The 68,329-nt window shown below is 42.6% G+C and overlaps 1 protein-coding gene across 3 annotated transcripts; it reads left to right on the forward strand.

The window, feature by feature from the left end:
• The first annotated feature begins 32,989 nt into the window (after positions 1-32,989).
• On the forward strand, positions 32,990-58,535 carry slc2a12 (solute carrier family 2 member 12). 3 transcript variants are annotated; one of them, XM_055635971.1, is made up of 6 exons: positions 32,990-33,933; positions 35,785-35,901; positions 37,481-38,782; positions 40,574-40,696; positions 45,435-45,567; positions 47,475-52,356. In XM_055635971.1, the coding sequence occupies exons 2-6, from the start codon at positions 35,805-35,807 to the stop codon at positions 47,632-47,634; spliced, it is 1,815 nt and encodes a 604-aa protein (XP_055491946.1). In that variant the 5' UTR covers positions 32,990-33,933; positions 35,785-35,804; the 3' UTR covers positions 47,635-52,356. The 3 variants fall into 3 exon arrangements, with proteins under 3 accessions (XP_055491946.1, XP_055491945.1, XP_055491944.1); XM_055635970.1 differs by lacking the exons at positions 32,990-33,933; positions 35,785-35,901 and adding an exon at positions 57,931-58,535 and having other exon boundaries at positions 35,912-38,782; positions 47,475-47,551; XM_055635969.1 differs by lacking the exons at positions 32,990-33,933; positions 35,785-35,901 and having other exon boundaries at positions 35,912-38,782.
• The last annotated feature ends 9,794 nt before the right edge of the window (positions 58,536-68,329 follow it).

Here is a 68,329-nt window from a genome sequence, read left to right on the forward strand (position 1 = left end):
GCTCAGCCCCCTGCTGTACTCACTCTATACCCATGACTGCGTAGCCAGTCATAGTGCCAACTCCATCATCAAGTTTGCCGATGACACCACTGTGGTTGGACGAATCACAGATGGGGAAGAGTCAGAGTATAGAAGTGAGATCGACTGACTGACCAAATGGTGCCAGCACAACAACCTGGCTCTCAACATCAGTAAGACCAAGGAAATGATTGCGGACTTTGGTAGGGGAAGGATGAGGACCCACAATCATGTTTATATCAATGGGACGATGGTGGAAAGGGTCAATAACTTCAAATTCCTGGACGTGCATATATCAGAAGATCTTTCCCGGATCCAGCACACCAATTCAATTGTAAAGAAGGCACATCAGTAACTTTACTTCCTGAGAAGATTACGGCGATTCGGCATGTCGAATAGGATTTTCCTAAACCTCTACAGGTGCACGGTTCTGACTGGTTGCATCCTGGCCTGCTTCGGCAACTTGAACGTCCAAGAGCGAAAATGACTACAAAAAGTTGCGACCACTGCCCAGTCCATCACTGGCTTTGACACCGCACCGTCGAAGGGATCTATCATAGTCGCTGCCTCAAAAAGGCAGCCAAAATCATCAAAGACCCACACCATCCCGGCCACACACTTCTATCACCACTGCCATCAGGAAGAAGGTACAGGAGCCTGAAAACTGTAACGTTCAGCTTCTTCCCCACAGCCAGAGGTTCCCGGAGGTTGCAGGTGGTTGCCGGAGGTTGCAAGTAGTGGAAGCAGGTAGGGAGATTGACAAAAACCTCTGGGAACCGCACGGAAACCTTGGGTGGGGCGCAAAGTCTCCAGAGGTTTCTGTTCAGGTTTCCTCAGTGGGACAGGGGCATTAGACATTTTTGCCTTCCACCAGTGAGGAATGTGGGAATCAGCTGTGGTGGATTTTTATGTTAACCTTTATGTAGTTGTGTGTCTTGTCGCTTTTTTTAATATGACTATGGTAAATCGAGTTTCACTGTACCACCATTGGCACATGTGACAATAAAATACCTTTGAACCTTTGAATTGGATCCCTCTGCTCTCTTTGAGAAATGGTCCCAATCTCACAGGATCCCCTGGATCTAAATATCTCTGGCAACAGGCTCTCTGGAGCTAAGGGCTAAACTTCAGTACCCTGTCCCTACCCACTCGGGTGTTATTCCAAGGGAGTAGGAGGAAGACTGACTGAACTTTATTGCTTTTCATCACAGTGATCACTGTGGTAGATGTTTATGTTAAGTTCTATCGTTCTTTTAATTGTGTTGTGTTCTTTTAATTGTATGGCTGCATGGTAACTCAAATATCACTGCACCTTAATTGGTGCATGTGACAATATATGTGAATTTGAATTTGAAATTTTGAATTTGAATTTCAAGCCTTGATCTCTGGCACCCTATCCTCAGAGGGTATGGAGAGAAGGCAGGTACGGGATACAGAGTTGGATGATCAGCCATGATCATAATGAATGGCGGTGCAGGCTCGAAGGGCCGAATGGCCTACTCCTGCACCTAATTTCTATGTTTCTATCCTACCAACTAAAAGGGCATTGCCGAAGGCTCTCTCTCCAATCCAAACCTCTGTAATTGGACCTGACCATGCACTAGCTGAAGTTTCTTTCATGTGACATTATTGATGTGTTCTCATCAGCAGTGCCCGAGGCCCTGAGTGAACTGCAAAAACAAGACCGAGAACCAAACAGATATATTGCCATATTGTGGAGGAAGGAAGTGCAGATGCTGGTTTATGTCGATGATAGACACAAAGTGCTGGAGTAACACAGTGGGTCAAGCAACAGCTCTGGAGAAAAAAGAAGGTTGATGTTTCATATCGAACCCTTCTTCAGATTTTCTTCTGAACATCACCCATCCTTTTTCTCCCGAGATGCTGCCTGACCCACTGAGCTGCTCCAGCACTTTGTGTCTTTCTTTGCCATATTGTGGAGCCATCCTTTACCATCATTTTGAACAGTGCAGAAGAATATCTAGGCTTTTATCTGGTGTCCAAGATTTCGCTCCCCACTTCCCATTTATTCTCATATTTAGAACATAGAACAGTATGGCACAGGAATAGACCCTTTGCCCCACATTATTTGTGCCAACGTAATGGCAATATAAAATAATCCTGCTTGCACAAATATTATATCCCTCCATCCCATCTGTTCATGGGACCATTGAAATGCTTAAACATTGCTTTTGTATATGCTTACACCATCTCACCTGACAGTGCTTTCTATATAACATGAAAAACATGTAATCCATATCCCTCTAGCCCCTGTATATCACACGCACTATTCTGTATAAGATAGCTTGCCCTGTACATCTCCTTTAAGCGTTGCCCCTCTCACCTTAAAACTATACCTTCTAGTATGTGACATTTGCTGCCTGGGGAAAAAAGGTTCTGACTGTCCACCATATCAATGCCTCTCATCATTTTATATACTTCTATGTAGACAGGAAGCAAAGAGTAGGAATTAATGTCCTTTTCAGAATGGCAGGCAGTAACTAGTGGGGTCCCGCAAGGCTTAGTGCTGGGATCCCAGTTATTTACAATATATATTAACAATTTAGACAAAGAAATTAAATGTAACATCTCCAAGTTTGTGGATGATACAAAGCTGGGTGACAGTATGAGCTGTGGCAGGATGCTATGAGGCTGCAGGGTGAATTGGATAAGTTGGGTGGATGGACAGATGTATGGCAGATGCAGTATAATATGAGGTTATCCACTTTGGTGGCAAGAACAAGATGGCAGATTATTATCTGAATGGTGTCAGATTAGGAAAAGAGGAGGTGCAACGAGACCTGGTGAAGAAAGCTAATGGCGCGTTGGCCTTCAAAGTGAGAGAATTTGAGTATAGGAGCAAGGAGGTCCTACTGTACAGAGTCCTGGTGAGTCTGCACCTGGAGTATTGTGTGCAGTTTTGGTCTCCTAATTTGAGGAAGGACATTCTTGATATTGAGAAAGTGTAGCGTAGATTCACCAGGTTAATTCCCAGGATGGCGGGACTGACAAATGATGAAAGAATGGATCGACTGGGCTTATATTCACTGGAATTTAGAAGGATGAGAGGGCATCTTATAGAAACATATCAAATTCTTAAGGTTACACAAAAAAGCTGGAGAAACTCAGCGGGTGCAGCAGCATCTATGGAGCGAAGGAAATAGGCAACGTTTCGGGCCGAAACCCTTCTTCAGACTGATCGGGGGCGGGGGTGGGTGGGGACAAGAAAGGGAAAAGGAGGAGGAGCCCGAAGGCTGGGGGATGGGAGGAGACAGCAGGGGGGCTGAGGAAGGGGAGGAGACAGCAAGGACTAACAAAATTGGGAGAATTCGATGTTCATGCCCCCGGGATGCAGACTCCCCAAACGGAATATGAGGTGCTGTTCCTCCAATTTCCGGTGCTGCTCGCTGTGGCCATGGAGGAGACCCAGGACAGAGAGGTCGGAGACGGAGTGGGAGGGGGAGTTGAAGTGCTGAGCCACCGGGAGGTCAGCTTGGTTATTGCGGACCGAGCGGAGGTGTTTGGCGAAACGATCGCCCAACCTCCGCTTGGTCTCACCGATATAGATCTGCTGACATCTAGAGCAGCGGATGCAATAGATGAGGTTGGAAGAGATGCAGGTAAACCTCTGTCGCACCTGGAACGATTGCTTGGGTCCTTGAACGGAGTCAAGGGGGGAGGTAAAGGGACAAGTGTTGCATCTCTTGCGGTCAAATTCTTAAGGGATTGGATAGGCTAGATGCAGGAAAAATGTACCCGATGTTGGGGGAGTCCAGAACCAGGCGTCACAGTTTAAGAATAAGGGATAGGCCATTTAGTACTGAGATGAGGAAAAACGTTTTCTCCCAGTTGTGAATCTGTGGAATTTTCTGCCACAGAAAGCAGTGGAGGCCAATTCACTAGATGTATTTAAGAGAGTTAGATATAGCTCTTAGGGCTAATGGAATCAAGGGATATAGGGGAAAAAGCAGGAACAGGAAACTGATTCTGAATGATCAGCCATAATCATATTGAATGGTGGTGCTGGCTCAAAGGGCCGAATGGCCTACTCCTGCACCTATTTCCTATATTTCCATGTCTTCCTTGTTCACTCCTAAAAAGTTTATCTCAAGACCTATCAGAAGAAGAGCCCCAACCTGAGTCATTGCCTATTTATCCCTTAATCAGATGCTGCCTGACCTGCTGAGTTCCTCCGGCTCATGTGTTTTGCTCATGATTTTGCTGCATCTGCAGTGTCTTGTGTTTCTAGAAAAACAGGTCCATGGTATTGCTAGGCGGTGATCCACAGTTTTCATTTGGTTTGCGCAGCTCAGGTCAGGAATCTAATATTGTAGCAAAGTAACTGTTCCTGAACTTTGTGGTGTAGGACTGAGGGTTCTGCACCTTCTACCTGATGGTAACAGCAAGAGGGCATGACCAGGATGATGTGTGTCTTTGGCGATACAGCAGATGCCAGCTTCTTAAGGCAACGCCTCGTGTAGACACTTTAGATGGCGGGGACACTAGACCGTACGTACATGGTCACGGTGGCACAGCGGTAAAGTTGCAGCAAAATGCAGCACCGGAGACCCAGGTACGATCCTGACTACAGGTGCTGTCTGTATGGAGTTTGAACGTTCTCCCCGTGTTCTGCATGGGTTTTCTCCGAGATCTTCGGTTTCCTCCCACACTCCATAGACGTAGAGGTTTGTAGGTTAATTGGCTTGATAAGTTGACTTGATAAAAAATGTAAAAATTGTCCAGTGTAAAATTGTTCAACTTCCAGTATAGTCCCTGGTGGACTCTTCAGAAGTAATGACCACAGGTACAAGGTACAAGGACTGTGCATGCGATGGACCGGACTGAGTACACCACTATCTGCAGCCTCTTATGATCCTGTGCTTTAGAATTTAGTTTAGTTTATTGTCAAGTGTACAGAGGTACAGTGAAAAGCTTTTTTGTTGTGGGCTATCCAGTGGAATGACTATAGGCTGTGATACAACAAGTTGGGACATTTTCGGGTTACTTTCTGTAAATGTTAATTAGAATTATTTTTGAAAGACAAGGTGATAACTCTCTTCACTACTGACCCGCCAATAAAAACAAGCATGTGGTCTTCTGACTTCCCCTTTCTTTTTTTCTTTTTTTTTAAATCAAAATGATCTATTCAAATATTAAAATAGTATTTACAATACAGTAAAACAAAACACCACCATAATACAAGACGAAACAATTATGCGAAGCAACTGCTAAACAACTATATTGCAATCCTTGTCCAGGATACATTCAACCCCCCCAGTGCCCAGCGGTCGCGGAACTCCCTCAGGGCGCCCGTAGACAGGGCGTATTCCCTTTCCATCCGCACCCGGGCACGGACGTATCCCCGGAAAAGGGGCAGGCAGCCGGCTCGGGTAGAGCCCTCCACCGTCTGGCGCCTTGACTCGCGGATGGCCAGCTTGGCCATCTGACTTCCCCTTTCGGTAGTTTACAATTAGTTCCCTTGTCTTGTTGACCTTGAGTGAGAGGTTGTTGATGTAGCACTGCCCAACCAGGCGTTTTGTCTCTTTCCTGGGCACTGACTCATCACCACCCATGATTCTGCTGACTACAGTGATGTCATTGCAGAGCCGTCATTGGGACTGTGTTAAGAACAAGTAACTGTTTGGATTTTCTCTGGGGACTCTGGTTTCCTCCAGCATCCCATAGGTTGAATGGTATATTGCCCATTTGGTGAGTATGTGGCTGGAGTTGACGAGCATTTGAGAGAGAATATGTGGGGGAATTATAAGAGGCAATTGAGGGAGGCATGGTGGCGCAGTGGTAGAGTTGCTGCCTTACAGCGCCAGAGACCTGGGTTCTATACAGACCTCAGGTGCTCTCCCTGTGACTGCGTGGGATTTCTCTGGGTGCTCTGGTTTCTGCTCACACTCCAAAGATGAAGAGGTTTGTAGGTTAATCGGCTTTGGTAAAATTGTAAATTGTCTCTAGTGTGCAGGATAGCACAGGTCTACGAGGATCACAGGTCGGCGCAGACTAGGTGCTGCTTCCATGCTATATCGTTAAAGTAAACTGAAGGAAAGAAAGAATAATAAAAGGATACTTTATATTTTCCTCAGCATATAATGTCTCATCCAAACATGGTACATCTGCGAGGGCATTGCGGTGGCGAGAGAATGATAACGCTCAAATATCTCTGGTGGGCACATCAGCCCTTAATCTCAGACCCTGAGTGTAGATTACTAGCTCATGCTATGAGTCATGCATTTGTAGCTACACCCACTAGCTTGTTAACGTTGCAGTCTGCTGCATTCCGTTGGTCTTAAAGTAAACTCCTAAGTGAGAAGATGTATTGCTTGTACCCAATAAACTCTATATAACCTGACATGGTGTGAGGCCACTGTTATTATAAGGACTACAAATCGACATGGTGTCAGAAGTGGGATACAAACCCACGCTTCCAATTGGAGACCAGAAACTACCCCAATACGGTCATAGCCTTGGTCAGTCTGTAAATGCACCACCTGTCCTTTGGTCAATGGTGGCAGTCGCCTACTCATCTCGTCGAACCATTTATTTTGAACGTCACACTTCTGTTGCAACCTGGCTTGAACCTCCTTAGGTGGAGAGACATGTGGGACTAATGTTTGCTCTGCTACGGGGAGCATGGCCCGGGTCTGCCTTGACAATAATCGTTGAGCAAGTGAACCCAAGGCAGGGTCATGGGAAATGTTGCGTATGTTGAGCAAATCCAGGAATACGTCAAATTTAGCTCTGTGAGAGTGCTCCATGAGTTGTTTTGCATGTCTGACAGCCCGTTCAGCCAGCCCGTTAGACTGGATATTCAGGGCTGCTGGTGATGTGGTGAAAATTCCAGCGTTTTGCAAACTCTCTGAATTGTTGGCTGGTGAACTGGCTCCCATTGTCGGTCAACAGCTTGCCTGGAGTTCCGTGGACAGAAAAATGATGAGATAATTTCGAAATCACACACTACTGAGAAAATCAATGTCGAACCATCCTGAATACGAATCCACGAGCACCAGGTACTGCTTGCCGTGCCATTCAAATACAGGATGTGGCAGAAGTTGTTGCTTTTGTTGATGAGACACCAGGCTATTGCACACAGCCTGATGTACTCGGCCATGCCAGGCCAGTAAAACATGCTTTTCGCCCGTGAAACAGTTGCTTCAGCACCTGTGTGACCTGCATGGACAGCATCAAAATACCGGTGATGCAACGAAGCAAGAACTACGGCTTTGTGTCCTTTTAAAACAATGCCGTCTTGTAGCACTAGTTCATCTCGAACAGGGAAGAAAGCTCGGACTGGCAAAGGAACGATGTAGTGCTTGACTGGCCAGCCGCGCTTAATGACAGAGGTTAGGGACCGTAGGGTCTTGTCGGTGGCAGTGTGGGCAACTAAGTCCTCCATCCATGATGAAGGGATGAAGGATACGGACATCACGATAAAGTCATCATCCTGCGTGGGCAGATCCTTGCAGGTTTTCCGAGGTGCACGTGAAAGAATGTCCACCAGGTGCATATCCTTTCCACGTTTGTAGGTCAGGACGATGTCATATTTCTGAAGTTGTAGTAACATCATTTGTAGACGCGTTGGAGAGTTATGAATAGCTTTATTGAAAATGCTGATAAGAGGTTGGTGGTCGGTTTCAATTGTAATAGTGCGACCAGAGATGAAATCGTTGAACTTTTTGCAGGCGAACGATATGGGAGTATCATTGTTCTGTGTCAGGCATGGTGCACGAGGCATAGGCGACAGGCTTATTGCCATGGCCATCACTCTGAAGGCATGCAGCGCCCGGGCTATGCTATGAGGTGTCACATGTAAGTGTAACAAGCAGTCTATGATCAAAGTACGCTAGAGTAGGGGTGGCCGACATCTGCCGTTTAAAAGTGTCAAATGCTGTCTGTTGTTCATGCCCGGTCCAAGCAGTGTCTTTGTGTGTGAGAAGGCGTAATGGGGCTGATATTTTGCTGAAATCTGGAATGAATTTACTCAAATAGTTCACCATGCCAAGGAACCGCTGCAAGCTGGGCACATCCGTGGGTGCTGGAAGCTCGTTAATAGCACTGGTTTTCGCTGGATCAGTTTTCAGGCCGTCCTTGGTAAAAATATGGCCCAGGTATTTTACCTCATTCACTCTGAATCTGGAGCCAATCCCTCCTCCTTATTATCCGGATCGTACAAGTTCATTTCAATCTGCATTTAGTGACCCCCACATGCTCTTGCCATCACAACAATCCCATGCCCGTGACAGTTCCTCTGTGAGTTCCATCTTCGCCTGCGCCACGGTCTCCTGCTTCGGCCCCAGAGGCGTTGGTCCACTGCCCCATGGCGGTGAAATCGCCTGCTCTTTCCCCGGAAAAAAATGAATGAAGATTGCTTGTATTGCTTGTACCCAATAAACTATATAACCTGACATGGTGTGAGGCCACTGTTATTGTAAGGACTACAAATCGACACTAAGTACTTGACAGCTCTTCAGAAGAATGGAAGCAAAAGGTAATTCTTCCATTTCTAGCAGCACCTTTACTACCACATGGGTAAAGTGTAACAGTTCCTGAAACAATAGCGTAAAATAGACTGTAGAAACAAGAAACAGCGGATGCCGGTTTACACAAAAGGACACAGTACTGGAGTAACTCAACCGATCAGGGAGCATCTCTGGAGAACATGGATAATTGATGTTTTGTGCCAGGGCTCTTCTTCAGACAGATTCTCTGCCTTCAGTCTAAAGAAAGGTCCTGATGTTAAATAGAGTATCTGGTACTTATTTCCTTGCTGTTTGTGAGAGCTTATTGAATGCAAAGTTGCTATTGCTTCTTACTTATCCCCCTTGGGTACACTTCACGCGTACTTTATTGACTGCCAGTTGTTCCGAGTAGATGAACAAAGACAATACACTAACAAATACCTCTCTTTCCTTGCTTTCTTTCTTTAGCCAAGAAGTACAAGCATTAGAATTTCTCCCATTAATTTTTCAAGGTTTCCAGCCCTGGAACCTATTTTCCTGTGCATTCCCATTCCCTTTAGATTTTAAATGTTTACCTGTAATACAATGTCAGTTTTAATCAGTTATAATATGCATTAAAATTGTGATTATGTTTGCAAGAGTTATGCATTAATTCTCCTAAAAAATCTGATTAGTCAAAATCAATTGCTTGCATGCAAAGGTCACCCTTAATATTTTGATTAAATAATTATCTGTACTTAATATTTACACGTTTTAGACCATTTGTTTCACTGAAGTTCTGGTTGACATGAAGTAATTGCTGATCAAATACAACCCCACCTTAACATGTTATATAAAAACGTTCTGAAAACTTGGCAGTGTCCGTTGGTGTCGAGTTACGTGCAACTTCTGAAAGAGTGTGAACGTTCTCAGAGAATCACATCAGAAAGGTATTGTTTTAACTTCTGCTTGGCTTGAGGCTTTTCTGTTAAAGTGGAGCTGCTGGTGTAACTATTGTGTAGGAAAGAACTGCAGATGCTGGTTTATATCGAAGGTAGACACAAAATGTTGGAGTAACTCAGCGTGACAGGCAGCATCTCTGGAGAGAAGGACTGTGTTTCTATTGTGTTTGACACTGGTGAGTAATACTGTGTATATCCGGCTATGTAACCGTTGTATGAGGTATGATCAGGAGCCACGTAGGCAGCACTGTAGAAGTGCTTTGTCCTAGTTGGGATCAGGTGATGATTTTGAGTTTAGTTTAGAGATACAACGTGGAAACAGGCCCATCGGCTCATCGGGTCCGCGCCGACCAGCGATCCCTGCACATTAACACTATCCTACACACACTAGGGACAATTTACAATTATACCAAACCAATTAATCTGGAAACCTGTACGTTTTTGGAGTGTGGGAGGAAACGTCAGATCTCGGAGAAAACCCATGCAGGTCACGGGAAGGAAGTACAAAATCCGTACAAACTCCTTAATCGGGATCCAACCCAGTCTCTGGCACTGCAAGGCAGCAACTCTACCGCTAATGATGCTGAATAAAATAAAGAAGTCAGGTGGAAAATACAAGCGGTAGAATGTGGAGGAGCTAGATGGTGAGCAGAAACTGAGAAGAAGAAGATGTGAGCAAAGACCCAGATACCCAGTAATGTAGAAACAAGGAACTGCCGATGCTGGTTTACAAACAAAAACACAAAGTGCTGGAGTAACTCAGTGGGTTAGGCATCATCTCTGGAGAACATGAATAGGTGAGGTTCCGGTTTGCGACCCTTCTTCAGGCTGATCCCCATAATGTTTGAAATTGTCCTGAAAGTTTTTATTTTAATTTGCCTGTTGTGTGAAGAGAGAGAGAGAGAGAGAGGTTTTATATTTGACTAAATCATGCATTTAAGTTTAGCACCCAAAGCAAGTTAGTTTAGAGGAAACATTTTTGATTAAATCAATATTATTCAACTCCTTCTTAACTGAGTTGGGAACTTAACTTTTGACACTTTTGAGCTGTACTTGACATTTGATGATAAATGAATTGTATAAAGCTGTTGTGTGTTCAATGTTGGTTAGTCTGTTTCTCAGAGCAGCGATGAAATCTATTGGTATAGTTCAGGGCTTTAAGATTCTCCCAGCGTATATTGCAGAAGTCACTATTCCATTTAAGTTTATCCATGCATTCTTGTCCTTATTCACAATACAAAGTTTCCTTGGTGTTATTTGACTGTATTAAAAATGCACATTTATCTTAATAAATGTTCTGAAAGGAGGTTACACATGTTTTTAAAAAAAATGTTTCCAAGGTCAACCTTGTGATTCAAGGTTGTACAAGTGACTGGTGGTATGTGTGGTGAAGGTGATAGCTGGTATTTGTACTGCTCCAAGTGACATTGAAAAGTTAAATACACTTGATTATCATGATTAGTTCAATTTTTAAGATCTGTTATCATGCAACTCAATAATTTTGATGTTTGATTAAAACTGCGCTCTTGAATTGTGCTTAAATGGAATGTTCTGATGCAACAAAATCTGTTATTCACAACTTTTAAAAGATCAGAAGAGTTCCTTGTAGTCGGTGTCTCTTAGTAAAGAAGCACAAAGAATGGATCTGACATTAATCCCGATCACTTTTCAATTATGTTTATTGGGAAGTTGATTGAGAAATGTTGGATAGGAATTAGAATGGGCTCCATTGTCAAGCACTCTTTAGGAAATATTAAGTTTGCATCTTATTTTCTTTCTAATGTTGATTGGTAGAAACAAATAACTGCAGATGCCGGTTAATACACACTGGGACACGTTGCTGGAGCAACTCAGCAGGTCAGGCAGCATCACTGGAGATGGATAGGTGATGTTTTGGGTCGAGACTCTTCAGTCTGAAGAAGGATGGGTGGGTGGTGGGGGTGAGGGGGGTGATGAATCAAGCAGTGTTTACCACTGTGATGGATCAAGCAGTGTTTACCACTTTTTGTAATCTCCTTCATTCCTGGACGTTCGAGTTTCTGAATCAGGCCGTGATGCAACCAGTCTATGGTGTTCATAAGTTCATGTGTTAGGATCACAATTAGGCCATTCGGCCCATCAAGTCTACTCCTCCATTCAATCATGCTGATCATGTCTCCCACCTAACCCCATTCTCCTGCCTTCTCCCCATAACCCCTGTTACCATATAATGCACAAATCAATGCTAGAAAAGTGAGATACAAAACTGGAACGGATCACCATTTGAAATCGCTGAGAGTTTTAAATTCCAATCAGCTGGAACAGGCCAGTTAGAAGAAATGGTTCCTGAATCTTGTGTTGGGATTTGTTGACACAATGTAAAAGGCCTAGCTACTTCATTAAAGCTACTATTGTAATTATAAACAAAATAAACAATGCTGTTCTTTAAACATTGTGCAGTAAATTCATATCACAAATCGAAGTAAGGATGGGGATTGGTATGGAATCATAGACCATTATCAACTTGCAGTTGCTTCTGAACTGGATGGTGTACAGGGTGATCACTGGTTGGCGCGGACTCGGTGGGCTGAAGGGCCTGTTCCTGTGCTGTATCTCTAAAGTCTAAAGTAAAGTATCAAGCCTAAACTGTTTGAAACAGTCAGTGTTGCACAGGAACTGGAATAGCTTGCCTGACTAGACTATTGAATGTATTTTTCAGCTGGTTCCTCAAAGCTAACCGCAGCCTAAATTGAATAGGTTGCACTGAGTTCACAAGTCGAGTCAAATAGGTTTTATTATATGCAAAAGTATAGTGAGGAGCAGGTAGGTGCAATGATAATCTTTCTTGTAGCAGCTTCAGAGGCACCGAGTCTCAGACCAGCTTGATTCAGCACTCCTTTACATTATAGACTTTCAAACTCAAAACCTGTGGGTATTTCTGCTTAAACACCCATTGGTTATCAGCTTATGGTTTCCTCAGGTTCATATTGAATCTTTCTGCATCTTCTACATGCTATACAAGATGTTATACAACACATGTTATGCAAAACGTACACTACCAGATTTGGGGACAGTTTCTTCCCAGCCGCTATCAGGCAACTGAACTATCTACCATAAGCAGAGAGCAGCGCTGAACTACTATCTACCTCTTTGATGACCCTTGGACGATCCTTGATCGGACTTGCTGGCTTTACCTTGCACTAAACATCATTCCCTTATCATGTATCTGTACACTGTAAATGGATCGATTGTAATCATGTTTAAGAAGGAACTGCAGATGCTGGAAAATCGAAGGTAGACAAAAATGCTGGAGAAACTCAACGGGTGAGGCAGCATCTATGGAGGAAGGAAATAGGCAACGTTTCGGGTCGAAACCCTTCTTCAGACTGTAATCATGTGTTGTCTTTCTGCTGACTGGTTAGTGTGCAACAAAAAGCTTTTCACTGTACCTTGGTACACGTGACAATAAACTAAACAATGTTTGGTGAACCCGCACATAGAATAATTTGTTTGGCTTTGGTCACATTGCTATAGGACGGATGCCATTAAGCTGGAGAGAATGCAGAAAAGATTTATCAGGTTGTTGTCAGCACTTGGGGGACAGAGTTAGAGGTTGGGCAGGTTAGGTTTTTATTCCTTGTCACCGCTGGAGACTGAGGGATGATCTTTTAGAAGTGTATAAAACTATGAGGGGCATAGATAGGGAGAATGCACAGTCTTTTTCCCCAGGACAGAACTATAAGGCATAGGTTTAAATTGAGAGCAGAAAGATTCAATAGGAACCTGAAGGAAACATTTTTCACACAGAAGTGTGCATATGGAATGATCTGCCAGTTTAAGTAGTTGAGGCTGGTACAATAACAACATCTAAAAGGTAATTGGACAGATGCATGGATAGGATAGGTTTAGAGGGATTTGGGGCAAAGTGGGGAGGTGGGACTAGTGTAGATGGGCCAGCTTGGCCAGCTTGGGCAAGTTGGGCCGAAGGTCCTGCTTCTGTGCTGTACGACTCTGTGACTGCCTGGAGGTGCTGCCGAGTTCACTTACTCGTAATGGACCCGCCCCACTTACGCGACTTTTTCGGCGACTGCCGGCACCCGTCATAGGCCGTTGCCGTCGCCGAAAATTTTCAATATGTTGAAAATCCAGCGGAGACCAGAAAGACGCTATGACTCTTCAGGTGACAAGGTACGACTCTTTGAGCGACTACTCACGACCATATAGGCGACAGCCCGGTGACATGTCGCGGTGGTGAGGCCTGTATGGTCGTGAGTAGTCGCCCAAAGAGTCGTATCTTGTTCTGGTCACCGCTGGATTTTCAACATGCAGTCGCCGAAAAAGTCGCTTAAGTGGGACAGGCCCATTACTCTAGCTCATTTGGTTATTCTGTTCTAAGTTTTTCAATATGTTTTGATCCAAAGCAGGCACAATTTGATTGCTAGACAACTCATGGTTCCTCCCACAGTTTCAACATCCACATGTCTGATTTATTGCTGAGTATCTTTCATCGTAATTTGAAACTTTGTTCTATCAGCTCCAATGATTTCCGTGGGTTATGCGTTGCACTCACATTCTCCTCCATTTACTTACTTGTTGCGAGTGTGAATGTTGCTGTCAGTGACAGCATTATTGACAATCCTTAATCATCTCTGAACTGATGAGCCATTTTGGAATTAACTACATGGGAGGGTTGGTTTTCACAATACAGGCCAGAACAGGCAAGTATACCCTAAGGATATGGAGTACCGGATGAGTTTTTAAAACAACCTTGTTGTTTTCCGGTTACTGAGTCTAGGATTAGAGATTAGGAGAGTGTAGAATCAAGCTTGTCTGAGTCTCGGTGCCTCTGAAGCTGCTGCAAGAAAGATCATCACTGCACCTACCTGTTCCTCACCCATAATTTTGCATATAATAGAATCTATTTGACGACTTGATGACTCAACCAGTGAATTCAGTGCAGTTTATTGAATTAAGGCCGCGGATAGCTTTGAGGGATCAACTGAAAATGGCATTAAATAGCCTGGTCAGGCAAGGTATTCCAGTTGCTGTACCAGCCCTGACTGTTTCAATCAGACTTGAGACTTTATTTTAGACTAGAGATACAGCACAGGAACAGGCCCCTCAGCCCACCGAGTCCGCATCAACCAGTGATCACCCAGTACACTATCCAGTTCAGAAGCACCTGCGAGTTGATATTCAGCAAGAATGGTCTATGGTTCCATACAAACCCCCATCCTTACTTTGATTTCTGATATGAATCTACTGCACAACGTTTAAAGAACAGTTTATAATTACAATAGTAGCTTTAATGAAGTAGCCAGGTCTTCTACATTGTTCCAGCAAATCCCAACACATGATTCAGGAACTGTTTCTTCTAACTGGCCTGTTCAGCCTATTGGAGTTTAAAACTGACTCAGCGATTTCAAATAGTGCACTGTTCCAGTTTTGTATCTCACTTTTCTAGCATTCATTTGAGCATTATATGGGTATCAGGGGCTATGGGGAGAAGGCAGGAGAATGGGGTTAGGAGACATGATCAGCCATGTTTGAATGGAGGAGTAGACATGATAGGCCGAATGGCCTACCTGTGATCCTATCACTTATGAAATTATGAACATTATTGACTAGTTGCATCACGGCCTGGTTCAGAAACTCGAACGTCCAGTTTCCTGCTCTATGCAGAATAAAGAAAATGGGTCAGATACGACGAGTTGAAATGGCTTTATTGGGGCAGTTACCACACGTTGAGTCTCTGGTGCCTCCTAAGCTTCTTGATATATGCAATTATTGGTAATGACAAGGTGTGGGACCTTTCCAACAGGCTAGACAGATGAGTTGGATAAGTAAAATGGAGTCACAATTATGTAGTAACCAAAATATGGGAAATGTTGGAGAAACTGGAGATTCCTGGTTCTACAAGGAACCTAGCCTCTACAAGGCTTTCGACAAGGTCCCACATAAGAGATTAATATACAAACTTAAAGCACAAGGTATTGTGGGTTCAGTATTGATGTGGATAGAGAACAGCCTGGCAGACAGGAAGCAAAGAGTAGGAGTAAACGGGTCCATTTCACAATGGCAGGCAGTGACTAATGGGGTACCGCAAGGTTCAGTGCTGGGACCCCAGCTATTTACAATATATATTAATGATTTGGACTAGGGAATTGAATGCAACATCTCCAAGTTTGCGGACGACACGAAGCTGGGGGCAGTGTGAGCTGTGAGGAGGATGCTAGGAGCAAACCAACTCCTACCTCGACAAAAACCTGGACCCACTGCAGTTCGCGTACCGCCACAACAGATCAACGGTGGATGCGATCTCGCTGGCTCTACACTCCGCACTGGACCACTTGGACAACAACAACTCATATGTCAGGCTGTTATTCATTGATTACAGCTCGGCATTTAATACAATCATCCCCTCCAAGCTGGTTACCAAACTCGCAGAACTGGGTCTCTGCGCATCCCTCTGCAACTGGATCCTCGACTTCCTCGTCCACAGACCACAGTCTGTTCGTATTGGTGGAAATGTGTCAGCCTCGATAACAATCAGCACGGGAGCACCTCAAGGCTGCGTGCTCAGCCCCCTGCTGTACTCACTCTATACCCATGACTGCGTAGCGAACCACAGTGCGAACTCCATCATCAAGTTCGCTGACGACACCACTATTGTGGGGCGTATCACTGATGGGGATGAGTCGGAGTACAGAAGAGAGATCGAGCAACTGTCCATATGGTGCCAGCGCAATAACCTGGCCCTCAACGCCAGCAAAACCAAGGAACTGATTGTGGACTTTGGAAGGAGTAGGAGGGAGACCCACAGCCCCATTTATATCAACGGGTCGATGGTTGAAAGGGTCAAGAGCTTCAAATTCCTGGGCGTGCACATCTCTGAAGATCTTTCCTGGTCCGAGAACACAAACGCAATTATCAAAAAAGCTCATCAGCGCCTCTACTTCCAGAGAAGATTACGGAGAGTCGGATTGTCAAGGAAGACTCTCTCTAACTTCTACAGGTGCACAGTAGAGAGCATGCTGACCGGTTGCATCGTGGCTTGGTTCGGCAACTTGAGCGCCCTGGAGAGGAAAAGACTACAAAAAGTAGTAAACACTGCCCAGTCCATCATCGGCTCTGACCTTCCTTCCATCGAGGGGATTTATCGCAGTCGCTGCCTCAAAAAGGCTGGCAGTATCATCAAAGACCCACAACATCCTGGCCACACACTCATCTCCCTGCTACCTTCAGGTAGAAGATACAGGAGCCTGAAGACTGCAACAACCAGGTTCAGGAATAGCTACTTCCCCACAGCCATCAGGCTATTAAACCTGGCTCGGACAAAACTCTGAACATTAATAACCACTTTCTGTTATTTGCACTTTACCAGTTTATTTATTCTTGTGTGTATATATTTAAATCATGGTATATGGACACACTTATCTATTTTGTAGTAAATGGCTACTATTTTTTCTGTGTGCTTAAGCAAAGCAAGAATTTCATTGTCCTATACAGGGACACATGACAATAAACTCACTTGAACTTGAGGAGGCTGCAAGGTGATTTGGATAGGCTGGGTGAGTGAGCAAATGCATGGCAGATGCAGTATAATGTGGATAAATGTGAGGTTATCCACTTTGGTGGCAAAAACAGGAAAGTAGACTATTATCTGAATGGTGGCCGAGTAGGAAAAGGGGAGATGCAACGAGACCTGGGTGTCATGGTACACCAGTCATTGAAAGTAGGCATACAGGTGCAGCAGGCAGTGAAGAAAGCGAATGGTATGTTCGCATTCATAGCAAAAGGATTTGAGTATAGGAGCAGGTTCTACTGCAGTTGTGCAGGGTCTTGGTGAGACCACAATGGGAGTATTGCGTACAGTTTTGGTCTCCAAGTCTGAGGAAATACATTCTTGCCATAGAGGGAGTACAGAGAAGGTTCACCAGACTGATTCCTGGGATGTCAGGACTTTCGTATGAAGAAAGACTGGATAGGCTCGGCTTGTACTCGCTAGAATTTAGAAGATTGAGGGGGGATCTTATAGAAACTTGCAAAATTATTAAGGGGTTGGACAGGCTAGATGCAGGAAGATTGTTCCCAATGTTGGGGAAGTCCAGAACAAGGGGTCACAGTTTAAGGATAAGGGGGAAATCTTTTAGGACCGAGATGAGAAAAACATTTTTGACACAGAGAGTGGTGAATCTCGGGAATTCTCTGCCACAGAAGGTAGTTGAGGCCAGTTCATTTGCTATATTTAAGAGCGAGTTAGATGTGGCCCTTGTGGCTAAAGGGATCAGGGGGTATGGAGAGAAGGCAGGTACAGGATACTGAGTTGGATGACCAGCCAGGATCATAATGAATGGCGGTGCAGGCTCGAAGGGCCGAATGGCCTACTCCTGCACCTATTTCCTATGTTTCTATGTTCCTACTCCCATAGTCTTTATTGACTTTAACAAAAAATGGTACCCCATAATCATTTGAGACATAATAACCTCACCTCAGACGTGCAAAGTTGTGTACAATATAAGATGTTTAAGAAAGAACTGCAGATGCTGAAAAAATTGAAGGTAGACAAAAATGCTGGAGAAACTCACTGGGTGAGACAGCATCTATGGCGCAAAGGAATAGGTGACGTTTCGGGTCAAGACCCTTCTTTAGACTGATCTAGGGGTGGGGCGGGAGGAAGAAAGGAAGAGGCGGATCTGGACAGTAGGCTGTGGGAAAGCTGGGAAAGGGAGGGGAAGGAGGGAGAAAGCAAGGACTACCTGAAATTGGAGAAGTTAATGTTCATACTGCTGGGGTGTAAACTACCCAAGCGAAATATGAGATGCTGTACAATATAAGGTAGTTGGCAACTCCCATTAAACAATGCAGAGCCAACCATTTACATAAATAACCCAGTGTTGGGCAGGCCATGGGTTTCGGATAAGGATGCTAGGAACGTTTGGGTTGACACAATGAGTGTTTGACAGCACTGGTCCAGTACTTCCTGGAGTTTAGAAGAATAAGGGGGGATCTCATTGAAACTTACCAAATGATGAAAGGCCTAGATTTGAATGGATGTGGAGAGGATGTTTCCATTATTGGGAGAGTTCCAGGACCAAAGAGGATAGCCTCAGAATAAAAGGACGTTCCTTTAGAAAGATGAGGAGGAATTTCTTTAGCCAGAGGGTGGTGAACCTGTGGAATTAATTGTGACAGGACAGCTTTGGAGGCTAGGTCTTGGGGTTATTTTAACTTGGAGATTGATATTCTTGGTTACTAAGGGTGTCAATAGTTACAGGAAGAAATAGATCAGCCACGATTAAATGGTGGAGTAAACACGGATGGTCTAATTCTTAAAATGGAGGCTGGATATCAGATGAGCCCCAGGTATACACAAAGTTCTCCCCACAATCTCTGCAGGACTCATGTCATTCTGCAAATTTAAGTTTCAGTTTAGAGATATAGCATAGAAACAGACCGAGGCACACCAACTCCATGCCCAATTAATTATTGATCACTACATGGTAAATGGTAGGGAATTGAAGAATGTAGGTACATGGTAAATGGTAGGGAATTGAAGAATGTAGGTACATGGTAAATGGTAGGGAATTGAAGAATGTAGGTGAACAGAGGGATCTGGGAATAACTGTGCACAGTTCCCTGAAAGTGGAATCTCATGTAGATAGGGTGGTAAAGAAAGCTTTTGGTGTGCTGGCCTTTATAAATCGGAGCATTGAGTATAGAAGTTGGGATGTAATGTTAAAATTGTACAAGGCATTGGTGAGGCCAATTCTGGAGTATGGTGTGAATTTTGGTCGCCTAATTATAGGAAGGATGTCAACAAAATAGAGAGAGTACAGAAGAGATTTTCTAGAATGTTGCCTGGGTTTCAGCAACTAAGTTACAGAGAAAGGTTGAACAAGTTAGGGCTTTATTATTTGGAGCGCAGAAGGTTAAGGGGGGACTTGATAGAGGTTTTTAAAATGATGAGAGGGATAGACAGAGTTGACGTGGAAAAGCTTTTCCCACTGAGAGTAGGGAAGATTCAAACAAGGGGACATTACTTGAGAATGAAGGGACTGAAGTTTAGGGGTAACATGAGGGGGAACTTCTTTACTCAGAGAGTGGTAGCTGTGTGGAATGGGCTTCCAGTGAAGGTGGTGGGGGCAGGTTCGTTTTTATAATTTAAAAATAAATTGGATAGTTATATGGATAGGAAGGGAATGGAGGGTTATGGTCTGAGCGCAGGTATATGGGACTAGGGGAGATTATGTGTTCGGCACGGACTAGAAGGGTCGAGATGGCCTGTTTCCGTGCTGTAATTGTTATAAGGTTATTATATGGTTACTTGTTCACACTAGTCCCTCTTTCTCATCCACTCCCTACACATTCGGGGCAATTTGGAAAATTAACTAACAAATCGTAAATCATTGGCAAGAGGGAGGAAACAGGTGCACCCAGAGAAAACCCAATGGTTAGAGGGAGAATGTGCAATCTCCATATAGGCAGCACCCAAAGTCAGGATTGAACCCAGATCTCTGGCACTGAGTGACAGCAACTCTACCAGCTGTGTCACCATGCCACCTTACTCTCAAGAAATAGATTTGAGGGCATAATTATGTCAAGGGCACCTCTTGTTTAGAGAGCATCAGCAAGCATTCTGAGGTGTTTTTATTGAACAATACCATTTTGTGCTTATCATATTTTTCAAGGCGGTTAGTTTTGTGGTATTTCAGCATGATTACTCTGTCATTGTTATCTGTCATTTACAAAGTATCAAAGCTGGTTTTCCATTTTCTCCCAGAATTAATCTCACAGTTTTAATCAAATCATTTGACAATCCACTTTTTTTCATGCAGGCCTGACCGTCAATGGCAAAACATGTGTTTATTTCCAGTTACACAAAAAAGTTGGAGAAACTCAGCGGGTACAGCAGCATCTATGGAGCGAAGGAAATAGGCAACGTTTCGGGCCGAACCCCTTCTTCAGACCCTTGTTTATTTCAGACCCTTGTTTATTTCCAGTATTCAATGACCTTTGAACTACAGTAAATGGCTTCAAATTTAAGGTTCAAATATATTGAAATGGATCTTGAATGGCACATGAGTCAGATTGGCCATTATGATGTAAACTTTATTGTGACAGCAGAATTTTCATCTACATACATTTAATTATTTGACAAAATTTAAATTTCACAGCTACTGTGGTGGAATTTGAATTTCTCTGAATCATTAATCCATGGTTTTGGATTATGGGACAGAACAAAGTAGTTAATTCCTAATCCATGCAAAATGACTTTAATCTGTACAGTGTAAGAGGAGGATATAAATTGTCATTTTCAGAGCTGGATAAATAATGCTTTCGAAGAGGCTAGATTTTCCTTTGCAAGATAAACTCTGAAACCAGTGATTATTGATTTTCTCCTGTGTGTCTGCAGTCTGGTCTCAGCTGGATTTATGATTTATGAATTAAACCATTAAGTTGTAGGTTTTATTTTAATCATTAGTAACACAAAAGGTGAAAATAAAATCTTATCAGTGGATTGAGGCCAAGACACACATGATTAATGGCTGTATCATTTTAGTTCCAGAACCTGCATCCGGTCTTGACCGAAAACTTTGGCATACACCTTTTGCCTCCTCAGAAGCTGCGTTATCCACGGAGTTCTTCCAGTGTTCTGTTTTTATCCAGAGGTAGTGGAATTTGTGCTGCCTTTATTGATCTTAGTGCTAGAGGTTGTGAGTTTAGGACGTTCTGTCAGAGTAGCCTAAGCAAATAATCATAGTGCATTTTGTAGATGGTGCACATTGCAACAACAACGCAGTATTTGATGGATACCTATTTTAAATATGTAAAATGGTGGATGGAGCCACTTATAATGTGGGCTCTTTGTTCTGAATGTATTTAGTCCTGGAGTACCATTGGAGTTGCACTCATTTATTTATTGTTTTTAGCTGTATATATGTGGGGGGGGGGGGATAGGGGTAACTCTTAAATCTCTTCCCTGCATGGGAGTCACGACTTTTTCCCTGTATGGTCTCCATTGTCGTTGGGGGCTAGCACCGTGGAGCGGCCTCCAGCCGGAACAACCTGGGGGCTCCAGTCGCGGAGCCTGCGGACTTCCCATTGTGGGGCTGGCCAACCTCGAAGCGTGGAGAGCTGTGGTGGCTCGCTGCTGCGACCAGACTTCGGGGCTTTGGAGGCTCCAGCTGCAGGCCTGTGGACGGTGACATCGGGAGCTCGCGGGTCCCTAGTGGGAGACCGCTTTTCGGAGCTCCCGCCGCGGCAGCTTCTCCTGCCTAAGTTGCGGGGTTGAAGACGACCCAGAGCAGGGCCTTACATCGCCGGCGTGGCCTTAGCGTCCGCGGGACTTACCATCGCCCGTCGGGGGCTTTAACATCGGGAGAGGATGGAGAGCAGGGAAGAGACAAGACTTTGCCTTCCATCACAGTGAGGAAGAGACTCACAAGGGAGTATATATCTAAAAATACAGATGGACTTATTTTTTTGAGACAAACGATACACCAGATATATCACCCACTTTACTATGGGAATCCTACAAAGCATTTATTAGAGGAGTCATTATCTCATACCAAGCTTTTCAAAACAAAAAGAATAAGAACGAACAAAGACAATTAGAAGAACAAATCAGACAACTAGAAAAAGATAATGCTAAAGATCCAACTATGGATAAACATAATTAAATATTAATATTGAAATTTAAACTAAATAAGTTATTATCAGGTAAAGTTATAAGACTATTCCAAATTACAAAACAGGAACACTTTGAATTCGGGGATAAACCCCACAAACTTCTGGCACGCCAACTGAAAAAACGGGAAAAAGACCACGCAATTTTAAAGATTAAATCAGATAGAGGGGAATTATTAACACTACCCAATGATATCAATAACAGATTCGCTCAATTTTATCAGAATTTATACACATCCAAAACGCTAACAGACAATAATAAAGTTTCAGAGTTCCTGGACAATTGTAATCTTCCAAAACTAGAATTGAAGGAACAAGAGGAACTGGGAGCACAAATTACATCTAAGGAAATAGAAGACACAATAAACACACTAAAGAATGGAAAAACACCAGGACCAGATGGATTCAGTAATGAATTTTATAAAAGTTTTTACGACATAGTTACACCACGTTTACAGAAAATGTATACATATGCTTTTAAAGAACAAATCCTACCTGAAACACTAGCAGAATCAACGATTACATTAATACTTAAAAAAGATAAAGACATAGAAGAACCAAGTTCATACAGAGCTATTGCACTGTTAAATACAGATCAAAAAATATTAGCAAAAACACTAGCTAGAAGACTAAGTAAATATGTTAGTAAATTAATAAACGCGGATCAAACGGGATTTATACCCAAGAGACACTCATTTAATAACCTGAGACGTCTGCTTAACATAATGCATTCACACAAACCTTAAGAACAAGAGTTATCAATCATTTCATTGGACGCAGAAAAAGCATTTGATCAAGTAGAATGGGATTATATGTTTAAAGTATTGCAAAAATTTCAAATGGGAGAGAACTTTATCATATGGATAAAATTATTATATAACAAACCTACGGCTAGAATATTAATTAATAATATACTATCTACGAAATTCCAATTATCAAGGGGCAATAGGCAAGGATGTTCATTATCACCGCTGTTATTTGCTCTGGTAATTGAACCTTTAGCTGAAAGAATCAGAACACACCCGGATATTTACGTTTATAACACAAAATATTCAAATAACATAATATCTTTATATGCAGACGATGTACTACTGTACATCACAAACCCCCAAAATTAATATACCAAACATACGAAATCTAATTGAGGACTTTGCATATTTCTCAGGATACAGAATAAACTGGAACAAAAGTGAAATTATGTCGGGAAAAACCGAAAAACTCAACACATCTCTTAAAATTCCCCTTTAAAATAGCCACAGAAAAATTTAAATATTTGGGAATTGAAATTACTAGAAATTATCATGCTATGTTTAATGCCAATTATAGTCCCTTACTTAAGAAACTAAAATTAATCAAATTCTGGAAAATGCTCTCAATGTCTTTAATAGGTCGAATAAATACTATAAAAATGATCTTTCTACCACAAATCCTATATCTATTTCAATCAATCCCTATATACCTTCCAAAAAAGTTTTTCAAAAACTGGACTCAGACATTACAAATTTTATATGGGGCTATAAATCCCACAGAATACAAAGAACACATCTGAGCAAACCCAAAGAGCTGGGTGGTCTAGCACTCCCTAACTTTATGTACTATAATTGGGCAGTAAATATTAAAAATATGAATCACCTGCTGGACAACTCTGCCCAGCAGGTGGACTGGATTGTAATGGAGAGAGAGGACTGCTCTCCGTGCAATGTAGGAGCGACTCTCCTCTCACCAATGAATCTGAATAACAAAAATTACAATAAAAATCCAATTATACATAGCACAATTAGAACTTGGAAACAAATAAAACAGAATCTAAAATTAAGAAATCTATCTCTTTTATCTCCAATAGTCAATAATCCGTCATTTAAACCCTCTACTATAGATAAATCATTTACACAATGGGAAAGAATAGGAATGAAAACGCTCGGAGACTTGTATGAATTTGGGAAATTACTATCATTTCAACAATTACAACTGAAATATAATTTGAGAAATAATCAAAATTTTAAATATCTTCAAATGTGTGACTATCTGAAAAAATACACAAAAGACTATCATAGCATGCCTCCAGACTTACTGGACGAAGCAATGAAGACAACGGCTGAATCAGCAAACCTAATATCATACTTATATAACTATTTTAAATATAGAAATACTTACAACTGACGGTATTAGAAGAGACAGGGAACAAGAACCAGCTATAAAAATTTCAAAAGAGAGCTGGGATAAACACTTACTATATGTGCATAAATGCTCGATCAACTTAAGACACACTCTAATTCAATTCAAAACATAACATAGACTATACTATTCAAAAACCAAAATAAATAAACTTTTCCCTAAAGTCTCACCCATTTGTGATAAATGTCAGTCTCAAGAAGCTACCATAGCGCATTCTTTTGTTTTTTGTATAAAAATCCAAAAATTCTGGAACAAAATATTTGAAATCTTCACAAAACTATTTAAAATAAAACTGATACCAAAAGCAGAACGGATTATCTTTGGAATAATGGAAGGTAGCCCTGAACTAAACGTGTTTCAAAAGAATTTATTTAATTACGGGCTAATAATGGGAAAAAAGCTTATACTCAAATTCTGGAAAAACGCTCCCATACCAACAATAAAAATGTGGATTTCAAACATGTTCGAAACATTACACCTGGAAGATATGAGACTCCTCCTCGCAGGCAAAGCAGACCACTTCCAAAAGACGTGGTCTGCATTTATGGACTTACTACAAGCATATAGTAATTTAAAAAATAAATGGTGCCAGGATCTGGTAACGGGGGGTGAAAAATATGGTTGGTATATCCCTTTTTGCGGAGTTTTTTTTATAATAGAGCGATTGTTTATCTTTCTTTCTTTTCTAGGGACTATTCCTTAACTTTCTTCCCTTTCTAATGGGCTTTCTTTTCCCAACACTTCCCTGCACTATCACGACTCTTTCTCACTTTCCTTACTTCTTTTATTTCTATCTTTGTAAAGCTCAAAAAATGAAGGGGTACAACAAATGTTATAAGATATATGTGGTGTGTATTACTGTAACTTATTGTACTTCTAATAAAAATGAAATTTAAAAAAAAGAAAAAAAAGAAACTAGATCTGATTGAAAGAAAGTTGATACAAGTTCCTAATTAAATAAAGTACTTAATTTCCCAGTTGAGAATAAACAGTTTTAGAATGAAACAATTTATCACAGGTTCAGAAAATGTAAACAAAAAATTGACTAAGCGATTCAGGCAATCAACTAAATGTGAACTAATCATTCAGCATTTATTACATTAAATAACCTTACGTTAGGAAATATTATTTAATGTTCATATCCTGATGCCAGTCCACAGAAACCTTTCTGACTGTAACGTGTTCATCTGACATCAGGCCGTTATTCTAAACAGATTCGCGAGGCCAACCTTTCGTACCTTACAAAGTGCACGTTTTCATGTCCATAGAAAACACGTTGTGATAAATATATATATATATATTATAATTTTATTTGTTGCCTCGGCAAAATTATGATGTCGATCAATTGCAGGTTATAAAAGCAGAATTTTTAATGCCCAACTCGTGGCAATTCAATTAAACATTGGCTGCGATTTTCTGGTTGATTCAAAAAATTCTGAACATTTTTCACCAACAAGATTTTCAAAGGTTCATCATATTACTGGGGGAAATGGCGATAAAGAAGGCCTTGTGAACTTATACTCTGAAATGGACGTCCTTTCAATAACCGTGCATTACAAACACATTGGCTGAGGTGAAATTCTGAACACTTCAGACATATAAAGATAAAAGAACCATTATCAATCCAATAATAGGTACCTCCATATTGACTCTAACGTTTTCATTAAAACAAAGTAACAAGTAGAGTATTAGACCTGTTTATCCCAAATGCTCGCCGTTTTTATTTAGTAATGGTGTAAATTTAAAGAATTTCAATATTTTGACATTAAAGTTAATCAAAGCTATTTATAATCCTGATATGCAAAGTTTAAAACAAAATAATACTCTAAAAGTTATTTTACAAAGAAATCTCGAGATATTTCATCACAAATAACGCGACTATTATGATGACGATGAGCTCTTTTCTGGAACAGAGTAAACCGCTTTGATCTGAAATCTGATTTAAACTTTTTTTTCTCTGTGCAGCTGCTGAGTTCAGAGTGCCCACGAGTTAACACGGTAGACTCAAGAGTCACTAAGTTTAACTCAAGGGCCTCCAAGTTCTTACAACAAGTTTAAATGCTTCAATTTTTAACTTCAACAGTACATTTTACTCGTGGAAAACTTTAAACATGCTTGAATTTTTTCAAGAGTCATCAAGTTTCACGGGTACCTGCCGTTAGCGCCACGAGTCGCTAAGTTGCGTCCACGAGTTCCGACGTTCCCGCTACGTTAATTGTACGTGATTACCACGAGTTAAATTTGTTTTAAACTCGAGGTACCTCGTGGGGCACCGTGAGACAGGGGTTTAAGGCTATTAAATATCATGGGAAGTTGTTTAGACTCTAGTTTGGAGGTGGTCTTTGCATGGCATTTAACAAATGATAGTGCGTTTTTTTTAAGCAGGCGGAGTAGTGGGAGGTTAAATATGCCTATGAATGCCAGTTGATCCACGCAGGTCCCGTGAACGCGAGCAGGGACTCCATCTGGACTAATTGCTTTCTGTGAAATTCCTTTCCACCCGAACCACCCCCTCTCCGGGCACTTTCCCTTGCAACCGCTAGAGATGCTACACTTGTCGTTTTACTTCCCCCCTTGACTCCATTCAAGGACCCAAGCAGTCTTTCCAGGTGCAGCAGAGGTTCACCTGCACCTCCTCCAACCTCATCTATTGCATCCGCTGCTCTAGATGTCAGCTGCTCTACATCGGTGAGACCAAGCGTAGGCTCGGCGATTGCTTCGCCGAACACCTCCGCTCGGTTCGGAATAACCAACCTGATCTCCCGGTGGCTCAGTACTTCAGCACCCCTCCCATTCTGAATCCGACCTTTCTATCCTGGGCCTCCTCCATGGACAGTGAGGAGCAGCCCCTCATATTTCGCTTGGGCAGTTGCACCCCAGTGGTATGAACATTGACTTCTCTAATTTCAGGTAGTTCCTACTTTCTCCTCCCCTTCTCAGCTCTCCCTCAGCCCACTGGTTCTACCTCTTCCTTTCTACTTCCTGAAGAAGGGGTTCTATCCAAAACGTTTCCTATTTCCTTCGCTCCATAGATGCTGCCTCACCCGCTGAGTTTCTCCAGCACTTTTGTCTACCATATTCCTTCATCTCCCTCTACATATTTATGAGGATGTTGCCAGGAATAGAAGGTCTGACCTATAGGCAGAGGTTGAGTAGGCTGGGACTGTATTCCTTGGGGCACAGGAGGATGAGGGGTGATCTTATAAAGCTGTATAAAATCATGAGGAATAGATCGGGATGATGCACAGTCTCTTCCCTAGAGTGGTTGAATCGCGAACAAGAGGACATAGGTTTGAGGGGAAGGGGAAAAGATTTAATAGGAATCTGATGGGTAACTTTTTCACACAAAGGGTGATGGGTGTATGGAACAAGCTGCCAGAGGAATTAGTTGAAGCTAGGACTATCCCAACATTTAAGAAACATTTAGACAGGTACAATGATAGGACAGGTTTGGAAGGATATGGAATAAACATGGGCACGTTGGGCACAGTTAATGGTCCTATAACTTAATTCTTTGTCAAAGACCCATTTGAAATGAACTCCAAGCCATCAGTTATCTGTACCACATTAGATGCAATTTAAGTATTTAAACAAACACTTCCCATCTCCTGAAGAGGAAATGTAATGCTTTCCTTTCTTGGTGCTATCCCTGCATTTGCAGCGAGCACATACATGGATCGCTCTGACAATCCGAGCTGCCAGAGCGGTCTACTCAGAATCTATGTCCATAATTGATTTATCATGCAGAGGCTGGTTTCCCGAGCCACAGGCTGAACTAGCAAGTTTTATGTTTAGAATAACCATAAAAGGTTGTATTATTATTCCCGACAAAGCGGAAAGCATGGCTGCATAGCCCAGTCAGACAGAGCGACAACCTAGAGCGGGATCTTGCTGACTTCATTGCAAGACCCGACTGATAAGGCAAATTGAAGGGAGACAAACATAACTTCTTTCTCCTTGTAGCGAGTGTATTTTTTGCCACTGTTATGCCACATATTTTTGCAACTGGTGAATGAGCCTGGAAACAAACAACTGGTGAATGAGCCTGGTATTCCATTGAGCCATAATTTCATTAAATGCTTTGTGATCCAACACCCATTTTGTGTTGTCATTGATTATACGTGATGACATTCAAACGTAAATTGAGATTAGGTAAATTATTACAGGATATTCTGTCTTGATCGCACACATGTGACTAACATACTCCACCACCATAGTGATCAACTTAACGTTTGAGCATGCAGATTATGCACATTTACTCAATAACCCTTTAACCTATAGAATGCACCTAGTGTCTATAGGTAGTTCATACCAAGAACTGAATAATTGTTAATTGATGCAAATCTCCTCTGCCTCTGAACTAGATGGCATTCATAATTTTCCACCTTAGAGCCCCATCAGTTTATAATATAACTGAAATTTTACTGACCAGATTACTGGAGCAACGCTGAATACTGTTTGTCAACCATAATGTTCGTCTACCATTATACCACAAGGTTATAATGACCTTGGTAGCTTCAGCTGGTAATAGCATAAGGTCTGTCAAAAGACGTATATGGCATTTGAGATTATTACTTTGCACAGCTGAATTATAGCCACTATATTTTCAATTATACTTAATGAAGGCTGTTTTATCACAACAAGATTGTTTGAGGCTCCTATTAATTCCAATCTCTTACCCCAAGGCTGAATCACAGGCTAATTAATAGTTAAAAGTAAATCCCAATGATGAATAAATCTAATTGGTATCACCTTCATTTTCTTAAACATAGAGTGAGGCTGAAACAGTTGATTTTAACAACATACAGCTTTAGAATATCCTCCAGACATAACAAATGTTTTTGAGCTCTGAGCAGTCCAAGCATTGGTTTTAGTAAACTGGTAAATAACCTGGGAACTGAAGTTAACCCATTTTGCAATGTTTTATCATCGCCTTATCCAGATAATTTTCAAAATGTCTCCAGTGATCTCTGTAAATGGGAGCATCCTAAGGAAATCAGATTCGAAGTTTCCTATTTTGGAATTTTTTTTACTGCACATGCGAGTTAAACGACATTCTGAATTTTTTCCACAATGAACAGTCCATGCCTGCGAATTCTGTACCTGCTCGAGCTACAACTGTGGCCCGTTTTCCAAGCCAGTCCCAAAAGCCATTCCTGGTCATAATACTGAGCCTGCCTCGAAAGACAACTTTGGACAATTTTGTGCTTGGAACCTTAGTATTGTGCAGCTTTACATGGTTAGATGCCAACCATTTGTGCTTTGTAAGGCCACTAGGACCCCTTCCATCCTAAGGGAAATGCTATTTTCATACAACACATAAACTAAACTCATGTTATCATTATCATTAGTACAAAACAAGTGTAAATGTTACCAACTTGTAGATGGTCCCATATTTTTCCTGAGCCCGACTTGGGTCTCGGATTTAAGACCTCCATCCAACTTTCATGCTGCCACCAACTTCAGTGAACTGCTTACTGCCAACGAAGGCGTGGGGTGTGTTGTTGCCACAACTATGAGGCTGTGCTAGTTGTTGGTACGTTGTTGGTACTTCGATTGGTCCGACAGTTTTATCTGTTGAATAGGTCTTACCTCAAGAGAAGGTTCAGCGGCTTGTTTTAATGTCACCCCTGAAGTGTTGTTCATTCCCGGCATTTATAGCATAAGGGGAACTCTAGCCCCTTCCGGGCATTCTGCCACCTTCGTTTGCGAGGATTCCCTTGAATCCATACGTATTTATTCCAGTATGTTCCACAGACATACTTTTAGAATTTTGAAGTCGGTTACACTGACCACTCGCACTCTCCTCCACAGAGAGGGGATTCTTAAACAGCCATGAACAGGTACTGCCGCAGGCCCCTGCCTCGTAGTATGCTTACCAGCTATACCTTCGATCTCCGAGTCAGAACAAACTGATTCCGTATGTTCACTTCCTCCAAGAGGGAGATATCATGCAGTCCTTCTATAGGTGCTGCTGCCAGAGTCTCCCGAGGAGACCCTCAAATATAAAGCTCCTCTTACTGGAGCATATCATGCTGGAACATCCTCTCCATCAGGAACTCTTTCCAGATAGCCCTCCAACAGGTGCTGCTGCCACGGGCCCCTGAAGAGACTCGCGGATATAAAGCTCCTCTTGCTGGAGCATATCATGCTGGAGCTCTTTTTATTGGCCCTTCTTAGCTTTCAATATGCTCTGCAATACCTCCAACCTCAGGGTCAGAACAAAACTGCCCTGGTAAGCTCACCTCCTCCATGAGGGAGGCATTATGCAGCCCTTCTACAGGTGCTGCTGCCATGGGCCCCCAAGAGGACTCCTCTTCCCAGTCCCATACTGACTTTCTGTCCTGGGCTTCCAGCTTTGCCACAGTGAGACCACATGCAAACTGGAAAAACTGTACCTCGTATTCCACTTTGGTAGCTTACAACACAATGATATGAACATTGAATTGTCCAAATTTAGATCACAACAAGTATTGGGAAGAAATATTGTCAAGATCGTTGTGGGAGCCTGTGGGGTTATGATGGTTGGTTGTGCCTAGCCTATCCCCTGGGATGGAAACAGAGATATCCAGAAAGGCAAGGGATGAATCAGAGATGAACTGTGTGAAGATGACAGCAGGATGGAAATTGGCAGCAGAAGTGATGAAATATTTGAGTTCTCAGTGAGAGCAAGCAGTAGTATTGAGGCAGTTGTCAGTGTGGCAGAGAGAGGGTGCATCAACAAATACTGCCCCAAATATCCAGTTAAAAAGACAGATGTAGCTTGGCCCCACGTCAGTGCCCATAGCTACAGCTTTGATGTGGAGATAGTGAGTGGAGATGAAGGAGAAGCTGTTCAAAGGGCTGGGAGATTGCAACCTTCACGTGGTCCGCCCTGTTTCGACAAATGCAATCAACCCAGCATGCACAATCAAATAAGATCAAATAGACCAAGTTGTCCTACAACTTTAGGCGGTGCACACCATACGCAAGAAGAAGAAGCAGCTGTTCAATATGATGTCAGTGAAAATTAAGAAAGCTGCACATGCAGCATCTGCAATGTTTTGATTTTCAGAACTAGATTTGTCTTCTATTATCAAAACAAGGCTATGCATGGCAGGGCCGGCCTTAGGAGGTGCGGGGCCCAATTGGGAACTATTTTCATAGAAATATAAATATGTAATTATAAATGAGTCATATTCAGGCATGTGCCGTGTGTAATTACTCAGGGAGGCAGTCAGTCAAAATCTTAAACCACGCATGTGCAGATTGTTCTCCTCTCTGTAAAAATAAAAAATAAAAATAAAGAAAGTAACAATTCAATTTGCCCAAGGCTCCAAATCTCCTTCATTCTGAATTACTGAATGGGTGGGGGGGTGGAGGTGGACTGATGTGGAGAGATGGTGGGAAAAACGGGAGCACACCGGGACAAGTTGAATCAGTTGTGATCTTATTGAATGACAATACTAGTTCAAAAGACCAATTGGAGGGAGAGTTCCTTTCACAGCGTTTGGGGAGTCTGACCAGGGGTAAAGTTGCGGGAACGGCAGCAGCGTTGAGAAGGAGGGGGTTGGGAATCATGCCAGTAACCTACTCACTCACCGCTGCCGCAGTGTTACAGGCGCGGAACCACCGCATTGTGGCCGGATGGCTACGGGCGACCGTAGTATGTATGCTTACCAGCTATACCTTCGATCTCCGAGTCAGAACAAACTGATTCCGTATGTTCACTTCCTCCAAGAGGGAGATATCATGCAGTCCTTCTATAGGTGCTGCCAGAGTCTCCTGAGGAGACCCTCGAATATAAAGCTCCTTTTGCTGTAGCGTATCGTGATGGAGCATCCTCTCCATCAGGAGCTCTTCCCAGAGCCATTCTATGTGAGCGTGAACAAGGGACCAATTGAGGTTACTCGCACTGACATATTGAGTAAGCTCCACCGCCCGCTGTCCTGTTATCCATCGCCTGCTGACCCGCCCTTGAGCTGGATGCTGGCATGATTCTCGCCCCCCTCCTTCTCAACGCTCCTGCCCTCCCCGCAACTTTACCCCTGGCTCTGGCCAGACTCCCCACACGCTGTGAAAGGAACTCCCCCCCAGCAGCACTGTCCTTTTACAGCTGCTTCCCACTTTACAGCTGCTTCCCATCAGCTGCTAGGAATGAGGGATAGACTTGGCTTTTCTTCAGTACAGCAACATTGTTCTTGATCTATCTTTCTTGGCTAACAATTATGTGTTAACTACTGGCTGTTAACAAGTGCTAACAGTGGTAGTGAACAAATCGTTTTTGTCTGATGGCCGGTGCAGCGGTTTTTATCCATGTTCAATTTTTTTAATAATCCGTATTTAACAAGGCAAATGTTTTTTTTTTTAAATCTGTATTTAACAACGCGAATTTGTATTTCCGTACGAAATACTGAGAATTAGCGCGGGGCCCCCTTAGGCGTGGGGCCCAATTGGGAGCGATCGGTCCAATTGGCTTAAGGTCGGCACTGATGGGTAGAGCTTTAAACATTGGCTGGGTAAGAATGGGGCCATCATTAATGGTTCAAGGGTTTATTGATTGCCACGTGTACCAAGGTACAGTGAAATACCTCTTTTGCACACAGATCAGCAAGAGTATCCTTGAACGTAAACCCAATCCCCCTGGTTAGTGCAGAATGTACAGAATGTCCATATGCAAGAGGTGCCACTTTGGCATCATTTTTCAGTCCCAGCTTTTTTTTTAAAATTTCAAAATAGACTTTATTCTGGTAATAAATATATACAATACATGAACCGTGCAAAAAAATTCATCCAACATTTTCAGAGACTATACAAAATATTCCATACAGTCTACATACATTGCACAAATTTCACAAATTTATCCCCCACCCTTGCCACTCATGTGGCCCACTGGCGTGGAATCCCTTCCCTTATTTTGAGGGGCGTCTCCACCCAATGTCCAGCAGCAGAAGGAACCTAGACTGTGGTCCTCCCCCACCGAGCCTTGGCGTTGGCTGCATCGAGCTTCAGTGCATCCCTCAGCACGTACTCCTGCAGTCTGCAGCAGGCCAGTTGGCAACATTCCCCGACGGACATCTCACTCCGCTGGGTGGTAAACAACGCTCGGGCAGACCAAGGAGCGTCTTTCACCGAGTTGATGACCTTCTGCAGCAGGCCACAAAGGCCCATTGCAGCCGTGCCTCCATTCTGGTCGTTCCGCGAACCAAGGTCCCTCTCCCACCCTCTTCAGCTATTGTTGAGGTCAATCATTGTACACTCCACATGATTTTCCATTAATGTGTAATTACGTGTTCTCTCTATGTCCTAGATCATTGCTTCTACTTTTGCCCATCTGCTGGATGCTGTATGAGATTCGACCCTGCAGCTCTCAATGAGGAAAGTTTGCTCTTAAGCCGGCAAGTTCTCTTAACGTCATTTATTTTAGCCTCTCCTTGTTTTGCATTTCTCCTTTTGATGTAGTTAGTGCAAGGTACAGTAGCTGTAGCAACAAAGGTGGCTCGGTGCCCAATGTAATCTACGCTCAATCTAAGCAGGAAGTGTGAGAGCCTGTAAAATCTTGGTTGAAATTATAATATCTTTCAAATTTAAATCAGTTTACTTACGGCGGACATATTGCAGTGCTCAGGTAACAGTGCCTTCTTCTAAACTCCTGAACAGCAAGGAGATGAGGTGACCTACAGGTAAAGAATTTCATTGTAGTAACTGATTGATTTGTTATGGTTGAACTACAACCTCATTGCGTTGCTGTCAGTAAATGAGGAAGAAATAAAATGCAGTTTGAGAGAAGCAAACTATTTTGGTGGGTGTGGTTAGGACCAAAGACAGGGCTTTATATTTAAGCTGTACGTAAGAAAGCAGCAGAATCTCTTATTTTTAACCAGAGGTCATGGGATAGAGAAGCAGAGTTAATGATTTACAGAGGTGAAATCCAGCTCCTAAGTGTGCATTATGTATGAAAAATGAGCGCTGTACAGTTGACGCTTGGGAGGTGAAATACTTTGGTGTTCCTTTCACTCCTAAGGCAGGTGGAATGCAATATTTCAAGTTTAAAAATAAATAAATGCACGGTACCCCTTAAATGCAAATCACAATTCTATGCCTTCCATTGCATGTTTCTGTTTCAGTTGATATCGACACGTGGATACCACAGAAAAACTACAAAGGTTGCTTAAAGAACAACACAACATTTATTTTTGGTGGAAGGAACTGCAGATGGTGGTTTAAACTAAAGATAGACTCGGAATGCTGGAGTAACTCAGCGGGACAGGCGGCATCTCTGGAGAGAAGAAATGGGTGATGCTTCGGGTCAGCCCAGCCCATGAACCAACGTCCCTTTCCTTGCCCGCCCACCTTTGATTCTCAAGAGGCTTCACCTGCAGCCGAGCTTGAAGGCATTGGAGGCAATACCCCCGGTCCCTCTCCTACCAGCCGACTCCTCGTGTCTATTATCACTAGCGGCTCTGTCCTCCTCGACTCCCCAGTCTTCGGCAGCTTCCTAACTTCCCCCACAGTCAGCTGCGGCCTGCTGGGTCCTTCATAGCGGGGAACCAGGCCTGCAGATTGGCAGGCCCCAGATCCAAACATGTTCACAGTCCTCATTCTCGTTCTCGTCCTCGGCGGCCCACTCTTGTTGGGCTCTGTCATGTTGGGCTCCTTGGCATATCCCAGGGGATTTCTGCTGCCGCCGTAGCACATCCTGGGAAGGGCCATTCTGTGCGCTGTGTAAAAACAAACTTGAAATTATGTCATGGAAATAATGTGGCAGTTCTCCTGAAGAAATGGTTTAACTACTGTTTAGTTTTATTTAGTTGATTATTGTCACGTGTACCGAGGTACAGTGAAAAGCTTTTGTTTGCGTGCTATCCAGTCAAAGATAGAACACCAATATAATCTAGTCATCCACTGTACACAGAAAAAGGGTAAAGGATGCAGCCTTCAGTGCACAGATATACAATAACAAGTACGATAAAGTGCAACTAAAGATAGTTCGAAGATCTCCAATGAGGTAGATGGGAAGTTCAGGACCCGCACGCTAGCTGATGAGAGGACCGTTCAGTTGCCTGATAACAGCTGCGAAGAAACTGTTCCTGAATGTGGAAGAATGCAGTTTCAAACGTCCGTACCTCTTGCCTGTTGGAGAGGGGAGAAGGGGGATTGATTTGATCCTTGATTATGCTGGCAGCCTTGCTGATGCATGATGGTGCAGAAGGCGACCACGGAAGGGTGGCTGGTTTTTGGGACGGTCTGGACTACATCCACTTCTTTATGGGCAGAGATTAAGAAAACATCTGCCAATTTTGGATGCATTGAATTAAGAGCATTTATAACGGGGAAACAGAAGATATTTGCAATATCAAATTCCCTCAGATAATCAAATAATTCTGGGTGCAAACTGCTTTTGAAGCAATGCCATTTGCCTGATTTTGGTGGTCTGAAGCTTCTCCATGATGTCAGGAAGATGCATTTCATATTTTTACATTGTGCCTCTGTATAGGCAGATAAAGAAGCATATCTTTAATTCTGTTCTTCAGAGCAAATTGTAGCAGAGAACATGGAGCCAGAATTTGAATTGGAAATTGTGGCCAAGTCAATCGAGAATCAAAATGATCTTGAATTTCCTCAACCTGACCTGCCTCTGCCTCAGAAAGGTATGAATTTAATAGTACATTCCTTAAAATCGTCCTATTAACTTGCTATTTTTCTCTTTACTGACCCAAACATACATCCCTTCGCCCACTCCTAGTTTAGTTTAGTTTAGTTTGGTTTAGAGATACAGCGCGGAAACAGGCCCTTCAACCCACTGAGTCTGCGTCAACCAGTGATCCTGTACACCAGCACTATCCTACACACACTAGGGACAATTTACAATTATACCAAACTAATTAATCTTCCAACCTGTACGTCTTTGGAGTGTGGGAGGAAACTGGAGATCCCGGAGAAAACCTACGCAGGTCACGGGGAGAATGTAGACACTCCATACAGATAAGCACGGAGTCAGGATTTAACCCGGGTCTCTGCCACTGAGGCAGCAACTCTACTACTGAGCCATCATGCTGCCCAGGCTCTTCTTAATCTCATCTATAGACAAACTAATCTTACCCAAAGATTTCCTACATTTCCTATTGTCTAATCTCTCAAGTCTAAAAGTAATGCATGTTCAAAGTACCTAGATTTGGGTAGAAACCTAATTCATTTTGAAATAATGTATTTATCATCAATTATCATGCAATTACATTGAGTACTATACATTGGCATACATAAATTGCTTTACCAATATAAATGATCAGTTTTATTATTGTTATCGTTTATCGTCAAGTTGGGAAAAGGGGATGTACAAGGATCTAGGGGTCCTTGTACATCAGTCTATGAAAGTATGCATGCAGGTACAGCAGGCAGTGACGAAAGCGAATGGCATGTTGGCCTTTATAAAAAGAGGAATCAAATATAGGAGCAAAGAGGTCCTTCTGCAGTTGTACAGAGCCCTAGTGAGACCACACCTGGAGTATTGTGTGCAGTTTTGGTCCCTTAATTTGAGGAAGGACATTATTGCTACTGAGGGTGTGCTGTGTAGGTTTACAAGGTTAATTCCCGGGATGGCTGGACTGTCATATGCTGAGAGAATGGAGCAACTGGGCTTGTACACTATGGAGTTTAGAAGGATGAGAGGGATCTCATTGAAAAATATAAGATTGTTAAGGGCTTGGACGCACTAGAGGCAGGAAACATGTTCCAGATGTTGGGGGAGTCCAGAACCAAGATACAAGATACAATTTATTTGTCATTTGGACCCCTTGAGGTCCAAACGAATTGACGTGACCAGGGGCCACAGTTAGTTTAAGAATAAGAAGTAAACCATTTAGAACGTAGACGAGGAAACACTTTTTCTCACAGAGAGTCGTGAGTCTGTGGAATTCTCTGCCTCAGAGGGCAGTAGAGGCAGGTTCTCTGGATGCTTTCAAGAGAGAGCTAGATAGGGCTCTTAAAAATAGCAGAGTCAGGGGATATGGGGAGAAGGCAGGAATGGGCTACTGATTGGGGATGATCAGCCATGATCACATTGAATGGCGGTGCTGGCTCGAAGGGCCGAATGGCCACTCCTGCACCTATTGTCTATTGTCTATTGTCTATTGTCTATTGAGAAGGCATTAAATAAGTCCTCTCTGTTTGGATTAATTATCCCAGTTTTGACTGCCTTATGTTTTGTCAATGACTTGTCTTTTTTTCTAGGATCATTCAACTTTGCCCTCCTTTCTGCATCTGTAATTGCTTCCATAAGTGGACTTATCTTTGGCTATGAGCTTGCAAACATTTCGGGAGCGCTTCTGCAACTGACCATCGATTACCAGCTTACCTGCAGGATGCAAGAATTACTTGTCAGTGCAATCTTAATTGGAGGCACAATGGGTTCCATTGCTGGTGGTTACATGATTGATCGATGGGAAAGAAGGATAGGAATCGTTCTAACAACTTCCTGTTTTGTAATTGGCAATGTCATTATGTCTTCCTCTATGTCCTACCCAATACTCATTCTGGGTCGCATCATTGTGGGAATCGCTACAACCTCGGGTGTATTTTCAGCATGCATTTATCTGTCAGAGATTGCACCATTCAACAAAAGAGGAATGTTGGTTGCTATGATTGAATTCCAGATTGTTACTGGAGTTTTGTTGGCATATGTTGTTAATTATGCGTTCGCTAACATCTCGAATGGTTGGCGATGGATGTTTGGTATTAATCTCATTCCAGCTGTGCTGCAACTCATTGGTGTGTTCTTTCTCCCATCAAGCCCTCGCTTTATGATTAAGAAAGGCTATGATGAAAAGGCAAGTCTCATCCTAATGAAAATCAGATCCTATTCCAATGTTGCCGATGAAATAACAACCATCAAATCTTCCTTGAGCAATGAAAGCAATTATACATTTCTGGACATATTTCGGACAAAGGAAAACATAAGGCGACGAGTGGGCATAGGATTTGGTTTGGTTATATTCTTGCAAGCTTCAGGCCAACCAAACGTTTTATATTATGCATCAACTATCTTAAGATCCGTTGGGTTTGCAAGTGATAAAACGGCAACCTTAGCTTCAATAAGTGTAGGGCTGGTGAAAGTGCTTGGCACAGTTACAACAATGTTCCTCATCGATCGAATAGGACGCAAAGCATTTCTTTACATTGGAAGTATTGGTATGATTGTAATGTTGATTTTTCTGGCAATGGTAGTGCATGAAATTCCATTGCAACTCAGGGATGTCTGCCATACACCCAATTATACTTATCATCAGCAAAATAATGTCACATATTCAATGCCTGGATATATTTCAACAACTCCCACTGTCTTTGCATCAAAGGCACATGTTGGTTCATCTGAAATTAGAAACTCTTCAATTATGGAACAAAATAACATGGGAAATACAACAACGTCTGTGAAGAATAGAGATGGGACGGAACAAGTCTCTCCTTTGTTGAAATGGCTGTCCCTTGCTTTCCTCCTTACATATATTGCTGCCTATTCAATAAGTTTTGGACCAGGTAAATATCACTGTCAAAATTAATCTTGCATGGATGATACTTTGGATAGGAAATTGATAAACTGTAATCTCAGTTCCGTTTAGTTTATTGTCATGTTTTGTATCAGGTACAGTGAAAAGCGTTTGTTGCGTGCTATCCAGTAAGCAGAAAGACAATGCATGATTACAGTTGAGCCATTTACAGTTTATAAGCTAATAATGTTTAGTGCAAGGAAAAGCCAGCAAAGTCCAATCAAAGATAATGCAAAGGTCACGATAGAGGTAGATGTGGTAGGATGATTCAGTTCCCTGATAACAGCTGGGAAGAAATTATCCCTGAATCTTGAGGTGTGTGTTTTCACGCCTGTTGGGAAAGGAGTGAAAAGGGAGTGGCCAGTGGGACTGCTCCTTGATTATGCTGCTGGCCTTGCCAAGGCAACATGAGGTATACATGGAGTCAATAGAAGGGAGACAAAAGTGCTGGAGAAACTCAGCGGGTGAGGCAGCATCTATGGAGCGAAGGAAATAGGCAACGTTTCGGGCCGAAACCCTTCTTCAGACTGATGTAGGGTGGTGGTGGGGTGGGGTGGGGAGAAGAAAGGAGAAAGGAAGAGGAGGAGCCCGAGGGCTGAGGGAGAGCTGAGAAGGGAGGAGACAGCAAGGGCTACCGGAAATTGGAGAAGTCAATGTTTATGCCGCTAGGGTGCAAACTGCCCAAGGTGAGGTGCTGCTCCTCCAATTTCCGGTGGTGCTCAATCTGGCCATGGAGGAGGCCCAGGGCAGAAAGGTTGGATTCGGAATGGGAGGGGGAGTTGAAGTGCTGAGCCACAGGGAGATTAGGTTGGTTAATGCGGACCGAGCGGAGGTGTTCGACAAAATGATCGCCAAGCCTACGCTTGGTCTCACCGATGTAGATCAGCTGACATCTAGAGCAGCGGATGCGATAGATGAGGTTGGAGGAGAGGAGATACAGGTGAACCTTTGTCGCACCTGGAACGACTGCTTGGAACCTTGAATGGAGTCGAGGGGGGAGGTAAAGCGACAAGTGTAGCATCTCTTATGTTTGCAAGGGAAAGTGCCCGGGGAGGGGGCGGTACGGGTGTGAAGGGAGGAATTGACCAGGGAGTTACGGAGGGAGCGGTCTTTGCGGAAAGCCACCAGGGGAGGAGATGGGAAGATGTGGCAAGTGGTGGGATCACGTTGGAGGTGGCGAAAATGACGGAGGACTATTTGTTGTATGTGACGGCTGGTGGGGTGAAAGGTGAGGACTAGGGGAACTCTGCCCTTGTTCCGAGTGGGGGGGATGGGGAGAGAGAGCAGTGTTGCGGGGTATTGAAGAGACCCTGGTGAGAGCCTCATTTATAGTAGGGAAGAGGAACCCCCGTTCCCTGAAGAATGAGGACATTTCCGATGCCCTGGTTTGGAACACCTCATCCTGGGAGCAGATGCGGCATAGACAGAGGAATTGGGAGTAGGAGATGGAGTCCTTACAGGAAGCAGGGTGGGAAGAAGTGTAGTCCAGATAGCCATGGGAGTCAGTGGGTTTATAGTGGATGTCGATCAGAAGTCTATTGGGGACATGCCAAACTTCCTAAGCCTTCCAGAATTAGGGTTTAGAGTTAGAGTTCTTTAGTTGGTTAAATGTATTGTAATATAACGTTGACCTCATTGTCGTGATTATGAATTGTGCTCCATTTGCACCGAAGGTTTGGAATCTGCTGAGCCTTTACACTCATGCTAACATGATCCGCTGTTAAATTTGTAAAATGATTGCCTATAAACAGTATTTAAAGTTTTTTCTCTTTAATTACAGTGGTGTGGGTACTGCTGAGTGAACTATTTCCACTTGGGATAAAAGGCAGAGCTGTAGCTTTCATAGGAAGCTTGAATTGGTGTTTGAACCTGGTTATTGCTCTAACCTTTTTGTCCATGACAGGTAAAGAAAAGTTAATTATCAGATGGCTTGAGATTATAACGTAGACAATAAGTGTTACAGTTTAAAATTTGAATTGTAATGTTTTGCAAATCACTTCCCCAGACTAACAAAATGGAATTGTGTGTATGTAGTGTCCTTGACTGCTCATCCCTCTATCATTGAGGACTAGACCAATGCTGTTTTCCTAGTGAAGAATCAACAAAAACAAAAGCATTAGATTGAGTGCAATGAAAATAGTTCACTTTTTCAGTTTTTAGTTTATTGTCATTTGTACCACTGATGTACAGTGAAATGCTTTTGTTGCATGCTAACCAGTCAGCGGAAATACAATACATCATTCCAATCGAGCCATTCACAGTGTACAGATAAGGGAATAACGTTTAGTGCAAGGTAAAGCCAGTAGACCCAGGGTCCCCAATGAAGTAGATAGTAGTTCAGGACAGCAGGATGGTTCAGTTGCCTGAGAACAGCTGGGAAGAAACTGTCCCCCATTCTGGAGGTGTGCATTTTCAAACTTCTCTCCCTTTTGCCCGATGGAAGGGAGGTTGGTTTGTGTGATGGTCTGGGCTGCGTCCACAATTCGCTGCAATTTCTTACGGTATTCCCAAACCAAGCTGATCAGTTCCCACAGCATTGTTGCAGGGAAATGGAGCTGTTCCCAAACCAAGCTGTGATGTATCCTGATAAAGTGCTTTCTGCGGCGCATCTGTAGAGGTTGATGGGGGTTGTTGGGGACATGCCAAACCTCCTAAGCCGAGCGGCAATAAATCTAAATAGTGTGGTAAAGTGCCTCAAGATTATTTTTATATGAATTCTCTCGCTCGTTTCAATCTTCAGATCCCTTTCTCCCTTCTTACGATACAACAAGAGTGATCTTCCAGTCCTCCAGCACAAAGCCTGATTCCAGCGAAGTTTGGAAAATAGTGCTTGGAGCCTTGTCTATTTCCTTCCTTAATGTTTTTCAGAGTGTGGAGCATGCCTTATCTGTCCCTGGATATTTAAGGTGCCAATCCTTCAATATTTATCACCCTCAAATATCGTAATATTTAATATGGACAAACCTCCTTGCTTCCTGCTCTTCAAGTACATTTCTGTCTAGTTTAGCAAAAAACAAAGCTTGGGAGGAACTAAGCGGATCCAGCAGCATCTGTTGAGAGAATGGACAGATGATGTCTTGTATCAGGCCCCTTCTTTAGTCTGATTGGAGTGGACGTGTGGGGGAGAGAGAATGCAGGAAAAGAAAGGTGAGGTCGACAAAACCTGGCAAGTGATGTTAAATATGGGAAGAAGAGGAGGTCTGAAATGTAAAGCTGAAGGGAGGAATATGGTGGGGAGGAGAAAGGGGGAATAAAAGGGAAATGCCAGACTCGATGAGCGTATGGAGGAGGGGAAAGGATGAGGGTGACTGGGTGGGGGGTGATGGTAGGAACATTGTGTGTGTATTGGGGTGGAGGGCTCGGGGGAGATTAGAAAGGGTTGGGAGGGTGTTGCTCTCCCACCCCATTTCTCTTTTCCAGCTTTCTTCCCCCTCCTCCCTCCACTCCAATCAGTCTGAAGAAAGGTCCCGAATCAAACATCGTCTGTCCATTCCCTTCACAGAGTACCACTAACACTTTATGTTTTGCTCACAATTCCAGCACGTGTAGGTTTGCATGTCTCCATTTAATTTAGTAAGTATGTCAGCAAGCTTGAAAATATGACATTCGGTCCCCTCATAGATGATAAAGATTGTGAATATTGGAGAACAAGCACTGACTCCAATGGCACCCCAAAATTCACAGCCTACCAGTTGGAAAAGGAGCAAATGTATTCCCACTCTTTACTTTCTTTCCAATAGCCAGTTCTGAATCAATGCCTGTAGATTACTCCCAATTTGCATGTGCTCTGACCTTGTTGGCTAATCTCTTGTGTGGAACTTTATCGAACATTTTCGTAAAATACAAATACATCACTGCTGTTCCTTATCTATTTTACCAGTCACATCCTCAGAGAACACCGGTAGATTCAGTGATAAATATTGCCACACTTTTCAAGCTGTTATGTAATGACATCCTTCATTATAGATCCCAGCATTTTCCCCGCCATTGATAAAGGCTAATTGGTCAGTATTACCCTGATTTTCCTCACCCTCCTTTCTTAAATAGTGAAATCACATTTGCCATCCTCCAATCCACAGGAACAATAGAAAACCACGAGGACTTTGGAAGATGATATTCAAAGCATCCACTTACCATAAAACATTCCCAGCAAAAACAAAGTGCTGGTGGAACTCAGCAGACCTGGCAGCATTTATGCAGGGAATTGGACAGTATATTTTGGTTTGCAAGCCTTCTTCAGAATGATGAATGGTCCCGACTCCTTAATGCAGCCTGTCCTATTCCCTCCACAGATGCAGCCTGGCCTGTTGAGTTTCACCAGCACTTTGTTTTTTGCTCAAGTTTCCAGCATCTAGTTTCTTGTGTCTCCATAAAACGTTCCCAGTAGTTTCCAATGTTCTGTGTTAACATACTTTAAGGTAATTTCAGTTTCAAAACTAACTCTCCACTCCAAACAAGACATATGTATTAGAAACAAGGAACTGCAGATGCTGGTTTTACAACAGACACAAAGTGCTGCAGTACCTCAGTGGGTCAGGCAGCATCTCTGGAGAACAGGGATAGCTGACGTTTCAGATTGGGACCCATCTTCAGACTGAGTCTGAAATTGCAATTGTAAATTTGCTTTAGACTCTTGCATAAAATAGTCCGTTTTTCATTTCAATTAAAGCTTCACAAAATCCAGGTTTCTACTGCAAACATAATATCCAATATAACTAGATCATCTGATTTACTAAATTGCAACTAAATATTTAGTCGGTTGACCAAGTCACAATATTTGTAATATTTACCAAAATCTAGAATTGTCTAATGTCCCTAAAAGAAAAGCAGCACACTAATATTTTGAACGTTCAGGAATCGTTATAACAAATCAATGTTTGTTTTTTTTAACAGATCCGGAACACGGTGTACTTTGATAAATCACGCTTATTCCATTGTGACAACTCGGTAGATTTGTAGCGAGGAACTGATTGACTTTCCTGTCCAGCTCATGTTACCAAATGAGATCTTGGCTGAAAGATCCAAAAATGTTTTTTTCCCTCCAAGTGCAGAGCCAAATGTAAATGTCAGATAAGCTGGGACACAAAGTTATTTTATTACAAAATTGGCATTTCCAATTATATAAATTTTCTGCTCTTGGCTTTCAAAGGTACGCCAAGAATATATGCAGATGGACAAATATTCAGAGAAGCACCACAATCCCTCTGCACCATTCCTTTCATTTCTCATTAAATGCTTACCCTGATCAGCCAAAATCCTCTGGTCAATAGCTGAATGGATGTGTGGAAAGAACACTTCATGCTTCCTTTCATGATCCTTGAAATACTGACTTTTAAAATCCCTGGGGGAATTATCATTCTTCAATATTACAATTTTACGATCAGTTCAGAACATGTTATTGTGGCAGGTCCAGCCACAGCATCTGTGGAAATCATGTGTGGAAAGTGCACAGCATCTCAATCCATGCTTTTGCAGTCGCCCAGATGGAGTAGCTGGATCCCTTTCTGTGGAAGCTTTCTGCCTGCAAATTGGCCACCATGTACATTGAATTATAATAAGGGAATAATAATTTCCCTTAAATATTACTCAATTTGCTCTAAAGTACTTTTTGATTCACTGAAATCCAGCCAGTGCTATTTGAAGTTAGTTGTTTTTCTTGTTTGCATATGAATTTGTGAGCCAGATGTCAAGGCAGGGCCCCTTATCCGCTTTATGGTGAATAAAAGTCTTGCCTTGACAGAGACAAATGTGAATGAAAGGGAGACACAACTGCAGAGACTGGAATCTTGAGCAAAACACAAAGTGCCGGGGTAACTCAACGGGCCAGGCAGCATCTGGGAAGGGAATGGACAGGCAGCGTATCGGGTCACTTCTTTAGACTTAATGCCAAAACTTAATGCCTGTCCATTCCTTCCCCAGCCTCTGCCTGATCCACTGAGTTCCTCCAGCACTTTGTGTATGACAGGGAACTAGAAACGCGAGGCAACGCTATCATATTTCCATTGAAATATCTCCAAACTCTTGATTCAGTGAATTTTGGTGTGGGACACACTTGGCTTCTCACTGAAGAATATTTGTCTTTGCACTTTAAAAAAATATTTCAGTATTTTAAGTACTTTGAGGCATTTAACCATGATAAGACAGTACTGAATCTAAACTTCCAACATCTGCATTTATAAAGGTTGGATCAGTTCATTTGCATTTGAAGGGAATCTTGAGTCCAACCTACTCAACTATTCACTGAGCAAACTCGCCCAAAAGTCTGTGGATGTTTGGCTCAAATGGATCTCTCAAGACTGACAACAATTTATTGTGGATAATGAACTGCTAAGGATGAACTAGCAGGTTAATGGAGCTGTGACACAAGTCAGTCATAAGCTTGGTGGATTGGATCCAAAGGGCTGAGTGATCCACGTTTTATGCTCTTGTCAATAAAAGATTCATTAACTGGCATGAATTAATTATTTGTTCAAAAGATTTAAAAAAAAACACTGCAAGTTACCGTTAAAACTAATTGAAAGAGAAGTTAAAGGTGAATTTACACCGTAACAGTCACTCTTGTGTGATTAATTGCAATTTTAAAAGTATTGTAATTCTTTGTATTGTTTGTATTTGTAAATTGTATTGCTTATTTGTTCCAGATTATGTTGGGCTGACGTGGATGTTTCTGATTTATGCCATGCTCAGTTTTGGCGGGCTGATTTTTATCATTTTATTTATACCTGAGACTAAGGGTCGGACGTTAGAGAACATATCAGAACAACTAGCCAAAGGGTAAGTTGATATGAAATTCTAAACTTGTAAATTGAGAGCAGCAAATGTAAACCTGCCTTGGGATTGGCTGATACTTTTTGCACGGGTACATAAGAGGTTAGTAACATTTGCAGCACAATAACAGTGGGTAATGACCGTCTCTTTAGTTTAGTTTATTATAGTTGTATATACCAAGGTACAGTGAAAAGCTTTTGTTTGTGTGCTGTTGAGGGTGGCACGGTGGCGCAGCGGTACTGTTGCCTTTCAACAGAGACCCGGGTTCAATCCTGACTCTGGGCGCTGACTGTACGGAGTTTGTACGTTCTTCTCCGTGACTTTGCGTGGGTTTTCTTAAGGATCTCCGGTTTCCTCCCACACTACAAAGATACACAGGTTTGTAGGCTAATTGGCCCCAGTGTCTGCAGGTTAGTGTTAGTGTACGGGGATCGCTGGTTGGTGTGGACTCGGTGGACCGACGAAGCTATTTCCCTGCTGTATCTCTAAACTAAACTAAACAGTCAGTGAAAAGACTGTACATGAATACAATTAAGCCGTCCACAGTGCACAGATAAAGGATAAAGGGGACAACCTTCATTGCAAAATATAACATTGAAGTCTGATAAAGTCCGATTAAGGATAGTTTAATGATCTCCAATGAGGTAGATGGGAGGTCAGGACTGTACTCTAGCCAATGAGAGGACCGTTCAGTTGCCTGATACACACAGTATATCTCTCAGTATATCTTTTCTAGACTGCATGGTTAATTAAACTTTGCTAGCAAATTAGTTGTAGAAAGCAGATTATTTGGAGCCTAGTTCTGAGCTGGTTATTCACTCGTGCATATGTGAAAAAGAAAAGAAACACATTTGAAATAATAAAGTGTGGCCTTGATAGCAATGAAGATGAATTTGGCTGACCAGAGACATATGATCTGGTCATTGCTTTAGCACATATTTTCTCAGGTGGGAAGCTAACTCATCTGATGCGTTCTCTGCTACCATCAGTGCTGCTCCCTCATTGTTTAGTTTAGTCCACGTTGAGTCCATGCCGACCAGCGATCCCCGCATACTAACACTATCCTACACACACTAGGGACAATTCACAATTTTACCAAGTCAATTAGCCTGCAAACCTGTACGTCTTTGGACGGCAGGAGGAAACCGGAACGCCCCGAGAAAACCTACGCAGGTCACATGGAGGACGTACAAATTCCATACAGACAGCACCCGTAGTTAGAATCAAACCTGGGTCTCTGGCACTGTAAGGCAGCAACTCTACCACTGCGCCACCATGCCGCCCACCGAATCATCTTGGAATGTTTGTTTCCATTCTGATGGCAGTGCAGTAAAGCTTTAAATTTTTCACTTGTCATAGGCAAGTATTAATAATTATAACAAGCTATATTCTCATTAGAAAATAATACTTTAAATAATTCTTCTTTGGTATAAGTTAGTCTATCCATAGCTATTTTCAGTTAATGGGTTCATGACAACATACTTTCACTCTGAAGGTACACAAAATTGCTGGAGAAACTCAGCGGGTGCAGCAGCATCTATGGAGCGAAGGAAATAGGCAACGTTTCGGGCCGAAACCCTTCTTCAGACTGATGGGGGGTGCGGGGGGAAGAAGGAAGGAAAAGGGGAGGAGGAGGAGCCCGAGGGCGGGCGGATAGGAGGGTGGGAGGAGACAGCTCGAGGGTTAAGGAAGTGGAGGAGACAGTAAGGGCTAGCAAAATTAAACCAAAATTAAACAGAGTGACATACTTTCACTCTGGCTTACTTTAAACAAAAGTAACCTATTGAAAAATCTTTTTCCTTGTTTGTCACCCAGAATACATATATTAATATAAGGGAGAAGAATTATTTAAGACTGAAAGGTTAAATTTCAACTTGAATTCTCACAAGCATGAAATTTTAATGATCTCTCAGGTACGATATAACTGGAGCTTGCTGTTTGACTGAACATATAAAGAAATTGCTCCCAGAACGATGTTGGGAACACAAAGGTGGTGAGCACTTAATCTGGGCTACTGCTACCCAATACCACACAGATGGTTTGGAGAACTATTTTGATGATAGTAGTTTGTAACACACAGTTCAAAATTTATATCTTTTGAAGTAATATTGCACTAATATAATGTTCTGTTTTCATTCATAATTGTCAATTAATTCTCATTTATTCTGAAGGAATGGCCTGCAAATATTGGTAGATGGTATTTGTTGACAGTCATAGGCATGTGCAGCACAGAAATAGACCCTTCATCCTAAATCGTCCGTGCTGACCAAGATGCCCCATCTAAGCCAGTTCAATTTGCCCATATCCCACTAAACATTTCCTATCCATCAGCCTATCCAAATGTATTTTAAATGTTGTTATTGTACATGCCACAACGACTTCTTCTGGTAGCTTGTCCCATATACCCACCACCCTCTGTGTGAAATAGTTTCCCTCAGGTTCCTATTAAATTTTCCACTTGTTTTAAACCTAAGCCCTCTAGTTCTCTACCTTGAGAAAAAGATTGTGCATGCATTCTATTGGTTCCCCTCATGATTGTATGCACCGCTATTAGACCGCCCTTCAACTTCATGCATTGCAAGGAATAAAATCTTAGCATGCCCAACGTCTTCCTATAGCTTAGGCCTTTGAGTCCTGGCAACATCCTCATAAATCCCTGTACCTTGATTTTGTTTTAAAAAAAGATATGTTTCCGCATGAAAATGTCTTAAGGTTCCGCATGGTAGGCTGCTCTGGAAGTTTAGATTGCATGGGATCCAGGGAGAGCTAGCTAAAGGGCCTGTTCCACGAGCATGCGACTTCATGCGGCACCATGCGGCAAGCACGACCTAACGAGGTCCCTTAAGCTGTACGGCCTCGCGGGGCCGGTCCCACTTCGATCGCCGGAGCCGTATGGAGTTGTGCGGAGCTGGTCCCGACATCGTCCCGACCGTGTTCAAAAATTCCGCGCGGCAATGGCCTGCCGGCCCGCAGCCGCCTCAACGCCGTACGCACTGCCTCGATGAGCATATGCAGCGTCTTGACACCGTACGCCCGTCTTGACGCCGTACGTCACGCGCGGACTTCGCTCGAACTTCACGTCACTCACTCGACCTCCGCGCGGCCCCCGCTTCTGGTTTGGTTGCGCTCGCCACATGCAGGCGCATGCTGTTGGGACCGGCCCTGTACGGGGATCAATCGACCTCCATGCGGCTCCCGCTTCCGGTTTGGTCGCGCTTGCCGCAAGCAGGTCACATGCCTGTGGGACAGGCTCTTAACTGGATAGATAATTGACTTCATGGAAGGAAGCAGAGGGTGATGTTGGAAGGTTGTTTTTTGGGCTGGAGGCTTGTGAATAGTGGTGCGCCTCAGGGATTGGTGCTGGGCCCATTGATGTTAGTGGTTTATACCGATGATTTGGATGTAATGTACGAGGCATGATTAAATTTGCAAGGGAAATAAAAGTGGGTGGTATCATAGGAAGATAATTATCATAAATTACAGCACAATCTTGATCAGTAGGGCAAGTGGGCTGAGAAATGGTTAATGGGGTGTAATGCAGACAAGTGTGAGGTGTATTTTGGGGTCAAACTAGCTCAGGACCATCATAGTACATGGCAGGGTCCTGGAGAGTATAGTAGAACAGATTGATTTAGAAGTGCAGCTACATAGTTTCATGAAAGTGGTATCACAGGTAGGGTAGTCAAGTCAACTTTATTTGTCACATACACATACAAGATGTACAGTGAAATGAAAGTGGATGAATTTCCTCAGCTGCCTGAGGTGGTAAAGGCACTGCCTTGCCCTTCTCACCAGTATCGCAGTGTGTGTAGTCGAGGTTTTTTGGCACATAGGCCGTCAACAGTGGTGTGCTGAGTATATGAAGGATGTTATGTGACAATTATACAAGATGTTGGTGAGGGCAAATGTGGAGTATTGTGTTTAGTTTTGATCAACCTGCTATAGAAAAGATATAGGTTACACAAAAAAGCTGGAGAAACTCAGCGGGTGCAGCAGCATCTATGGAGCGAAGGAAATAGGCAACGTTTCGGGCCGAAACCCTTCTTCAGACTGGATAAAAAAGATATAGTTAAGTTGGAAAGAGAGCAGAGAAGATTTACTAGGTTGTTACTAGGACTTGAGGGTCTGAACTATAGAGAGAGGTTGGGCAGGTTAGGACTATATTCCTTGGAGCGCAGAAAGATGATGGGTGAAATGATGGAGGTGTATAAGATCTTGAGTGGAATAGATAGGGTAGATGCACCAAGTCTTTTACCCAGAATAAAACAATCAGGAACTGAACGATATACGTTATGGGTGAAAGAGGAAACATTCAATGGGATCCTGAGTAGGAACCTTTTCACACAGTAGGTGGTGGATTCAAGAAACGAGCTGCCAGAGGAGGTAATTGAGGTAAGTACTATAACAAAATTTAAAAGACATTTGGACAGGTACAGTACATGGATATGAAAGGTTTAGAGGGATATGGGCCAAAAGCAGACAAGTGGGAGTAGTGTAGATGGGACTGCTTGGTCGGTGTGGGCATCTTGGGCCTCAGGGCCTGTTTCCACGCTGTATGACTCTATGTTTAAGAAGGAACTGCAGATGCTGGCAAATCGAAGGTACACAAAAAAGCTGGAGAAACACAGCGGGTGCAGCAGCATCTATGGAGCGAAGGAAATAGGCAACGTTTCGGGTCGAAACCCTTCTTCAGACCCTTCTTCTGAAGAAGGGTTTCAGCACGAAACATTGCCCATTTCCTTCCTCCATAGATGCTGCTGCACCCGCTGAGTTTCTCAAGCTTTTATTGAGTACCTGTATGACTCTGTTGCCCAAAGCAAATGCACTAAATAAAGGTAGACAAAAAAGCTGGAGAAACTCAGCAGCTGAGGCAGCATCTATGGAGCGAAGGAAATAGGCGACGTTTCAGGTTGAGACCTTTCTTCAGACGAAGAGTCTCGACCCGAAACATCGCCTATTTCTTTCACTCCAAAGATGCTGCCTCACCCGCTGAGTTTCTTCAGCTTTTTTTTCTGCCTTCGATTTTCCAGCATCTTGTTCCAGTTCCTTCTGAAAAATAGTGTGCTAAAGGGTCTCCAAACTAAACTATCCACTTGGGCAGCATTCTTATATTTGTTCAGTGCATATGCTCTCTGGCAGAACGTAACTCACTTATCTCAGTCCAGAGAGCTCAGGTGCATTTTTGCAAGGGCCAAAGAATTCAACACTAATGGTTATTGCCTTCCCTGGTGGAGTTTAATCTGCTGAATCTATAATGCGCTCAACTGTAGAGCACCGGGCCCTGTTTGCTCAGCTAGAACAAGTCTTTCAGCTGATGGGTTACCTGAACCATGCTCTGAAGGTTTTCGGCATTATTGACAGGAATAGCCCTCAGGTTATACGAGTGTGTCACGTTCCCTGGCAACTACCTAGATCATTGCAAGCTTGACTGACCGATAAGCATGATGGCTTTTAAATGTATTGTGGTGTTGACTTTATTGTAATCTTTCTTCACCAATAAAATTTGGTTCATTTTTAACTGCAACCCCCAACCCTAAACGTTCTCAAATGCAATCATTTCCATCTCTGCAACCTTCTCACCTCGTATTAACAGCAGATAGCAAGTGGACAATTGATTCCTTCCCAGGAGGTAGGTTTATGGGTTGATTATCTAAGCAATCTGATGTGGTTGGGAGCTTCACAGTTAGCTTGTCATCTCAACATAGATGTGGATTAAATCAAATGAAAGGAAACTACCAACAGAGGTCCACTTGAAGTGCCCAGTAAATGCTTCATTTTGATCTCCAACTGAGTTCCTCATCATCATGGATGTCTGTCATCAAACAATTCAATGCACTGTCAAGCAGAAACCTAGGACACTCCGAGATATAATGCGCAGGAACTCCAGAACTGACAATGTTTCAAACTAAACTGTTTCAGCAGATGCTTCCACATCTCTGCCAAATTACAAATTAGCCCGGATATGTAATGCCGACTACTAAAAGCAACATTTCCAATCCAACCATTTATCAGTCTACCATTATTTCTTAGACAAACAATTGAAGGTATTTAAGACTCTTACTCATCAGTAGACTGCTGAATGGTTGGGCTTTTCCTGGGCTAGTTGACTCGACATTTTACATAGTTGAAGTATGGACAGACTAACATCTGCAGTAAGTTGTGAATGGATCCCTAGACATCGTGGACAAATTTAAAATAGACACAAAATGCTGGAGTAGCTCAGATGGTCAGGCAGCATCTCTTGAGAAAAGGAATAGGTGACGTTTTGGGTCGAGACCCTCCTTCGGACTCCTGAAAAAGGGTCCTGAGAGAATTTAACATGGATCATCAATAAAGAGCCTTAATAAAACTTGGTCAATAGAAAATGTGAAAAATGTTCCACGAGAAGATTTACCTGGCAGGAAGAAAGTTGGTTGTGGCTACTCAGGCTATTCAGCACAGACCCAACAGAATATTACACTAGTCCTACAGGACAGTGTCCTCAGTCCAACTGTCTTCAGTTGTTTTATCAATGACCCTTTCTCCATAGTCAGTAGTGGGAATACTTGTTGCTATTTTATAGAGTTTAGTTCTACAAGCAATGAAGCAGTCTATACCATTATGCAGCAAGTTCAAGATCACTTTCTGTATTGAACTGATAAGTATCATTCATGTCTCATTGTGCTGAGCTGTGAGCATTTCCAGAAAGAGTGACTGGAACCACATCAACCCCCAAACCATACTCAATCACCCCTTGACTTTCAACATTCTTACCACCATTAACATCCTTGAGGTCAGATTCAGATTCAACTTAATTGTCATTGTGCAGTGTGTACAATGAAATGCAGTTAGCATCTCCCTAGAAGAGCGACATAAGAGGTCACCCCTATTTACAGAAACATTCAAAATGGGAACCCCCAAAGTTAAAACTGATCTGTCGTGTTTGCCGATAAAACAATTAAATTGATCAAAATACTTTAAGCTGTCAATTTTTCTCTTGACAAATGAAAAATGTTCTCACAAAACTAAAACAATCAAGAAATTAAAATGTCTCCAATATTTGGGTGGATTTATTTCATTGAATAATTTTAGTATCCTTTCACCTCAAATGACCATACTTCAACGGTGATGTGGCTACACGCTCTAGTCGAGTGAGTGTCACTGCCTGCTGAGCATCTGTAGCAATCCTTCACTACAAAGTACTTCCACTGACGTGACATTTCATGAGTGTTTTTTATTTGAGAAAGACTTTCAAACAAATTGGAGTATGAATTATCAAAAGATTCACTTTTGGACTGATTTCCTTTGAACTTGGACAGCTTTTCTGTTATGGAGAGCCAAGTGAGAGTGGGCCTGTGAGTAACAGCAGCTGCGGTTTATTTGCTTTCCTTTCTGTCAGTGAAAACTGTTTATCCTTTTTCACCAGTCAAAGGTTTGAAACTCAATCATCTTGCTCTTTCCATTTTTGGGGTAAGTGAAAGAAAGAAAGATTTACATTTAAACAGTGTGTTTGATGCCGTGGAACACATCTGCCAGTGCTTTTCAGCCAAAAGTTACTTTTGAAATCTAGTTTTACTGGCAAACACAAGGTGCGACTCACACAAAGGTTTATGAATAATTGACCATTTATCTGATTTTGCTGGTGTTAGTTGAGAGGTACTTGGCGACATACAGCGTCCACTCATTTGATAGACATAAAATGCTGGAGTAACTCAGCGGGACAGGAAGGATAGAAGGAATGGATGACGTTTCGGGTCAAGACCCTTCTTCAGACTAGAGTCAGGAGAAAGGGAAATGAGAAAGATAGATGGTGATATAGAGAGAGAGAGTTATAGAACAAATTAATGAAAGATATGCAAAAAAAGTAATGACGATAAAGGAAACAAGCCATTGTTTCAAGTTCAAGCAAAATATGTTGATGTTCCTCCAATCTCAACTTATTCGAGTTCAGTTCCTTACTTTTCCATTTTGTATGTTAATGTGGATGGGTACATGGTGGGTGTGGGAAGCTTCCAATACCTCATCCGAAAGACAACAGTTTTGGCATCAAAATGCCCTTCATTGAGAACCCCATTGCCCTGTCTGTTCCCCATCTGAGCTGCAAGGTTCATGAGCATGTTACCCCAGAAACTATCCATTGCCACTCCAACAATGTTGCCCACTTCCATTGAACTTGATGAGACGTTTGGTCATAATGCCACATCTGCCCTGGTCATGATGAATCTATTTCATGGACAACATTTGTAAAGGCACAACTTGTGGTAGATGCCAAATAGAATAAGTTGTTCATTTTTTTAAAGTTATATTTTCATGAACAATGTTGTTCCAAAAGAGCAGCCTCTGGAAAAATATTACTATTGTTCAAAATTTGGAATGCATTGTAAATTTCTTAGAGATAAAGTTGGGAGGCAGGATTCCTGGCAGGGGGGTAGTTCATTTCCTGTGGCTTTAAAGAGGTCAAATTTCAGAAGATTAGTTCAAAGTACAAACTATACTAAATTGTCCATTTATTTTCACACCACAATTTATGAACGTAAACGCTCTGGTATTTGCCCAGAAGAGCAATGATGCTAAAATTCACTGAGACCGAGGTCGAGTGGAAGTTCTTTTTATACCTTACTTGGCCCGTGATGGGAATAAAATTGGAACCAGTCAGACGGCTTCGTCCATTGAATTTTGTTGAAGAATGCTGTGTGGAATCATCTTAATATTACAAACACACAGAAGTGTTATGACCAGTAACACATTTGTATTATCTTATAACACCATTGGTGATTTTAGAATCCCTAGGTGCACCAAAATTTAAAAGATTAATAAAACATGTGTTTCTGTTTCTCTTGTGCATATTTGTTTTTCTGTTCACATTATCACTGCCTTCCTGTGGACTACAGCCTCAATTTTTCGTTTGTAAATTGTTTCTCAATAGATACTATTGCTATATATGTTAGCAGAAATTATTTTCATCTGTATATAGTCGTATCTCTGAAAATCCAATATCGATTGGATAACATGTAAAGCAACGCTTTTCACAATACCTCAGTACACGTGACAATAATTAACCTAACTGAACCCAAGGTAAACAAACAGTAATTCACTCTCCCAATTTAAGTCGCCAAATCAGTGGGATTTCAAGCTGTAACTTTGACTATAACGCTAAGAATGGCATCAAACCAACTGATCATTGGTTGTTAGAATAAAAGGCACAGAAGGCTGCCATTTAGTCCATTGGGACAGTTGTGATTTTTTTAATTCATTATTCCATCCCTCTGCATCACTGTAATGTTTATTTCTTCAACCTATTTATCGGGTTCCATTGGAAAGGTATTACTGCTTCAGTTTCCATCTTACAACAAGAGCGGATCAGAAAAATTTGTAACATAGATTTTTTTTCTCTTGAAATGTTGTTTTTTTTGTCAATAACCATTGCTTATTGACTTCAATTTTTATAAAAAGTTTCATTCTTTTTACTCTATATAAACACTTTATGATTTAATATTTCTCTATGAAAGATCCTTTTAACATCGCCTTACATTTCTCTGCATTAAACTTAATCCGCTGTGCATCTACCCATTCAACAGTCAGGATCACATTGAATGGCAGTGCTAAAGCAGGGCCAAATGGCCTACTCCTGCACCTGTTGTCTATTGTCTTTTCATATCCTGCTGCGATCGATATGTTTTTGGATCATAAACAGATTGCTGGAAGAACTCAACAGGACAGGCAGCATTTGTGGAGGCAGTGGGATGGTCGATGTTTCGGGTCAATACACTGTATCAGGACTGAGAGTGTAAAGGAGATATAGGTGAGTATGAGAGGTAGGGACTGGTAAGCAGTAGGTAGAACCAGGTGGGGGAGGAGGAGGGGTGCAATAAGGTCTCAGTTCCCCTTCACCAATGTTCCATTTGCTTTACATCCCTCTCTGAGCATGCTCCACTTAACACTTCCTTACTGATCAGATTCCAGCATCTGTAGCTTCTTCTATTACCTCATCACCTTCCAGCCTGTCTTTACCTCCACTTCTTCTCCACCATAGGCTTAATCTGCCCCATTTCTGTTCCCCCCATGTCTCTACTTATCACCCACTATCCTTTGTCTCCCAACTCGGCCCCTCCTGTTCCCCCACCCGGTTTAATCAGCTCATCTGCCCCTTCCTCACCTGGTTCCACCTATCACCCTCTAATGGCTCCCTCTCACCTCATTGTACTGCCTATCTTTCCTCGACACTCCCGGTCCTGTTATAGTGTCTCGACTGAAAACCATCTCTCTATCTCCACACATGCTGCGTCCCTCCAGCAAAATGTAAATAAGTTGTGGGATGTGCAAATGTGCAGCAGTTTAACTCAGGAAATGTGTGGCGATGTATTTTGATAGTAGGAACGAGGGAAAATAGTACCAAATAAAGACTATTGTTCTAAATGGGGTGGAGGAGCAGACATCTGGTATACGTGGTACAGAAACCATTGAAAGAGGCAGGGCAGGTTGAGAAAGCAGTTAATGAGGCATAAATAAGTTTGGATTTACCATGCTAAGTCTTTATAAAACTGAACCTTCAGAGTGGATCATCCTCAACTCGATGTTTCACTTTTGCTTTCTTTCTCTTTATCTCTCTCGTAATCCTTCTCTCTCCTTCCCACTGTTATGACATCTAGACGTGATTTTACATTGAATTAAATATTCCAACTTGGACTTCCTGATTTTTTACTTTATGTAGTCACGAGTATCCTGATTGGGTAAGGAGATATGTAAATAGGGTAACCATTGGTTACGTATGATGGGTACGCTTTCATTTTGGCTTGCCAACTAACATGTAACACAATAGTTCTAATCGAGATAAAATCCAGGACCAATATGTAATCAGTTTTGTGTAACAGGGCTTGAAGTAGAAACTTTTGACTGTGAACCATTTCCCACAGCTGGCATCTTGTTAGTCCCTTGGTAGGTTCAATGTCTGTGTCCCAAGCACTGTCAATGTAGACAAAACAAACTTCTAATTAAATCAAATTAATAACTTTAATCAGTTATCAATACAAGAACATTAGCACTTGCATGCTTTTCTTAAGCTGCCATTGCCTGTCACTGTTATGAATCTTGAGGTTTAGAGGCAGTCAGTGATGTCTCTGGTTTCCATCTCTGAGCTAATGGAGATAACTCATAACTTAAACTGCAGTTGCATCGAAGGGAAAAACAAACGTGTTATGCGAAGACAAGAGCCCACAGGAGAATGCAGGTTTATATTAATGATCTGGATGAGGGAATTGAAGGCAATATCTCCAAGTTTGCGGATGACACTAAGCTGGGGGGCAGTGTTAGCTGTGAGGAGGATGCTAGGAGACTGCAAGGCGACTTGGATAGGCTGGGTGAGTGGGCAAATGTTTGGCAGATGCAATATAATGTGGATAAATGTGAGGTTATCCATTTTGGTGGCAAAAACTGGAAAGCAGACTATTATCTAAATGGTGGCCGACTAGGAAGAGGGGAGATGCAGCGAGACCTGGGTGTCATGGTACACCAGTCATTGAAAGTAGGCATGCAGGTGCAGCAGGCAGTGAAGAAAGCGAATGGTATGTTAGCTTTCATAGCAAAAGGATTTGAGTATAGGCGCAGGGAGGTTCTACTGCAGTTGTACAGGGTCTTGGTGAGACCACACCTGGAGTATTGCGTACAGTTTTGGTCTCCAAATCTGAGGAAGGACATTATTGCCATAGAGGGAGTGCAGAGAAGGTTCACCAGACTGATTCCTGGGATGTCAGGACTGTCTTATGAAGAAAGACTGGATAGACTTGGTTTATACTCTCTAGAATTTAGGAGATTGAGAGGGGATCTTATAGAAACTTACAAAATTCTTAAGGGGTTGGACAGGCTAGATGCAGGAAGATTGCTCCCGATGTTGGGGAAGTCCAGGACAAGGGGTCACAGCTTAAGGATAAGGGGGAAATCCTTTAAAACCGAGATGAGAAGAAACTTTTTTCACACTGGAGAGTGGTGAATCTCTGGAACTCTCTGCCGCAGAGGGTAGTCGAGGCCAGTTCATTGGCTATATTTAAGAGGGAGTTAGATGTGGCCCTTGTGGCTAAGGGGATCAGAGGGTATGGAGAGAAGGCAGGTACGGGATACTGAGTTGGATGATCATCCATGATCATATTGAATGGCGGTGCAGGCTCGAAGGGCCGAATGGCCTACTCCTGCACCTAATTTCTATGTTTCTATGTTTCTATGTTAATCTCCGCAGAATGTAAAGTGGCAGAATGGAATGGCACTGTGGAACAGGTAGCAGATGAAGCAGTTCTTGCTTTTGACACTCCACACTAACATGAGCAATGTCCTCTGACTCAGGCAAACAGGCTGATTAAAGTTGTCGTACTAATTTCTGCAACTTTGTTCTTCACCTAGATGAAAATATATATGAGAACATGGAGGAAGATTAGACTTGGCACTTTGCAGCTCTGCAGGACAACCTAAGGCACACTACTTAGTCCATCATTGCCAAGTACCTGGTCACAGAGAAGCATCCTGATGATGCACACCGATGATGGGGATGGATACTTTCATGGTAATACACAACTCACAAGAGGCCAAATGGAAAAGGAGCTACAAGAAGAGCATAAGGTTTTAAACAAGATTTTTATGAAAATTGATTTCATAAACTATTTTTCAAAATACACTATATCTGGCCAGTGTGTTGGAGACTACCAGCAGCATGAGAAGAAACATTAAGATGTCTATTTAGTATAGCAACCTATGGGTGAATGAAAATCAGGGAAAATACTGAGAGGTGACTTAATCATTAATCATTCTGGACTAACTTGCTTCCAAATTGATGTGGTTGACTGAGAGAGCTTGAGGACCTTCCGTGAGCAAAGTTGAGATATGCACAAAGATTACTGAAATTTAGCCTATTGGACAAACTATGTGGTCAACATTCACCAGAGGATGTAGCCCAATACTTTCTCCATCATTGTTGTGGACTTCAACAATCATCATCATCATCGTTGAAAACTTCAGCACCAGAGGATCAAACAATTTCGACCACTGCTACTCCACTATCAGCGACGCTGATTGCCTCCATACCACACCACATGAAATCCCTGTGATCTGATCTCGCTGGCTCTCCACTCTGCGCTGGACCAGTGGTACAACAGGAGCACACACGTCAGACTGTTGTTCATTGAGTACAGCTTGGAATTCAATACCATCATCTCTTTTGAATTCATTGTCAAACTCAGAGGATTATATCCCAAATCAAGTCCAGTCGAGTTTTTTTATCATATGCACAAGTACGGGTGAGGTACAGGTACAACGAAAACCTTGGCCATAGCAGCATCACACGCACATATACACAGACATCATTAAATAATATATCAATTATACATACGTTCTATAAGGGTGTGAAAATAAAAGGACAGCAAATAAAACCAAGACATTACTGCTAAACACAATTGTAAAACAAGTCCATGGTACTGCAGGAGATGGTCCACAATGTTTAATTGTTGAGGTAGGATTAGGTTTGTGCAGATCAATTCAAGAACCTGACGGATAGAAGACAGTAATCGTTCTTGAACCTGGTGGTGTGAGACTACAGATAGTGGGATTTATTGATGATAGCTCTCTACCGGCAGTGCCTCACGTAGATGGTTTTGATGGTGGGGAGAGTTACGCTCAGCGACAATAGGTGCAGGAGTAGGCCATATGGCCCTTCAAGCCAGCACCGCCGTTCAATGTGATCATGGCTGATCATCCACAATCAGTACCTTCTTCCTGCCTTCTCCCCATATCCCCTGACTTCCCTATCTTCAATAGCCCTATCGAGCTCTCTCTTGAAAGTTTCCAGTAAACTGGCCTCCACCACCCTCTGAGGCAGAGAATTCCACAGACTCACAAGTCTCTGTGTGAAAAAGTGTTTCCTCATTTCCGTTCTAAATGGCTTATCCCTTATTCTTAAACTGTGGCCCCTGGTTCTGGACTCCCCGAACATCGGGAACATATTTCCTGCCTCTAGCATGTCCAAATCCTTAATAATCTTATATGTTTCAATGATCCCCTCTCATCCTTCTAAATTCCAGAGTATACAAGCCCAGCCGCTCCATTCTCTCAGCATGATGGCTGTCCACCACCCTCTGCAGCCACTTGCATTCCTCTGCATTAGAATTGCCACGTCAAGTCCTGATGCAACAGTCAAAATACATTTCCACTTGTTAGAATATTCAGAGACATGCAAAATCTCTTTAAACTTCGAAGAATATGGAGGCACTGGTACACCTTCCTTGCGATTACATTGGTGTACTGGGCCGAAGAAAGGTAACCTGAATTTAAAGCTTCTAACTCTCTCCACCACTTAGCCGCCAAGGGATATGGAGAGAAGGCAGGAACAGGGTACTGATTGTGGATGATCAACCTTGATCACAGTGAATGGCGGTGCTGGCTCAAAAGGCCGAATGTCCTACTCCTGCACCTTTTGTCTATTGTCTAATGTAAGCTGGCACATGCTCTCCTCATGTTCCCTTTCTGAAGTCAACGATTCGTACCTTGATTTTATTGACGTTGAGCAAAAGGTTGTTGTTTTGATCCCGTTCAACCCGGTGTTCCATAGAAACATAGAAAATAAGTGCAGGAGTAGGCCATTCGGCCCTTCGAGCCAGCACCGCCATTCAATATGATCATGGTTGATCATCCAATCTCTCTTCTGTCCGGAAACTCATCACCACCTGTGATTCAGCCAACAACAATGGTGTTATCGCATTGGAGCTGTCCTTAGCCACACAGTCATGGATGTAAAAAGGGTGGAGCAGCGGGCTTAGCTGGCAGCCTTGAAGCCATTGGGTCCTTGTCTTCCTCATCAGCAGACGTCAATCAGTATGGATTGGCAACAACACCCTCCTTCTCACTGACCATCGGCACTGGGGTACCTTAGGGCTGCATGCTCAGTACTCTGCTCTACCCTGCCTATACCTGACTGTGTATCCAGACACGACTCCATAACTATCTTTAAATATGCTGACAATACCATGTGTAGGAAAGAACTGCAGATGCTGGTTTACATCGAAGGTAGACACAAAATGCTGGAGTAACTCAGCGGGACAGACACTTGAAGAAGGGTCTCGACCTGAAACGTCACCCATTCCTTCTCTCCAGCGATGCTGCCTGTCCCACTGAGTTACTCCAGCATTTTGTGTCTACCTTGCAACACCATAGTTGAATGAATAATAGATTATGACAAGTCAGAGTACAGGAGGGAGATCGGCAACCCGGGTGAGTTGCACCATAACAACAATCTTGCTCTCAGTGTTAGCAAGACTAAGCAGCTGATTGTTTAAAGGAGGCTGGAGAAAGTGGTGGAAATTGCCCGGCACATCATAGATACTGACAACTCCACTATCAAGGGGATCTGTAAGAAACACTGCCTCAAGTAGGCAGGTAATATCATCAAAGACCCACACCATCCCGACCGTTGTCTCTTCGCACTGCTACCTTCGGGTAGAAAGTACAAGAACCTGTGAGATGTTACCTCCAAGTTCAAGAAAGACTTCTTCCCACCAACCATCAGGTTCTTGAACCACCCTGCCCAAACTTAACCACAACCCTACCTCAACACTGAACCACTAATGACTTTGCCCTGCTATGGTTGTTCTATGTACTTTGACCTTTGTACTGTCATGTTGCTTGTTTACTTTAAATAATTGTTATTTTCTTGTATATTTATTTGTCGCTGGTCGCATCGAATGTGCCTGTAAAACTGCAGCAGGTAAGACTGATAGTTCCGGTTCATACCCCTGCATATATCAAATAAACTCTTGACCTCTGTATATATATATATATAAACAATGTGATTGAAATTGTAGGTCAAATAATAAATTTACCAATGATACAAAAATTGGTGAAGTTGCAGATAGCGAGGAAAATAGTCAAAGAATACAACGGGATATAGCCCATTTGGAAATTTGCATAGAGAAAAAAGGTTAGGGTGTGGCCTTCTCTCTGGAGCACAAGACATTGAGGAATCTCAATGGGAGACGCCAGAGGGTAATGGTGGATGGCTGTTTGTCGGGTTGGAGGCAGGTGACTAGTGGGGTGCCTCAGGGATCTGTGTTGGGTCCTTTGTTGTTTGTCATGTACATCAATGATCTGGATGAAGGTGTGGTAAATTGGATTAGTAACTATGCAGATGATACCAAGATAGGGGGTGTTGTGGATAATGAAGAGGATTTCCAAAGTCTACAGAGTGATTTAGGCCATTTGGAAGAATGGGCTGAAAGATGGCAGATGTAGTTTAATGCTGATAAATGTGAGGTGCTACAGCATGGCAGGACAAATCAAAATAGGACATACATGGTAAATGGTAGGGAATTGAAGAATACAGTTGAACAGAGGGATCTGGGAATAACCGTGCATAGTTCCTTGAAGGTGGAATCTCATATAGATAGGGTGGTAAAGAAAGCTTTAGGTATGCTAGCCTTTATAAATCAGAGCATTGAGTATAGAAGCTGGGATGTAATGTTAAAATTGTACAAGGCATTGGTGAGACCAAATCTGGAGTATGGTGTACAATTTTGGTCGCCCAATTATAGGAAGGATGTCAACAAAATAGAGACAGTACAGAGATTTACTAGAATGTTGCCTGGGTTTCAACAACTAAGTTACAGAGAAAGGTTGAATAAGTTAGGTCTTTATTCTCTGGAGCACAGAATGTTAAGGGGGGACTTGATAGAGGTCTTTAAAATGATGAGAGGGATAGACAGAGTTGATGTGGACAAGCTTTTCCCTTTGAGAATAGGGAAGATTCAAACAAGAGGACATGACTTCAGAATTAAGGGTCAGAAGTTTAGGGGTAACATGAGGGGGAATTTCTTTATTCAGAGAGTGGTAGCGGTGTGGAATGAGCTTCCAGTGGAAGTGGTGGAGGCAGGTTCGATGGTATCATTTAAAAATAAATTGGATAGGCATATGGATGAGAAGGGAATGGAGGGTTATGGTATGAGTGCAGGAAGGTGAGACTAAGGGAAAATAATTGTTCGGCACGGACTTGTAGGGCCGAGATGGCCTGTTTTCATGCTGTAATTGTTATATGGTTATAATCAAGAGAACATAGCAAGATGAATCAGCTTGTTTTTTTTTTCCTCAGGATAGTGGAGTCTAAAACCAGAAGGCACAGATTGAAGGGGAAAGGGGAAAAATGTAAAGGGGAGCTGATGGCAATCTTTTCACACAGAAGGTGATGGGTATGTGCAATGAGCTGCCAGAGGCAGCTGTAAAGACAGAGTTACTCCAGCATTTTGTGTCTATCCGGTGTAAACCAGAATCTGCAGCTCCTTCCTACATATTTATAGGATACTTGGATAGGAGTGACTGAGGGATACGAGCCAAATGCAGGCATATGGGACTAACTAGTTAGGCAACTTGGTTGGCATGGATGAATTGGACCGAAGGACCCATTTCCCTGCTGAATGACTCTATGATCGTAAATGACAGATGGTGTATAATCCTAACAAGTGTGAACTGTTGGATTTTGGGCGGTCAGTGCAGGAGAAATGTATATAGTAAATGGCAGAACTCTTTGGAGCATGGAAGTACAGAGGGATCTTGGGATTCAAGTTCATAGCTCCTGGAAAGTGACAACCGAAGTGGATTGGGAGGTAAGAAATGTGTAATCATGCTTGCCTTCATCATTTGGGGCATAAACTGTATAAATTGGCAAGTCATACTGTAGCTCATTAAATCCTCGGAGAGGTTGTAGAAGTGGTTTATCATGATGTTGGCTGCGTTGGAGAATATTAGCTTCAATATAAGGAGTTTGGATAAACTTGGATTGTTTTCTATGAAGTATAGTCGGCTGAGGGGTAATCTGATAAAAGTATACAAAATTACGAGAGGCATTGATAGGGAAGATAGTCAAAATCTTTTTCCCAAGGTAGAAAATGCAAAATACTGGAAGGCATAAGTTTAAGGTGAGAGGGGGAACTTTTTTTACACAGAGAATGGTAAGTATCTAGAACAACCTGCCAAGGCTGGTGGTAGAAGCAGATATGACAGTCATGCTTCAGTGGCATTAGAGGGATATTGAGCACGAGCAGGCAAATGTGATTAATTATATTTGGCACCGTGATCGGCAGACTTGGTGGCTTGAAGAGCCTGTTCTTGTGCTGTACTCTCCTACACTCCATGCTCAGATAAAACTAACCTACATTATCTGACATCATGTCTGTGTCTTTTAAAGGGAGCTGATCTCAGACTAGAAGTGTCACACAGGTGAGATGGTGATCCAAAGTGAGCCAGGCCTACTCACTGTCCCCCATGATGCATTGACTACTTCCTTTATGAAATGGAAGCAAGGAAGAAATTGTTACAAACTTGGCTGCAGATAGGCAAGGGGGAGCGGGAAACAGACGCAAAGCAATGCACAAGGGTGGTTAGTCAATGCAGAACGCAAGGTGCTGGAGTAACTCAGCGGGTCAGGCAGCAACTCTGGAGAACATAGATAGGCGATGTTTCGGGTTGTCACCCTTCTTCAGACTGACATTTTACACTGATTGGAACTTTAAATATTCATGGCATGTTGATCTTCTTGATTCTGAGGCAGAGAGGATGTTTCCACTGGTGGGAGAGTCTAGGACCAGAGGGAAGAGCCTCAGAATGAAAAGTTGCACCTTTAGAAAAGAGATGAGGAGGAATTTCTTTAGTCAGAGGGTGGTAAATCTGCGGAATTAATTGCCACACACAGCTGTGGAGCCCAAGTCATTTGGGTATTTTTAAGGTGGGGATTTACAGATTCTTGATTAGTAAGGGTGTCAAGAGTTATGGGGAGAAGGCGGGAGAATGCAGTTGAAAGGAAAAGATAGATCAGTCATAATTGAATGGTGGAGTAGACTCGATGGCCCAAATGGCCTGATTCTGCTCCTCAGATTTCATGCTGAAGTGAATACTGAAATCAGCAAAAGAGGGATGGTTGCAAGGGAACATGGTTCCTCTGAGGATTCAAATTTCTCTGGTTTCATTATCGGTTTTGAATGGTGAAACATGCTGGGAAATGAGACTCACTAGTTAGGAAACTTGGTTGACATGAACAAATTGGACCGAAGGACCCATTTCCCAGCTGAATAACTCTATGACCCTAAATGGCAGATGGTGCACGAACAGGTATGAACAATTTGCATTTTAGGAGGTATATAGTAAATGGCAAGACACTTGAGCATGGAAGTACAGAGGGATCTTGGGGTGCAAGTCCACCGCTCCCTGAGAGTGACAACCAAAGTGAATCTTTTTTCCCCAGAATGGAAAAATGAAAGACTAAAGAACATAGCTTGAAGACAAGCTGGGTAAGGTTTAAAGGAGATGTGCAGACCAAGTGTTTTACACAGCGGGTGGTGAGTAGCTGTAACGTGTGCTGGGGGTGGTGGGTGAAACAGATGTTGGTGGTATTTAGAAGACTTTTGGGTAAGCATGTGGATATGCAGGGAATGGAGTAATATGGGTTACGTGCAGGTAGATAAGTGGGTCTTGACATCATATTTTGCAGACATTGTGGGTCGAAGGGCCTTTTCTTGTGCTCTCATCTACATTGAAATGCAAATTTTGGTAACCACTTTGCAGAGAGCCTGTCTGTTTGCTTATAATGTTGTTTTAATTCATTATTCCAATCCCATTTCTGTCTTTGACTTGCTGCAATGTTCCAACATAGCATAAAATAAGCTTAAGAAACAGTACCTCATCTCTGTCTAACAACATGCAGGCCTGGGAATCAATAATGATTTTGATAATTTCAGATAACCAGCCTTTCCTGTTTGTATCAGCACTGGCCCGTTCTGATACAAGATCATCCAGGTGTAACATGAACTCTGTCTTTCTTTCTTCACCATTATCGCAGTTAGTTTTATTTCAGAATTCCAGCAACTGTTCTGTACATGATTGCATTCCAGAAGATTATTTTCTCCCTTAATTTTTTTCAGTTACCTGTTAGCAACTCAATTCCGAAAGCAGTGTCATCTGGATAACCTAGTTCTCCACTTAATCACAGGTGTACGTTTTGTGGTCTCCATTCTCAATTCTTTTGTACATTAATGCAATTTTTTTTTTAAACTTTTCTAGTTCTGACAGAGGCTGTCGACAGGAAACACTAACTCACTCCATGGAATGCCGCCGGACTCACTGAATATTTCCAGTAGATTCAGATTTCTTAACATCTACACTTTTCTGATTTTAATTTGAAGTTAATACAAAATGGCGAATAAGCAATCGCACTGACTCCAGCAATTCAAGACTACAGGAATTAACATTTTTATCTGACAAGTTCTCAGAATAGGTCCTTGTGTGTTGCAATGTGACATTTTTTTGGAATTTCACACATCAATCCAATAAGACTGGTTTAGAAAAAAAAAATTGAATGAAGAGCAAGAGAAGAACTAAAATAATTTGACTCAATTACATGAAAAGGAAAATAGATGGAGGAAAATAAAATCACACAAGAGCAAAACAGTGTTGGAGGATCTCAGCAGGTCAGGCAGCATCTATAGAAGGGAATGTACATTTTGGGCCAGGGTTCTTATTCAGACTTATAGAAGTAGGGGGGAGAGAAGTAAAGAGTATTGTCAGAAATATACTCGTGAGATTGGGGACGGCCAGTATTAGAGACAGGCATTAGAGTTAAGAAATAGAATTAAACTATTCAGTCATGGTTGTTCTATTTTTTCCCCTCAACAATTCTCCTGCCTTTTCCCAGTAACCTTTGACACCCTTCCTAATCAACTGTTAAGCTAGAAGACACTAGTGCAGAAAAGATTCAGGAGAATGTTGCCAGGACTTAGCTATAGGGGGAGGTTGGGCATGCAAGGGTTTTATTTCTTAGAGCGCAGGAAGCTGAGGGGTGATTTTATGGAGGTGCGTAAGATGATGGGAGGGATAGGGTGGTGAATGCAAATAGTCGTTTACCCAGAGTAGAGCAATCAAGAACCAGAGGACATAGGTTTAAAGTCAGAGCAGAAAGAGTTAACAGGAACCTGTGGGACAACTTATCACACCACCAGCTACCCGCTCATCTCTACGACAGACGAAACACAAAAGCTCACCTGGTGACTTTGACCATGTCACCTCCTGACATGCCAACGTGGCTCTGGGCATGGGGAGCTGTTCTATAAAAAAACGAGAACGCTGACTGGGTCTACAATATCCCGAGTTCACAAGAATGGGCAGAGGAATCAAACATGTTTTGCACCAGTTGTTAACGAAAAAAGATTCTACAAAGGCTCAAAATATACAGCAAGGAATTAAATATCACAAGAGAATTAGTACTAGGTCAAATAATGGGCATGTTACCAATGAATCATCGAGATCTGTCGCATCCCAAGATCTTAAGGCAGGCAAAAAAAGAACGTGGAAAGTAATTGTAACTTTCTAAATATTGTTAGATTCTGAAGTTCAGGAATACTGGAAAGCAGTCTGTTATTCAAAATATGGCAAAATATTCATAGAAAATCAGAATCTAATATTTGTTTGCCAAGCCTTGAGCGTTGAGTATAGAAGCTGGGATGTAATGTTAAAATTGTACAAGGCATTGGTGAGACCAAATCTGGAGTATGGTGTGCAATTTTGGTCGCCCAATTATAGGAAGGATGTCAACAAAATAGAGAGAGTACAGAGATTTACTAGAATGTTGCCTGGGTTTCAACAACTAAGTTACAGAGAAAGGTTGAAGAAGTTGGGTCTCTGTTCTCTGGAGCGCAGAAGGTTGGGGGGGGGGGGGGGGGGGGGGACTTGATAGAGGTCTTTAAAATGATGAGAGGGATAGACAGAGTTGACGTGGATAAGCTTTTCCCACTGAGAGTAGGGAAGATTCAAACAAGAGGACATAACTTCAGAATTAAGGGACAGAGGTTTAGGGGTAACATGAGGGGGAACGTCTTTACTCAGAGAGTGGTAGCGGTGTGGAATGAGCGTCCAGTGGAAGTGGTGGAGGCTGGTTCCTTGGTATCATTTAAAAATAAATTGGATAGGCATATGGATGAGAAGGGAATGGAGGGTTATGGTATGAGTGCAGGCAGGTGGGACTAAGGGAAAAAAAGTTGTTCGGCACGGACTTGTAGGGCCAAGATGGCCTATTTCCATGCTGTAATTGTTATATGGTTAAAAAATTATTATAAGTCTTTAAGCACGTATCAGCCCAAGTCGATAAAGAGGAATCATATATTTGGATTTTCAAAGCTGTATGATAATTGGCCACACATGTTGCTTTCAAGCCAAGAGCTTATCGTGTTGAAGGTAATATTAGCATGGACAGCGGTTTAACTGATTAGCAGATAGGAATGAGTAGTGTTAAGCCCCTGTCCCACGATGCGAGTTTACCCAAGAGCTCTCCTGAGTTTAAAAAAAATCAAACTCATTGTATTTCATCACACGTGTTTTTTTACTCTTGGAAATTTTTCACTGTTGAAAAAACTTCACGAGTTTCCACGTTTCCCGGGTACCTGCCGTTAGCATTATGAGCCGCTACGAGATATCCACAAGGTCTGACGTACCTGCTACTTACATACCACAAGTTTTTTTTTTAAACTCGGGGGAGCTCTTGGGTAAACTCGCATCGTGGGACAGGGCCTTTAAGGGAGCCATTTTCCACCAGCTGTAATCAGTGGAGTGCCACAGGGATCTGTGCCACTGCAGCTATTTACAACATACATATGGTAACGATTTAGAGGAAGGAAGCAATTGGACTGCAACTAGATTTGCCGATGATACGCAAGCAGATGGGAAGAGAGAAACTGTAAAGTTTAGAGATTGAAAGGATCAGTGAATTTAAAAAAATGTGGAA

This window comes from Leucoraja erinacea, chromosome 5, assembly GCF_028641065.1.
Source record: "Leucoraja erinacea ecotype New England chromosome 5, Leri_hhj_1, whole genome shotgun sequence".
Lineage (NCBI taxonomy): Eukaryota > Metazoa > Chordata > Chondrichthyes > Rajiformes > Rajidae > Leucoraja > Leucoraja erinaceus.

What these genes read in the sequence shown, in the direction of transcription:
- slc2a12 (XM_055635969.1), top strand. Translation starts at nt 37,315, where the DNA reads ATGGCGGTGCTGGCTCGAAGGGCCGAATGGCCACTCCTGCACCTATTG. An exon ending in TTCAATAAGTTTTGGACCAG is followed by an intron (nt 38,783 to 40,573) that starts GTAAATATCACT and finishes CTTTAATTACAG; the next exon opens with TGGTGTGGGTACTGCTGAGT. An exon ending in AACCTTTTTGTCCATGACAG is followed by an intron (nt 40,697 to 45,434) that starts GTAAAGAAAAGT and finishes TATTTGTTCCAG; the next exon opens with ATTATGTTGGGCTGACGTGG.